At 56.1% G+C, this 68,093-nt stretch overlaps 4 protein-coding genes across 8 annotated transcripts; 1 reads left to right on the top strand and 3 right to left on the bottom strand.

Annotated features, from left to right (window-relative positions):
- Positions 1 to 17,486: 17,486 nt before the first annotated feature.
- RNF212 (ring finger protein 212) lies at positions 17,487 to 40,095 on the bottom strand. Of its 3 annotated transcripts, XM_040237714.1 has the most exons (9): positions 39,965 to 40,095; positions 37,658 to 37,719; positions 35,397 to 35,471; positions 32,877 to 32,933; positions 31,973 to 32,031; positions 31,292 to 31,344; positions 31,144 to 31,207; positions 30,314 to 30,359; positions 17,487 to 17,557 (listed from the first exon to the last, which is right to left on the bottom strand). In XM_040237714.1, exons 1-9 carry the CDS (start codon positions 40,071 to 40,073, stop codon positions 17,522 to 17,524), a joined length of 561 nt encoding a protein of 186 aa, XP_040093648.1. In that variant the 5' UTR covers positions 40,074 to 40,095; the 3' UTR covers positions 17,487 to 17,521. The 3 variants fall into 3 exon arrangements, with proteins under 3 accessions (XP_040093648.1, XP_040093649.1, XP_040093650.1); XM_040237715.1 differs by lacking the exon at positions 31,144 to 31,207; XM_040237716.1 differs by lacking the exons at positions 17,487 to 17,557; positions 31,144 to 31,207 and adding an exon at positions 28,823 to 28,886.
- LOC120862242 (bleomycin hydrolase-like) lies at positions 21,956 to 23,546 on the bottom strand. Its single transcript, XM_040238365.1, is given in 3 exon segments — positions 21,956 to 22,097; positions 22,099 to 22,996; positions 22,999 to 23,546. Coding segments are annotated over 3 exon segments (1,413 nt in total). The 5' UTR covers positions 23,372 to 23,546.
- Positions 40,096 to 42,386: 2,291 nt separating the features above from the next.
- Positions 42,387 to 59,472, bottom strand: LOC120861845 (transmembrane emp24 domain-containing protein 11). The gene is made up of 4 exons (XM_040237713.1): positions 59,208 to 59,472; positions 44,180 to 44,305; positions 43,337 to 43,483; positions 42,387 to 42,574 (listed from the first exon to the last, which is right to left on the bottom strand). Exons 1-4 carry the CDS (start codon positions 59,238 to 59,240, stop codon positions 42,425 to 42,427), a joined length of 456 nt encoding a protein of 151 aa, XP_040093647.1. The 5' UTR covers positions 59,241 to 59,472; the 3' UTR covers positions 42,387 to 42,424.
- LOC120861843 (heterogeneous nuclear ribonucleoprotein A3-like) lies at positions 54,374 to 55,802 on the top strand. 3 transcript variants are annotated; one of them, XM_040237711.1, is made up of 2 exons: positions 54,374 to 54,429; positions 54,496 to 55,802. In XM_040237711.1, exons 1-2 carry the CDS (start codon positions 54,424 to 54,426, stop codon positions 55,561 to 55,563), a joined length of 1,074 nt encoding a protein of 357 aa, XP_040093645.1. In that variant the 5' UTR covers positions 54,374 to 54,423; the 3' UTR covers positions 55,564 to 55,802. The 3 variants fall into 3 exon arrangements, with proteins under 3 accessions (XP_040093645.1, XP_040093646.1, XP_040093644.1); XM_040237712.1 differs by having other exon boundaries at positions 54,380 to 55,246; positions 55,388 to 55,802; XM_040237710.1 differs by having other exon boundaries at positions 54,380 to 55,802.
- Positions 59,473 to 68,093: the final 8,621 nt, after the last annotated feature.

Here is a 68,093-nt window from a genome sequence, read left to right as displayed (position 1 = left end):
GGCAGGGACATGAGACGAGCACAGACTCCCCGGGCTCGGGAAGTGGGGTCAAAGCCCGCAGGTGCAGCCAGGTCGCCCAGCCTCCTGGGCGACACTGCACAGGGCTTGAGGCGCCTGGGCCTGCTCAGGGGCCAGGGTGGGGTGAGGGGCTGCCATGTCAAGGAGCTGAAAGGTGAGCATCCAGACCCAGGGCACAGCCCAGACCCAGGGGACAGGCCAGACCCAGGGCACAGCCCAGACCCAGGGCACAGCCCAGACCCAGGGCACAGCCCAGACCCAGGGCACAGCCCAGACCCAGGGGACAGGCCGGCTTGCCCTGGGACGTGACGGCCTGTGAGGTGGAGCTGCTGCGAGGTGGGGTACAGAGACGCGGGCATCCCACAGGGTCAAGCCCCCCGGGGCTGGGCTGGGCCAGGCACCAGCCCCCATGCAGCCTGCGGGCAGTGGGTGGCACTGAGGCTGCTCATCACGCCAGCACACTCCTGGGTTTAGGGGTGTGGGCTGGCTCCTTGGGGGTCTTGTCTCTGGTGCCTGTCAGGGGCAGTGAGACGGAGCGTCGCGGTCGGGCGCCATGGCCAGTGCTGAGACATGTGGCCTCTCCTGCCTGGATCTGGGCTCAGTCCCACCCCGGCCTTGCCCGGGGCTGGCAGATTTGCTCCCTCCCCTCTTCAGGGCCGCAGGGGTGAGGGCACCCCCAGAGGCTTCACTGACCCCCACCCCCTCCCCCACCGCACCTTCAAGACTCCATGGAGCTGAGCTCTGTGGGACCCGCCATCTCCACAGACAAGCCCCGGGGGAGGGTGGGCGCGAGCAGCCTTGGAGCAGCCTCGGGTTGGGCTCAGACGTCCATCCCCGTGGGGGCTGGGCTGAGACACACCCTTGGCCCCAGGCCCGAATGGAGGGACCAGTGAAGGGTCTGCAGCAGCCCCAGGTGAGGGCGGGGCGGGCCCAGCACCCCCTCGCCCTGCAGCCACGGGGCATCTGGCTCCGGGCCTGCAGGTGCCAACAGCTGCCAGCAGCTGGCTGGAGGGGCCCCTTCTGAGTCTCGGGGGTTGGGGAGACCATTGGGTTGGAGGAAAGGCTGAGCCGTCCTTGTGTCCCCAAAGCGCCACCCCCGGGCCCTGGAGACCCTCTCGGAGAGGACACGCAGGGGTGTCTTGGCCCTGGTACTTGGGCTGTGCCCCCAGGAAGCACCATCTGCTTCTGTGGGCCCCAGTGATGGGGGGCTCCGTGGGGGGGGTGGAGCAAGGACACCCCAGCGTCGCCCCGATGGAGGCAGTGAAGGGGGGCTTTGCGGGGAGGCCTTGGGGACCGTGGAGGTGCCTCACCCGTCCTGCTGACACTGTCCCCTCCCCGCGCTCAGGACTCCTGACCCTCCTGGAACCTGGCAGTCTCTCTTGTGGGGCCCTGGGCTCCTGGGCTCTTGCTGGGATGCTGCCCCATCCCTCCAGCCCCTCCCTAGGCCTGCCCCAAGGTCGTCCCAGTGGACTTTTCATGAAGCCTTGTGGCCTGCCCACTCCTTGCTGGGACCCACCCTCAGCCCTGCCCTGGGGACCCGTCACTGGGTGTACACCTCCAGCAAGGGGCGATGGTGCGGTGGGGGGAGGGGCAGGGAGCTCTCCGTGTCCCTGACCCCTGCCTCCTGCCCTTGCCCTCTTCCGTCTTGTGGTGGGGACAGGGGGTCTACCAGCCTCCAGGAGGACTGCGGCGTGGCCAAGAAGAGCGTGCAGTGGTCAGCGGCCATGGCCCAACCTGCCTCTGACCTCTGATGTTGGCTAGGGCGGTGGGGGTCTGGGGTCACCACCGTATCCCCTTCCAGCCCTGGGCTGCAGGCCCCACCTCAACCCTCGCCCTGCTGTCCGCCGCCTGGCAGCACCCCAGGCTGACCTCCCAGCCAGCGCGCACGAGCTGTCTTCTCAGGCAGGCAGCTCCCTGACACTCTGACCCTCAGTCTCCTCTGTGGCACGGGTGAGAGGCCCCAGCCAGCAGGAGCCCCTGAGCGCAGGCCTGGCCCAGCGTGGACCGGCCCGGAGTGGACCCGCCTGGACTGGGGCCCAGGGCGGGGCGGGGTGGGCTGGGGTGGCACCGGGCTCCGCAGAAGCAAATTCCTTCTTCCTTCACAACTTTTTCCTCTTTTTTTTTTTTTCCACGTTCTTCCAAAAGCCGTCCTCTGCTGTTCGTTCCTGGAGCCCCTCCAAGACCATCGGCTCCGGCTCCACTCGTGCCCACAAAGCTCCTTTGATGGCAGAGGCGGGAGCTAAATCAACAGTGGGGGAGGGGGTGGAGGCCCAGCAGGGACCCCAGTCCCGGGCTCAGCCTTGTTCCTGGCTGGGAGGATGGTGGCCCCTGGGCCCAGCACCCGTGGTTGAGGTGCCTTGGCTGTTCTCGGGGCAGCTGCGGGGGCCTTCGTGTCCACCCGGTCTGCCGAGGGCGGGTGCCAGCCTGCTGGGAGGTCTGCGGCCACGGGACCCTGTGCCCAGCTGACCAATGGAATGGCGTTTGCCTTGGATTGTCCATCCTCTGCCAGTGTCTCCACCCGTGGGCTGCAGGGCCCAGACGGGCACACAGCGGCGCTCGCTGAATGTTTGGAGAGGGGCTGTTGGCAGCAGAATGTCAGGGTGTGGTTCTTCTCATTTCTGCCCTCTTGGAAACCAAGAGGGCTGGCCCCCCTGTGACCCCCCAGAAGCCAGCTTGGAGCGTTAGGCACCCTCAGATGCCAGGGAGGCCTGGATGGGCCGCAGGGTGACAGGGAGTCACGGGCATCACAGGGCGAGGGGGTGCCGGGCTGGGCTGGGGCTGGGCAGCCACAAGCTGTGGGCTGGTGACGGCAAGTGTCTGCACAGGCGGTGGCGCAGGGCAGGCGTGGAGCTGCCTGGCTGCCACCTTGGGGCTTCGGGCAGCGGGTGGGGGGAGGGTGGCGGGCCAGCTGGGTCCAGGACAGGCTGCCGGCTCCTGGGCCCGCGGCTGGTACCCGAGGCCATCCGTGCGCCGAGCCCTGGCAGCTTGGCTGGAGGACTTTCGCTTGGCTGCAAAGGCAAGCATCACCCCTGGGGCCCCGCGGGGGCAGCGGCCGGGCGGGGAGCAGGCCCAGAGTGAGGCACAATCCACCCTTTGTTCCCGTGGCCGCCCGGAGCCTGTGGGCCAAGAGGAAATGAGGCCGCGCCAGCCAGCAGCCCTCAAGCCAGGCCCCGTGGACACCGGGCTGGGCCCGCAGAGAAGTGGAGGGGCCCTGGGGAGGGGCCCCGGGGAGGGCTCTGGCAGGGCCGAGCGGTGTGGACAGAGAGCCCACACCCCGACCCTGCACGCCCACCAGAGAGGTCTGCCCTGCGCCCCGTGGAGGGCCATGGCCGGAGCACGCGTCCTGGAAAGGCCCTGCTCCGGGCTGAGGCTGGCCCGCCGGCGGCCTCCTCCCCCCAAGGGCCGCAGACAGGCGCTGGGTCTCTCCTGGCTGAGGGTGGACAGTGGGAGGCACGGTCTGACTGGCCAGGGGCTGGCCCACGCCCTACCCCGCCCCTCGCCACTTCCCAGAGCCCCCTGGACAGGACGGAGGGGATAGGGTCTGCGGTCCATCCCTGAAGCAGCCAAGCTCTCCCTTCCCCCTGAGGGGGCGGGCCTTGGGCTTGGAGTCCTGTCCCGGGGGGCCTGGGGCCCCTGATGGGAGCCTGTGCACACCTGCGCACTGTGTGCACACATGCAGCTCTGCACGTGGGTGTGTGGGGCTTGGGGGCACTCCCTCACACTTCCCTTCATCCACACACCCTTCCGAGAGACCTCCTGGAGTCCTCGGTTGTGAGACTTCCTGGTGGGGGTCCCCTGGGGTCTCCTGACAGGCCTGCCGCAGCAGGCTCAGTGGGCCCCAGGCTGCCCCGTGTCTCTAACTCCAGAGCGTTTCAGCCCCGCCTTAGCCTGTGCCGAGGCTGAAATGGGACCTGAGTCTCCCTTGTCTCTGAGATCTGCGTCTCCCCTGGGGAGGGCTGACCACCCACCAGGCACCTGGCAGGGCCCACTTTCGTCCTCACAGGCATCAATCCCACCAGGCCTGACCCCACAGCGGGGGCGGCCTGGGGTCCCACTGGAGCGCCGGGCGGGAGCTCAGGGGGTGACATGCCCGCCTCAGCTCAGGTCTGGGTGCTGGACCCTTGGGGACCTGCAGAGAGAGGGGGCCGTGGGGCAGGAGCTGTTGCCGTATCCCTGAGGCCCAGGCTCAGCCCGGCAGCCAGGGTGGGTCTGGGGGGGGGGTCTCCTTCCCCCGATAGCAGGCCCGCGTCCACTCCCGGGGTGCCATCTCGGCCCCCAGCAGGGAGGGACCAACGGTGGAGGCCCTGTTTGGACTGAGGTCCTCGGGGCCGGGGTCGGGGCTCTGAGGCCTGGGCATCTGGCCCCGCCCTGCGATGTACACGTGCACACACCCGTGCGTGAGGACCACGCCGGCTGGCACTCACAAGGGGCTGCGCGGACCCTCCCAGACCTCGAGTTGGGGGCCCTTCCTCGAGGTAGGCGGAGCCCGGCCCGAGGCTCTTGCCTTCCCGCAGCCCCAGGGGGCTTTGCTCTGCCCCACCCCCAGCCCAGACCCCAGCTGCAGCGAACACCGGTGGACCGCGCCACCCCCCAGCCTGGAGGACGTGGTCCTCCTGGGGCAGCAAGGGGGCCGGCCCCATGAAGCCGGGTCCCCAGCAGGCCTGGCCTCCGGCAGCTTCCTGCTCCAGTGTGCCCCCGCTCGCCTCGATTGGGAGACGACCATGGCGTGGGGTCCCAGGGCACCCCTCCCATCCACCAGGGCCTCCCCGAGCGACACCCCCTCTGACTACCTGGCCGGGAAGGCAGGGGTACCGCACACTCAGGAGTAAGGAGTGTGGCCACCACCTTAGAGGAGGAGCTGCCCACGCTGCTTTCCCGAGTCCATGAGACGGTTGCCCAGCTCTCCCGGCCTGCAGCCCAGGCCCCTGCCACCCCCGAGCCCACCCCACAGCCCCCTGGGCCTGGAGGGGAACTTGGTTCAGGTAGGGAGCCTGCAGGCCCCACGGTCCCCCAGGGCCCACCCCCGCAGGGGGCCGAGGGTGGTTTGTTGTTCTTCCTGGGAAGAGGTTGGGGCGGTAAGGGCCTGCCTCTACCCGCCAGTTCCTCTAGGAACCAGGGGCCCGCAGGTGGCACATGGGTGTGTCCACCCGTGGGGGTCTGTCCTCCAGGGCGTGTCTGTGTCAGGGGCCTGGGGCTCAGGGCCGGGGGCAGGTGGCAGCAGGCGTCCCCGGGGGGTGGGGTGATGGTGGTCCGTGGCCCCCATCCCTTTCCTCAGGTCCAGGTTTCTAGAGAGCGTGGAGGGGCGCAATAGGTTGGGAGTCCCAGGCTGTGGGGGGACCTCCCCCGGGTGTGGGGGGCTCTGCCTCGTGGCGGCCCCATAGCACCTGCCTTTGGGCCATAAGAACCATCCTGCCTTTCCGTGGCTCAAGCCGGCGCAGGTGGGGACGGCCGTTCCTCCAAGGAGGACAGGTGGGTGCAGGCGGGCCCAGCCTGGGGTGCCGGGAGGGCAGCCGACTCCAGCGCCTGGCTGTGGGGGTCAGGTGCCCGCTCCCAGCCTAGCGCTGAGAACCGTCTGACGCCTCCTGGGGTCTGAGCTGGGAGGGCAGGGGGACTGGCTGCGGGGCTTCAGGGCCCCCTCCTGGCCCCACGCCCGCCGGCCTGGTGGGCAGCCCTGCCTCCCTCCCAAGCTGGGCTCCTGGCCAGTCAGGAGGGCAGGCGCGGCAGCAGGACCCCCTGGGCAGGGTGGTGGACTGGCCTGGGGTGGCCCCCGAGCGGGCACCAGCCTCAGAAGTCAACGGGGTGAGCGGGAAGGTTCTGGGCTCACATTACAATTTCCAGTGGAAAAACAGCCCCGTTTTGAACGCTGGCTCCAAGCTTTTAAAAAATTGTAAATATATCCAGTTTCCTGACGTTCACTCAGCTGGTGATGGCTGAGGCCCAGAGCGGCCGGTGGACGGCCCATCGGCAGGGCTGACCTGCAGCTCTGGGGAGACACCCACTTGGCTTGGCCAAGGGGCCCTGGGGTGCAGCCTGTCCCGGGAGGCGGGGAGGCTGAGCCTGTGGTGGCCAGAGTCGCAGGGACGTCAGGAAGGGCCCCTCTGTCCTGCAAGGTTGTCCTCCGCTCAGGCCTTTGGCAGCTGCACCTGACCCCAGGTTGAGGGGCGGGAGCCCTGGGGGCCTCTGGCTCCCGGGGACTCAGGGTGCGGGGCGGTGGGGCTGTTCTGGGGCTCAGCGCTCTGTCGCCGGCCACGGCCGTCGTCTGTGTGGAGGGGACTGAGCTGGGTGTGTGCATACACGTCTGCAGTCCCGTAAGTGTGTGCGTGGTGTGAGTCTGGGCACATCCACTGCTGCCCCCACGCTTGGGTCACGGCGGGATTTGAGCACAAGAGGGTGAGTGGGTCTTCAGGGAGGGTGCAGGGGTCCTGGACTGCCTCTCTTTGCTGCCCTGGTCCCTGAGTGTCCTCTAGGCTGGGCGTCCCCAGGCCAGAGAGGCGGGCCCTGCCCGGTGGCCTGTCCGCTTCACAAAGCAGCAACCATCCTCGGTGCCATGTGGCTGCCCATCCAGAAGCGCCACAGGGTCAGCGGGGACTCTTCCCTGCCCCGGCCACGTTCCTGGGTTCACAGAAGGCTCTTCCTGGTGCCAAAAACATCTGGAATCACTCCCACGGGCTGGATTCGAGCTTCCCGCAGTCGGAATGGGGCCGTCTCCTGCAGGATGGGATGGTGGTGGGTCCGACGTCCCCCGCCGCTGGCTGCACTGCCCGAAGGGTGCTCCCAGCTCAGCCGGTGTGGACAGGAAGCCGGCCTGGGCGGGAGTTCTCAGCCCCCAGCAGAGGCTCCTCTGGGCAGCAGCTGGAGGTGGTCCCGGGAGGCCCATTGCGAGCCTGGCCTTCGGGCCCGGGGGAGCCAGATGCCCCCGTGACCCTGCAGGGGCATCTAGGAGCCGTGGTAACCCCAGGTCCTCCCTGGAGTGGGGACGAGCGGAGTGGCTGGGGAGGCCCAGCACCGGGGCGCAAGCCAGGAAACCACAGCTGTGCTTCCTCACCGGGGCCGTGAACGACCTGCAGATTCCAGCTCCACCGAAAAGGAAACAGACTCCTCGGCAAGGATGTGCCTCCCCTGTAGAGACCGCGCGCTCGAAAGCATCCACCTGGGGTGGTGGGGTGGGGGGAGGGCCCTGAGGCGGAAGACGTGAAAGTAGCGGAAGCCGGCTGCGGGAGAGGAGACGCCCAGAGGCGTGGGCTCGGGAGAAAGGTCCAGGAGGGCCTGGGCACTGACTGCCGTGGAGGGCACGGAGCGGGGGACTTCGGACCGGGGACGGGGAGCGTACTGCCGGGCCTCTCCTGGGCGTCTGCCCGCGCCCACCACGCTTCCTTCCTGCTGGCCTGACGCTGGAATCAGAGCCGAGTCACCTGAGGCCAGAAACAGCGGCTGCCCACTGGACCACACCCCCAGGACGGTGTGCGGACCCCCAGTGGGGCCATGCAAGGGGCCCCCCGCACCCCCCGCGTCCATGTATCCCTCGGTCTGCCCAGCCCTGGCGCCGCCCCAGGGGCTTGGGGACAGCGTCATGGGTGCCCGGGGCGGGGAGGGGCTCACCTGGCAGGGTCCTGGAGGCTCAGAATTGGCCAGCAGAGCTGCCAGCTGGGCTCCTGGACACAGTGACCCAGGCCGGCTGCTCACATGCGGTGCCTGTGGCCGGCGTGTGTCCCGGGGCCACATCCTGTCGGCCCAGGCGGCTCTGGACACCAGGCAGGGCACCTTACCTGGGCAGGGTGCCGCCCAGCGGAGGTGGTGGAGCCGGCCCAGCCCTGCAGCCACAGGGCAGCTCTGCGCCCCCCGCCGACCCCGCGCCTGGTCCTGGCCTGGCTCCTGGTCTGCTGCGCCTCCTGGTCAGCCCACCCCCATGGGGGTGCCCGTCACCCCAGCCACGCTGCCCTGGCTTGCAGTAGGGAGATTCAGCGCGCCCGTGGCCGGCCAGCCCTTCGCGGGGGCAGGGCGGGGTAGGGAGGCAGGTGGGGCAGCCCTGGCTTCTGTACCTGGGCCAGGCCCCAGGGGGACCTTCTCCGTGTCTAGTCAGGCTGCCTGGCCTGGCCTGCAGGCGGAGCTGCACTCCCCGGTGGCAAGGCCACGACTCCGGGGTCCTCTGGTGGATAAAACACATCTTTCTGAAAACGGGTTGTGACCCATTATGGGACTCTTCCCGCCCCTGCTGCGCTTCCACGGCTGCACCTGGACCCTCTTCTGGGGGCCAGGTGCTTCTGCGCGTCAGCGGGAGTGCTGGCCGGGGGAGGCCCTGGGTCGGCCGCGAGTGTCAGAGCCCCAAGTGCGCGGGCGCCCTCTGCCAGGCCCTCGGGCAGGGCTGGTGCCGACTCTGCCAGGACAGGAGCTCAGGGGAATGAGGCTGGGCGGCCGCGTGGCCCTGGGCTGGGGGGCCGTACTGCCAGCCGCCTGCAGCCAGAGGGCTGTGGGCTGGTCCCCATCCTCCCTGAGGCCTAAGGGGTCCCGAGACCACCACCCTGATGAGTCTCAGCCATTCTCTGCGCTACACGGGGCCTGAGCTGCCAAATCCAACCTGAGTCCCGCGGCGCCAGCATGGGTGTGGCCGCCCAGTGTGTCCCAGCCGAGCGCATCCGCAGGTCCTTGGGTTGGGTGGGCTCTTCTGAAAGCAGTTTTCCCGACGGAGAGGATGATAGTGGGAGAGAGGAGGGCTTTGCCCTCTGTGCCCCATCCCGCCGCCGCCTCGTGGGAATGCGCTGCCTCTGGGTCTGCCAGCCCTGTCCAGCCCCTTCCCTCCTGGAGCACGCTGGGCTTGCGGCTGCCGGCCCTGCCCGGCTCCTGGGAGCGGCGGTGCCTGCCTGTGCTGAAGGCCTGGGCCGTGAGTCCAGTGGGCACAGCAGTGACCGCTAGTGACTCTGGGCCCTCAGCTGCCCTCCCAATTTCCATATCTGCGGTCTGTGCTCGTCTCTGGGCACACCTTGTGGGATCCGGTGCTCTAGACGACATGGGAGACACAGTCCCCCAGCCTCTGGGCCTGTGGCCACCAGCCTGGCCCAGAAGCCATGGGCGGGGATGGTTCTGGGCTGGAGGGCATTCCCCTCAGCCAGAGCGTGTCCTGTGTGAGAACTCATGGGCACCCGCCACGGGGCAGGAGCAGGGCACCAGGACTGGAAGTTGCTGAGCGCCTGGTCGCTGTCTAGAGAAGTAAATTCAGTAACAAATGAGGTTTTTAAAGAGGCACAGAGTGAGAAGCCCTGGGATGGGCCGGGGCAAGCGTGCTGTTGGCGTGCATCCAGCTGCTCCGTGTCCTAAGCGTGGCTGCACGGGCGTGTGTTCAATCGGCACGGCTGCCTGTCCCTGGACACCGCCACCCACCAGATGCTGGGCTGGGCCCTGGCTCCGGAGCCAGCTAGGGCAGGCGCCGAGCGTGGTTGTACGGTCTCCCTGGGGGTCCCTGGCCCCTCCTCAGGGGGCTGGCCGCCCACCTCCCCAGCCCCACTGCCCATTGCCCCCTCCCTGGACCTCTGGGATCTGGGGCCACGGGGGTGGGGCCCTGAGACCGCAGGCAGCTGACGCGCGGAGGGCTCCCAAGGCCCCTTCAAACGGGCGTGGGCTCTGCTCCCCCAGCCAGTTGCCTTCCCTCCCGCTTACGAAGGTGTCCCCAGAAGCAGGTGTGTGACCAGACTCCACTCACACAGCCTCAGTTCATTTCAGTCGCTCAGTCGTGTCCGACTCTTTGCGACCCCATGAATCGCAGCACGCCAGGCCTCCCTGTCCATCACCAACGCCCGGAGTTCACTCAGACTCACATCCATCGAGTCTGTGATGCCATCCAGCCATCTCATCCTCGGTTGTCCCCTTCTCCTCCTGCCCCCAATCCCTCCCAGCATCAGAGTCTTTTCCAATGAGTCAACTCTACGCATGAGGTGTCCAAAGTACTGGAGTTTCAGTTTTAGCATCATTCCTTCCAAAGACTCCCAGGGCTGATTTCCTTTAGGATGGACTGGTTGGATCTCCTTGCAGTCCAAGGGACTCTCAAGAGTCTTCTCCAACACCACAGTTCAAACGCATCAATTCTTCGGCGCTCAGCCTTCTTCACAGGCCAGCTCTCACATCCATACATGACCACAGGAAAAACCCTAGCCTTGACTAGACGGGCCTTAGTCGGCAAAGTCCTGTCTCTGCTTTTGAATATGCTGTCTAGGTTGGTCATAACTTTTCCTCCAAGGAGTGAGCGTCTTTTCATTTCCTGGCTGCCCACTTTCCATGCTGGTGTGGGTTACACGGAACCTTTCAAACTGTGAGAATATTTCCATGTGTCAATGTCTTGAAGTCAGTTTCAGTGTGCCTTCAGTTTTTATCACGGTAAACTCTACATTGGAAGGACTGATGCTGAGGCTGAAGCTCCAATCCTCTGGCCACCTGATGCGAAGAACTGACTCACTGGAAAAGACCCCAGTGCTGGGAAAGATTGAAGGCGGGAGGACAAGGGGACAACAGAGGGTGAGATGGCTGGATGGCATCACCAACTCAATGGACTCAAGTTTGAGTAAACTCCGGGAGTTGGTGATGGACAGGGAGGCCTGGCGTGCTGCAGTCCATGGGGTTGCAAGCAGTCGGACACGACTGAGTGACTGAACTGAACTGAAGCTCTACATTTCACAAAACGTACTGCTGTAAGCATTTTAAAGTGTGCAGGCCCGAGGCCTCCATCACATCTCCAGTTCTGGGATGCTTTCCGCACCCGAGCGCAAGCCCGACCAGCGGCTGTGCTGCCCAGCCCCGCCCCAGCCCGGCAGGGTCTCGGCGTGTGCCTGCTGTGTCTGCGCGACGCCCGCACCAACTTCCAGGCTGCGGTGGACGAGGACACGCGCTCAGTATTCTACTCGCCTTGTTCTGCATTGCTGCTCTGTGTCTGTCCTCGATGTGGCCAGTTGGTGACACGTGGCACTTGCTCTGTTTTGCTGTGTGCAGTGCCCGCCCCAACCCAACCCCTGTGTGCCTGTCTGCGCCAGGTGTCAGGAGGACCCCCAGCAGAGAGCATATTACTGCAAGGCAGTGGCATCCCTGGAAGATGAAGAGGCAGAGGGAGCCGTGTAGAGCTTGGAGACATGTCCACGCGGAGCTCGTGTGTCCTCATGGAGCTCGTGTGTCCACGTGGAGTTCTCTGTCCATGTGAAGCTCATGTGTCCATGCAGAGCTTGTGTCCACGTGGAACTTTTGTGTCCACGTGAAGCTCCTCTGTCCACATGGAGCTTGTGTGTCCACGCAGAGCTCATCACCAGCTGGTGTGCCAACCCTTGGTGCCTGGAAGCACGTAAGTGGTTCACCATCTGGACACCTGTACCGGCCACGAGAAAACGTCAGACGAAACCAGAATGAGAACCACTCTGTGTGAAGGACAGGCCTGGGCACACATGTGCGTGTGCAGACATGAGTGTGCATGCAGACATGTGCGCATGTGCAGACATGCATGCACAGCCCAAGTGGTGAAGCAGGTGGACCCCTGTCCACAACAGAGAGTCCAGGGAAAGGGCGGCGGGTCCTCCGCACACACCTCACTCTAACTTTTCTGTGAGGGTCTGTCCACGTTGGAAGTTGAGCTGAAGCTCAACAGTGGGGCTGAGTAGAGCCAGGTGGTGACTGGCCCACACATCCAGGTGGCCAGTGTCGGGAGCCTGGGGGCCGCGTGGTCTCTGTGGAGCGGGGCTGGTGGCTGTGCCCAGACGCACACGAGCCGGGACGGCTGTCCGTCTCAGGCCTCTCCGGGTTTCGGACACTGACTCACGCAGACAGCGGGGGGGCCCTGTCTCCCCAGCCAGTGGTCACCTGGAGGGGTGGTGGGCCCAACTGGCCGGCTGCCTGCCTTTACTGCCAGACCCCAGGGGTTGGGGGTCCCAAGACGCCAGCCCCCTCCAGCCACGTGTGTCCCGGCTCTGCGGCTCCCTGAACTCCACGCGGGAGCCTGGATTTACCACCGAAGAATTCCAGGAATTTCCTATTAGTCTGAAAAGAAAACCCCTTCAAGCCCTCCTTCGTGGCTCTGAGGGGCGTGGAATGGCCCTGTGCTCTCGGAGGAGACTGTGCCGCGCGGGGGGTCGGCCCCGGGGGGGCCCAGCCTCCTGCCTGCTCCTCTGGGGCCGGCATGGTTGGGCCAGGGGGCCTGGGGGCTCCTCTCCGGGGCTTTCAGCCCCCCGGGCTTCCTGTCTGCCCCGAGGCCTCTGGTCGGCTCTGTGAAGCTCCCTGCGGGCTGGCCCAGGCCCCCGGGCTGGCGGCAGTTCACTCGCTGTGCCGGGAAATAGTGCTGCTCGGAACACTTTCACTTTGGAAAAACACATCCAGCAACTGTAAATTATACCTAACTCGACGCTATTTGTTCATGGAAATTTTATGGCTAAAGCGAGGCTTCTGCCAGCCATTCTCAGCTTTGTCTCAGACGGGTGATGCCCGGGACGCCTGATGGCAGCGGATCCCGGACCCCAGGGGCCGTGCGGGCAGAGGGGCTGGGACGCCCTCCAGGGGTGGCTTGCGGGGGCGGCAGGAGGGGCAGACGCTGGGCGCCCTCTGAGATCTCCCTGGGAGGGTCTGGCCTCAGAGGCACGTAGGATGTGATGCGCCTGTGAGCAGATGGGGCTGAGAGCAACACCTGAACACGGAGAGCTGGGGAACATGTGTGTGTCCCCAGGGGTGCCCCCGCGGGTAACCCGACCCGGCTGGCGTCCCCGGGGGGTGGCCCCTGCTGTGGGCACGCTGCCTCTCCTGGCCCTGCCCTCTGACCTCCCCTGCTGACTGCTCAAGCTTCCTCTGGGCCCTCCTCCCCTCTCAGCCCCCCTCAGCCCGTCTCAGACCAGAACCCCTGAATCCCACCGTCCTGGGGTGCTCCGGACCCCGCACGCCCCCGGGTTGTCTGCTGGCCCTGCAGGGCACCCCCAGCTGCGTCCCTGGGTCAGGGGCTTGAGGGCCCTTGTGACCTGCAGGAGTCCTGTGCACCCTTCTCCAGCCTCGTCCCGGGGGCGCCCCGTCACGGGCACTGAGGACTGCATGGCCGTGGTGCGACCAGCATGCTGTGGGTGCCCCGAGATGGGAGTAGCACAGCGAGCGGGGGCACAGCCCAGGGGGGCCACCGGACGGGCAACCCACCAGCCGGGCCCAGGAGCCCCGCAGGCAAGCCCAGGTTCACTAAGCGCACAGCCAGTGACCCGACCCACCGAGCCGGCTTCTGAGGAAAGGACACGCTGGGAACCTGCTGTGTCTCCAGTGTGGGTGAGGTGGCCGAACGCGCCCGAGCTGAGGTCAGTCCAGATGCCGCAGGGGCCGCCGGAGAGGACACACCTCCCACCTGCCGTCCTGGGCTCAATGAACAGGTTCAGTTCAGTTAGTCGCTCACTCACGTCTGACTCTGTGACCCCATGGACCGATGCACGCCAGGCCTCCCTGTCCATCACCAACTCCCGGAGCTTGCTCAAACTCAAGTCCGTTGAGTCAGTGATGTCATCCAACCATCTCATCCTCTGTCGTCCCCTTCTTCTCCCACCTTCAATCTTTCCCAGTATCAGAGTCTATTCCAGTGAGTCAACTCTTCGCCTCAGGTGGCCAAAAAATTGGAGTTTCAGCTTCAGCATCAGTCCTTCCAACGAACTCAGGGCTGATCTCCTTTAGGATGGGCTGGTTGGATCTCCTTGCAGTCCAAGGGACTCTCAAGAGGTCTTCTCCAGCACCACAGTTCAAAAGCAGCAATTCTTCGGCACTCAGCTTTCTTTATGGTCCAACTTAAAGCGTCTGCCTCCAATGCAGGAGACCCGGGTTCGATCCCTGGGTTGGGAAGATCCCCTGGAGAAGGAAATGGCAACCCACTCCAGTACTCTTGCCTGGAGAATCCCATGGACAGAGGAGCCTGGTGGGCTGCAGTCCACGGGGTCGCAAAGAGTCGGACACGACTGAGCGACTTCACCTTCACCTCACATCTGTACGTTACTGGAAAAACCAAAGCTTTGACTAGACGGACCTTTGCTGGCAGAGTAACGTGTGAATAGGCATTATCTTGGAATCAGAAGACGGGAAAGAAGGCAGTCACCACAGCAGACACACCGCCAGAGGTCGGCGGAGCATCCCCAGGGCCACCAGGCGCCAGGGCTTCCCTTGGACCCAGCTCGGCCCCCTCCCCTTGCTCGGGGGCTCGGCCCCCAGCCTGCTCCTCGGTCCTCACTCTGCAGACCCAGCCTGGGGCACAGCTACATCCCCCGCCTATCTTGTGGTTTGCCTTGCTTTCTTGCCTGAAGCTCTCACTGACTCCCCGGCAGCCTGGAGGCGGCCCCCTTTCCTGGACACAGGACCTACGTGGCGGGAGGTGACCCAGGAGGATGTGGTCTGAGCAGCCTGCTCACCCTGGACGGTTCCTCTCGCTGGGAAGAGCAGCATTAACAACAGTGAGCTTCTCGAAGGAGACGGGCAGTGACCAGATGGAGGCTCACTCCCCTGAGCGGTCTTGTGGCCGGGCTGCGTCTGCTGTCTAGCCCGTCTGAGCCCCTCCTCACAGGCCTGTGTGGCACTGGCGTCTCCTGCCCCCCTTGTTCATTTCAGTCTCACGTTTTGTTCTCCCTTGAAATTCAGACTTCCTTTAAAACTCACAAGCAGACACGCTTACACCCCCTTGGCCGTCGAAGGAGGGTTTGTGTGATAGTCTTGTCCACACCAGGCCCTGCTGGGTTGGCCAAGCTCAGTCCCTGACCGGAGCCCGCTGAGGCCCCACTGTGTGGAGGCTGCAGTAGCAGAACGGCCCGGGGGTAGGCTGCGGCCACACGGCCCCCGGGCTGCAGGGGTCCTCATGTGACACGTGGGGCGAGTCACACCCGACTCCACGCCCAGGGCAGGGTGAGGGCCCCACCTGGCCGAGTGGCTGCCACACCGGGCGGGCCCAGCTCTCCCTGGACACGGCCACCTCTAGGCCACTGGCCACCAGGCAGGACAGCACAGGCCTGAGCTGCCAGGACACGTGGGGCCCAGGCAGGCCGAGGCCGTGGGCTCTGATCTGCCCCCTCACACGGCGCGCCCCGTGCCGGGCCTGGGCTGGCTCTGGTGCTGGCGCGCCCCTGGACAGAAGGCCTGAGCAGGAGCCTTGGGCGCTGGGCTGTGTGTTGCTCTTTGTCTACAGCAGCGTGTGCACTGCCATTCAGATTTGTACTCAATCTTGCCTTTCCAATGAAGAGAACTGCAAAAGGAGAGTAGACGCGCTGGTGTTAGTGGTCAGCCAAGCGGAGAGGGCAGGAGGTACGAGCCCGATTAGACCCCCTTGAGACTGAAACTCCAACGTGAAAAACACCAAAGCTAAAGAATAAACAACGCTAAAAACGTGGCATTGGGGTTTTTCTCTGAAAAGTGAGACGAGGTGATGGAAGAGGGGAATTCAGAGCTGAGGACAGACCAGGCCCCAGACCCACGGAGCCAGGGCTCCACCTGCAGGAAGCCTGGAGGCGGCATTGCGAGGGCTCCTCTGCAGACGCTGAGTCCTCTCTGGTCCTGCCGCCCTCGCCCCTCCTGCCAGGCTGTCCGCCCTGGGACTGTCTGCCCTGGGACCGTCCGCCCTGCACGGCGCCCACATCCCCGTCTGGGGCATCGCGCTCACCCTACAGGCGTGTGCCCAGGCAGACCGGCTTGCACCACCTGTGCCCTCAGGAGCACTCCTGACGCCCGCAGTGTGCAGGCCAGGGCGGAGCGCCGCCTGCCCTGCTCAGCCCCCCAGGGCAGAGGATCACCTGCTCTCAGCCCGCTCGGCCGTGGGCCTGACACAGGTGAGAGGACCTAGGGCTCTGAGGGCAGGGCTCAGCTAACTGCAACGTGAGGACCGTAGTCCTGTCTTTCCAGCCCGCCGTGTCCGAAGCCACATGGGGTAAGGAGGGCGCACCCAGCCCACGGGAGGTCACATGCAAAGCCCACGGCTGGAGACACATGAGCCACACGCGACGGGGTCAGGGATGGGTCCTACCCGTGAGGCCACACTGCCAGCCTCATCCCCACCGCGGCCTGGACCAGCCCGCCGCCTCCCAGAAGCCTGTCGCAGTCCCCAGCAGGGAGGCAGGGGTTCTACGGCATAAAGAGCAGACACGTCACACTGCTGACCCAGACAGCCCGATGACCATTTATTCACTCGCGTGGCCGAGTCGCTCCGTCAGGAAGCAGCAGGCCGGCGGCATGGACACCCAGACGAGGGGGAGCCTCTGTCACTCGCGTGCAAGCCCCCCGAGGCCTGCAGGCCCTGCAAGGAGACAGGGTCACTGTGAGGGGCCGCAGGGGCTCTCACCCTGTGCTCCGGCTGCCCCCTGGGCCCCGCCTACCTGAACGCTGCCTCTGCATCAGCCCTGAGACGCTGATGGGCTGCCTGGGTGCTGCCCCTCTGCCCACCACCGGCGCCGGGCTCTGCCTTGGCCACTCACAAGGTATCTGCAGGGCCGGGATCCTAGCAGCAAATCTGACAGATAAAACCAGCAGCGCCTTTTGACTGCGTGGTCATTCAAGGGTCGGTTGCGTCTCAGTTTCGAATGGCACAGGGCCGGCCTGGGGCCACGGGTCCAGTGGGAGCAGCGCCCACACAGCGCCCGGCAGGCAGCCTCACGGGAGGCCCGCTCCGGACTGTGGTGACCCTAGCAGGGTTCTGAGAACCACTGCTCACTCACAGGGCCCAAAGGATCCACATGGGACTCCCAGGGTCCTCTGTGCTGATGCTGAGAAAGTCAAGGTTCAGCCAGGGGAAGTGGAGCAGGGGGCAATCTCCCTGGGGGTCAGAGGGCACAGAGCAGGATGGGGCTGGCTGGCTGGAGGTCAGAAGGTGTGCAGCAGGGGGCTGGTTTCCTGGGGGTCAGAAGGCATGGAGTAGGGGGACCGACTCCCTGGAGGTCAAAGGGCATGGACCTGGGGGCTGGCTGTCTGGGGGTCAGAGGGCACAAAGCAGACCCCTGACATGGAATGGGGTGAAAGTGGCCTCAGAGGTTTGGGTTGCAGCCTGTGTTCAGGCAGGCGAGGGGATGGCTTTGTCAGTCACGGGCAGGGGGCCAGGGGTCTGGGCGGTGCTAAATGGCAAAGTGTATACAGGCTCTGGGTGAGGGATGAGAGGGAAGGAAGGGTCTGCCATCTGCAGAGACTTCCTGGACTCCCAGGGCTGAAGAGCCCCCGGGGGAGGCGGCCCATGCCTGGCACATCTGCCCCTGCACATGGTATCGCCGGGCTGGGCATGCTGTGGGCCCTTCCGGCTGGAGCCCCTCAGGGCAGCACCCGCAGAGTGGCCACCTGCCTGTTGGGAGACCCTGCCTCCCCCGGGGTCCTGCAGCCAGGGTCCTCCAGGGTTTTCGTGATGGTGACCCATGTCACCTTTCAGCTTCAAGAACGTGAAGCGGTGTCCACAGCACAGCCTCCCTCAGAGCCCGGGACGGGACCGGCAGGGTCCCGGTGCCCCCAGAAGCCAAGGGTGGGACCTACCTGGGCGCCTGAGGCTCACTGGAGCATCGGGGCGTCAGGCCGAGGTGCTGAGGGCGGTGGGCGATGCTGCCTGCAATGACAGATCGGGGGGCTGTGCCCATCGCCGCCCCCGGGCCAGGACCCCGAGCCCCCCGTCTTCTCGCCTGAGCAGGCGGTCTGATGCCACTGCCCCCGGCACCGCTCCCACGGCTCCATTCGGGAAGGGCGCTCCTGTGTGCAGCGGCTCTCGGCCCACGTCTGGACCCGTCACCCCAAGGGCCACTGGCAGGGAGGCCCCTGTGGCTCTGAGGAGGGCGGCAGCCACGGGCACCACCAGGCGCCGGGACCGCTGTGTGGTCTCCACCCAAGGCACGGAGGCTTACCCTCAGACTTCTGCTGTTGACCCCTCCCGGCTAGTAAGAAGCTTCTGTTAAAGATGTAAATGGTCCCTGGCGTGCTTCAGCCACACCAGGGGTCAAGTATGAAAAAAACTGTTCTTTTCGAATACATGAATTCTCCTGCATCTCAGTTCTGGAGTTGCAACAGGAGGAAGTCAGAAAAAGAAGACACCAGCATTTAGCTGAGGCTCCTCTGTGTCCCCTCACGTACCCTTTCCGTGACCAACCTGGACCAGAGAGGGTGATGCCTCTCCCAGCACTACACGGCCAATGGAGATCTCGTCTCTCTGCCTGGGGCAGTGTGCACTGTGAAGACATAGCCCACTGCAGGTGACCGCGGGAGGCCCCCAGGATGGCTGAGAGCCAGGATGAGCCATCTCAACACCTGCGCTCATCACGTCTGCCGTTTCTGGGGCTTTACAGGGTCTGATAACCTGGGGCCTCACTGACCCTGGAGGGACAGCCCCCCTTCCCCGCCGCTCCAGGTGGGCTGGCTCTCAGAGGTGGGCCCACTGTGCCCGTGACCCGTGCGTGCCTCTGACGTGAGAGCAGCCAGGCCAGGGCTGGCTCCTGTCTGCGGCGACACTCAGCCCAGCCAAGTGGGGCGGCCTTGCCACCCGCCAGCCTGTGTGCCCCGCTGCCCCTCCAGGGCCAGCCCTCGCCCCGGCTCTGGCCCAGGCCTGCACCCGCGCCTCCCAAGAAGCCCTGCATCCTGCTCCCAGGGACTGTGAGTCCGTGCAGCCCGCGGCTCCCACCCTGCTGGCCTCCCAGAGAGAATCCCATGTTTGGTCTCACATGCTCGAGCCCCGATGGCCAGCAGCAGCAGTTTCTCACCTGTGCTTTACATGACTCTGTGGGGACGACTATTGTTAACACTGCCGAGAACCCCGAGGCCCTAGGAGGTGAACAACTCACGGGCTGTGTGGGCAGCGGTCTGAGCCCAGGAAGACAGGCGCCAGGCCCACAGTTGGTGGTCTTTCGGATCTTGCCTGAGAATCAGGGACCCCAGGGTCTGTCCTGAGGGTGCTGACCCTGGCGCCCAGCAGGCCGAGGCGGCGGTGGAGCCAGGCGGCACCGAGGAGCCGTGGCAGAGCTGGAGATGCGCCCCGACTAGAGGCCAGCGGCCCGCTGAGGACGCCCCCCGGCCAGGGCCAGCATTCAGTTCAGGAACGCAGGAGGCAGGATGGAGGGAGTCTGGCAAGATTTCCTTTTGAAAAATGCAGATGGAGACCATGTTGACACTTAAAGAGGGGACATCTCACTGCTGGGTATGTGGGGTGCTCGTGCCCATGACACCAGGACGGGGGTCCTCTGGACAAGACCCTGGGCACTGACAGCTGGGCGACCGAGACAGGCCAACAGCTGGCCTTGCGCACAGGCTCATGGATGGGAACCAGAAAGGGGATCGAGCCACGGTCCCACAGCTTGGATTCTTCCAGGAGTGTTTGCCAAGAACTGACTTCAGCTGCCACGGAGCTGAAATCTGCGAGGAGACTGGACCATTCCAGGACACCGCCAAGGCAGCTGACAGCCCCGCACCCGGACACCCACTGCCGCCAGGCTGGGGAGGCGGCTCCCTCGCCTGGGCCATGAAAGGGCGGCTGGGAACCTGCAGCTTTGAATCTGGGGTTGCGAGCAGGAGGAAAGGGCACGGCGCTGTGGCCAGCACGCAGAACCCCAGACCAGCCACAGCCCTCCCGGGAGAATGGGGCGAGGCCTCAGGACTTGCACCATTTTGAAAAGCCCTCCAAAATGAGCGAAGGGCGGAGAGTCCTCAGCAAAGCGAGTATTTCCTCACACACGGGGACACGGGGACATGAGCTCAGGGTTGATGGCGACTCCTGGTCAGAAACTCAGGGCCAGACAACAGGACGACCCTGCACGGTGCCACCAACTGAGACCGTTCCCAGGGAGCGTGTCCTCAAATGAAGACAATGCTGTTCACAGAAAGCCAAAACCTAGGAGAGCTCACTGCTGGCCAGGCTGCCCCACAGTGAAGTTGTGCTTGGGTCGGAAGAGTGACGCCACAAGCCCGCGGCTCTGCGGACGCCTGTGGAGCGGGCCTGACTCCTCCTGCCTCTAAGACAGTGAGCATCTCTAAAGGGAGCAGGAGAGCCGGGCTGTGGGCTCTTGTCACCCATGGCTCCACATCATCAGAGCCTCTGGGACTGGGGGGAAACCACCTGATCAGAACTCGGTCGGGTGGCGAGAGAGGCTACGGCTCCCCAGGCACGAGAACCACAGGACGGCGTCCCCCGGTCGGCTTGGCTCCACGTCGCCCTGCAGCCTCAGCTTCAGCCACGACGATCTCTGTTTCCGAGTCCCGAGGCGGGACACAGGCAGATCTGAGTCCTGGTGATCCTGCGGATCCCAGTTACCGCCTGCAGACGCGCCTTCGGGCCGTGTCCTCACGTGACCTCTTCCCGCGTGTGGGGGAAGGACACGGATCCAACGGGATTAGGTCCCACCCTCAGGGCCACGCTGACCTCCAGAAAGCCCCAGCTCCAAACACAGCCTCGAGGGACACAGTCCACAGCAAATGGCACACTAAGAGCGGTGAAAGCCGGAGGCGGCAGCTGAGGGGACTCGGACACACACGGAACCCCACATGGCAGCCAGAGCACAGCACAGACGCCAGTCCAGGCCCGCTCACAGCTGTGCTGACCCAGCGACTGAACGCTCGACGCAGAGGCAGAGATCACGAGCATGGCCCAACGACCCGTGTCCACAGGACACACACTTTAGGTCCAGAGATGCAAATGGGTGAAAGCAAAGGACAAAGAGATGCCTCTTGCATACTGCACCCAATCCGAAATTCCACGAGGAAAATTCCACTGTCAAATAACTCATTCCTCAGGTTCCAGTTCATGAAAAAAGCGTAAGGCTCACTCGCTGAGAATGACAGTTCTCCAGGTCACTTAGGAAACAGTAAGCAGACAAGACTCTCAGGTCTCACTGAGGACAATCCCTCAAACCGTGAGCTCCTACAAAGCCCCACAGGGAGAACCTGGTCAGTGGGTCTTGGGGTTACGTGGGAACGCACTGCACTCGTCGCTCAGTCACTCGGTCGTGCCCAACTCTGCGACCCCATGAACTGCAGCACGCCAGGCTTCCCTGTCCTCCACCATCTCCCAGAGTTTGTAAAGAATCTGCCTGCAATGCGGGAGACCCTGGTTCAATTCCTGTGTTGGGAAGATCCCCTGGAGAAGAGAAAGGCTACCCACTCCAGTACTCTGGCCTGGAGAATTCCATGGATTCATGGGGTTGCAAAGAGTTGGCCACGACTGAGCAACTTTCACTTTCCCTTTCTTTCCGAGGAACATCTTCTTTTTTTTTTTTAAAGCAAAGTGTTTTATTCAAAAGCGTCTCAGCACATCTAGCTGTCAGAAAGAACGGGTGATATCCCTTTTTGTGCCCACCCAACTCCCAATTCCAGAGGCAGAAGTTGAACCATTTGGCGAGAGCTCCCTCTAACGATTATAATTCAGATCATGGTAAGTTTTTGGTTGTTCTCTCACCCACTTTCTCTAACCCTCTACTTAAAGAGCCATGCTCTCCACAGTTCAGAACAACTGGAAGGAACCATGTCAGTTTTGACCAACCTCCCACTCCTGGGCTATTCGAGGCACACAGAATTACCCCGACAAAAACTGAACTCTGTGACCGCCACCTCGGAGGAACAGCGATACTGTCAGGCAGCATGCAGTTTTGAGAGCTCCAATAGCAGGGCACCGTCCCCCGACTCGACTCTAGGAGCAAGGGGCACCAGGCCTGCCCCTCTCCACACACCTCCACTGCTCATCCGCTCCTGCCTCTTTAACACGGACACAGAACGGAACTGGTGTGACAGTTAAGACAGACAATTACATCTGACTGAAACGCTAAAAGATCCTGAGCTGCTGGAGATGAGGAGAGGAGACAGTGTGACCTGACCTTTCCCTTTTTATCTTTAAGAGTATTTTGTTTCAGCATAAAGCACACTTTCCCAAAGAGGTTCCTGGAGTAGAAATCCAAGAGTCTGACTGCATCCCGTGGGAACACACAGTGGCCTATGTCCCTTTGGCTTCAGTCCCTGGATCTGTCCTTCGCAGCTACTTCAGGTCCCCCCAGAAGAGGAGAAGCTGGAGGCAACAGCACTTGGCCAAAGCACCCGCGGGGTCCCAGGCTGGCAGGACAGCGGGTTCCTGCTCTAGCACAGACAGCACCTCTTCAGGGACATGCTTCTTGTCCACCCACTCTGCAGACGTGCTCAGGGAACCACTCATCCGTCACACTCAGATAACCTTTGTGGGCATGGTCTTCACCCCAAGAATTTTCCCCTCTCCATCTTATGAAAGCGCCCTCCTGATCATCCTTTTCTGAGACAGCAGTGAAGGGCATGGCGTGGGTCATACGTGACTCACCAAAAGTCAGCCTCTCAGCTTTATTCATGTTCTTCATGGAGACACCAAACACCAACTCATGGTCACAGACATTCATGTCACTGAGGCCCAGTTTGCCATTGAAATGTTTCCCAACATCAGAGCCAAACCATACAGCCTCTCCATCTTTGATGGAGGCAGCAATCATCTTTTTCAAAAGAACGGGCTGGTTGTTATACAGAGTTTTTCTCCCTCCGACCATACTGCTTAAACGGTCCACTCTGCAAAGTTTGCTGTGCTTGTGCTGAGGCTCATTCGCTAAACAAATCTTATCTTCCATATTGAAGAGTGGCTTGATATGTGCCCTGTAAAACTTTAAGGGTGTTATGGGGCCAATCTTTTGACAGTTTTTATCTTTGTCTTGATACTCCCAGATGAACATCTCTGGTGGATTACCCAAACAGAGGCACACCGCTCTGAGCATCTCCTCCATCATGGAGTCCTGTGTGGCTGAGATTTCTTCTTTGGTTGCACAGTGTACCAGCTTCCGTAGTCGTACGCAGAATTCTCTCATCTTGTGATTCAGAATATCATTCATCCTTTTGGTTGCCTCTGTTGTATAAGTTTCAGGGAAGCACTTCTTCGGGAAAACACCATATTTTTCAACAATATTGACAAGCACATCCCATTGTCCTCCATCATTGACAGGATTCATAAGCAAATACTGCACCAGTCGACCATCCTCAGGCTCCTTTTTCTGAGCTGTGTCACAAAAGCATTTAAGAAAAGATAACAGCGTTCAACCTTGTCCCAGAAAAAGAGGTAAGACTTACTAAATTCAAATTCCTCAATATTGAATTTTCTCATGAATGGAAGTCTCATAACATTCAGACAAGAAAGGATCCAGCATCGCCCTGAACTCTTCTGGTAGGTGACGGGCTTGCCTTCCTGATGCATGGCGTGCTGGAACACACACTGAGTACCCTGGACCATGGCCCTCTCCAGACAGATGTCCAGCAGGTTGTGAGTGGTGCCGACATTCTGGGCCAGTACGAACTGAGGGTCGGAAATCAGTTTCTGAAGCAGAGCTGCTGCCTTCTCCGAATTCAGTCCTGCTGGAATACCCGCTCTGTTCGCGGTGCCCATGCTGCCCGGCAGGGGGACAGCAGTTCTGGGGTCCTCAGGCTAGTGCCGGGATGGCACAGCACCTCGCAGACTGGGCGGTCGGGCCTGCCTCTCACACCCGGAGCACCAGCCAAGGAACACCTTTTAATGTCACGGTTATATTTACCACCTGCAGTGATTTTCAAGCCCAACAAAATAAGATCTGCCGCTGTTTCCATTGTCTCCCCCTCTATTTGCCACGAACTCATGGGACCAGACGCCATGGCCTTCGGTTTTGAATGTTGAGTTGAGACAGGCTTTCACTCTCGTGTTCACCCTCATCAGTAGGCTCTTTAGTTCCTCTTCACTTTCTGCCGTTCAGTCCAGTTCAGGTCAGTTCAGGCGCTCAGTCCTGTCCGACGTTTTGCAACCCCATGAACTGCACCACACCAGGCCTCCCTGTCCATCACCAACTCCCAGAGTCTACCCAAACCCATGTCCATTGAGTCGGTGATGCCATCCAACCATCTCATCCTCTGTCGCCCCCTTCTCCTCCTGCCTTCAATCTTTCCCAGCATCAGGGTCTTTTACAATGAGGCAGTTCTTCACATCAGGTGGCCAAAGTATTGGAGTTTCAGCTTCAGCATCAGTCCTTCCAGTGAACCCCCAGGACTGATCTCCTTTAGGAAGGACTGGTTGTATCTCCTTGCAGTCCAAGGGACTCTCAAAAGTCTTCTCCAACACCACAGTTCAAAAGCATCAATTCTTCGGCACTCAGCTTTCTTTATAGTACAACTCTCACATCCATACATGACCACTGGAAACACCATAGCTTGACTGGATGGACCTTTGTTGACAAAATAATGTCTCTGCTTTTCAGTATGTTGTCTAGGTTGGTCAAAATTTCCTTCCAAGGAATAAGTGTCTTTTAATTTCGTGGCTGCAATCACCATCTGCAGTGATTTTGGAGCCCAGAAATATAAAGTCTGACACTGTTTCTACTGTTTCCCCATCTATCTGCCATGAAGTGATGGGACTGGATGCCATGATCTTAAGTTTTCGAATGTTGAGCTTTAAGCCAACTTTTTCACTCTCCTCTTTCATTTTCATCAAGAGGCTCTTTAGTTCTTCTTCACTTTCTGCCATAAGGGTGGTGTCATCTGGATATCTGAGGTTATTGATATTTCTCCTGGCAATCCTGATTCCAGCTTGTGCTTCATCCAGCCCAGCGTTTCTCATGATGTACTCTGCACAGAAGTTAAATATGCAGGGTGACAATATCCAGCCTTGACGTACTCCTTTTCCTATTTGGAACCAGTCTGTTGTTCCATGTCCAGTTCTAATCGTTGCTTTCTGACCTGCATACACGTTTCTCAAGAGGCAGGTCAGGTGGTCTGGTATTCCCATCTCTTTCAGAATTCTCCAGTTTATTGTGATCCACACAGTCAAAGGCTTTGGCATAGTCAATAAAGCAGAAATGGATGTTTTTCTGGAACTCTCTTACATTTTTGATGATCCAGATGTTGGCAACTTGATCTCTTGTTCCTCTGCCTTTTCTAAATTCAGCTTGAACATCAGGAAGTTCACGGTTCACGTACTGCTGAAGCCTGGCTTGGAGAATTTGGAGCATTACTTTACTAGCCTGTGAGATGAGTGCAATTGTGCGGTACTTTGAGCATTCTTTGGCATTGCCTTTCTTTGGGATTGGAATGAAAACTGACCTTTTCCAGTCCTGTGGCCACTGCTGAGTTTTCCAAATTTGCTGGCATATTGAGTGCAGCACTTTCACAGCATCATCTTTCAGGATGTGAAATAGCTCAACTGGAATTCCATCACCTTCACTAGCTTTGTTCGTAGTGACGCTTTCTAAGGCTCACCTGACTTCGCATTCCAGGATGTCTGGCTCTAGGTGAGTGATCACACCATCGTGATTACCTCGGTCATGAAGATCTTTTTTGTACAGTTCTTCTGTGTATTCTTGCCACCTCTTCTTAATATCTTCTGCTTCTGTTAGGTCCATACCATTCCTGTCCTTTATTGAGCCCATCTTTGCATGAAATATTCCCTTGTTATCTCTAATTTTCTTGAAGATATCTCTAGTCTTTCCCATTCTATTGTTTCCCTCTATTTCTTTGCATTGAGAACTGAGGAAGCAATCTCTCCTTACCTCTTTATCTCCTTATCTCATCTCTCCTTGCTATTCTTTGGAACTCTGCATTCAAATGGGTATATCTTTCCTTTTCTCCTTTGCTTTTTGCTTCTGTTCTTTTCACAGCTATTTGTAAGGCCTCCTCAGACAGCCATGTTGCTTTTTTTGCATATCTTTTTCTTGGGGATGGTCTTGATTCCTGTCTCCTGTACAATGTCATGAACCTCCATCCATAGTTCATCAGGCGCTCTGTCAGATCTAGCCCCTTAAATCTAGTTTCTGCTTCCACTGCATAGTCATCATAGTTCTGCCATTCAGTTCAGCTCAGCTCAGTTCAGTCGCTCAGTCGTGTCCGACTCTTTGCGACCCCATGAATCGCAGCACGCCAGGCCTCCCTGTCCATCACCAGCCCCCGGAGTTCACTCAGACTCACGTCCATCGAGTCCGTGATGCCATCCAGCCATCTCATCCTGGGTCGTCCCCTTCTCCTCCTGCCCCCAATCCCTCCCAGCATCACACTCTTTTCCAATGAGTCAACTCTTCGCATGAGGTGGCCAAAGCACTGGAGCTTCAGCTTCAGCATCATTCCTTCCAAAGAAATCCCAGGGCTGATCTCCTTCAGAATGGACTGGTTGGATCTCCTTGCAGTCCAAGGGACTCTCAAGAGTCCTCTCCAACACCACAGTTCAAAAGCATCAATTCTTCGGTGCTCAGCCTTCACAGTCCAACTCTCACATCCATACATGACCACAGGAAAAACCATAGCCTTGACTAGACGGACCTTAGTCGGCAAAGTAATGTCTCTGCTTTTGAATATACTATCTAGGTTGGTCATAACTTTTCTTCCAGGGGGGCACATCTGAGGTTATTGCTATTTCTCCCAGCAATCGTGACTTCAGCTTTTGCCTCATCCAGCCCGGCATTTCACATGATGTGCTCTGCACAGAAGTTAAACAAGCAGGGTAACAATATACAGCCTTGGTGTACTCCTTTCCCAATTTTGAGCCAGTCCATTGTTTTATGTCCAGTTCTGTTGCTTCTTGACTTGCATACAGGTTTCTCAGGAGACAAGTAAGGTAGTCTGGCATTCCCATCTCTTGAAGAATTTTCCAGTTTGTTGTGATCCACAGTCAAAGGCTTTGTGTTTTTCCTTTGATCCATAAGGTAGTTATAATTGTGTTTTCAAATATTTTATTCTTAGGTTTTTTTCTCTTTTCCTGATTTCCAACTTAATTCCTCTTTGGCCCCAAAATACCTTCTGTGTGAACAGTTCTTCCCAAGTGTCAGGGCCTGTCTTACACCCCACTGCAAGATCCTCTTCACAGAACGTCCAATCTGACCTTGGAAAGCCTTCCTCTGCTCCCCCCCTGCTGGGGGCAGTGTTTATCAGGTAAGTGGTCACTTACCTTAGCAGCATTTGCCTAGTAGTTGCATCAGTCACTAATAGTGAATGTCCAACTAAGTGCTGAAGGGATGATTACTTTCAAAATTCTGTGGTTCTGGCCTGACGCGCTTGTGGGCGTCTGTGTGGGGTGTCTACACCAACGACTGTGTCTGACAAATGGACTTCAACAGTCTAGAAGGGCCCCTGCCCTCTGGGTGCACAGCCGCCTGCTGCGGTGAGGCTGCTGCTCTGGCTCCTGACCCGCTGCTCGCAGAGGCACCTGAGTTGTGTCTCAGCCTGTCTGCACCTCCAGGCACGAGGCGGGTCCCCCGCAGACAGCGCACAGCAGGCGGAGGTCTCTGCCCTGGCGGGCACTCACACCAGACACTGTCCAAGGCTTCACTGCTTGTTTCTGCCTGAGGGGGAGCATGTGCTCCAGAACGCACCTGGCTCTTCCTGGCACCATCAGCCTTTGCTTCGGGTGCCTGCGCCTGGCTCTTCCTGGCACCATCAGCCTTTGCTTCGGGTGCCTGCGCCGCGGTCTGGCGTGCACACCTTCGTGAGCACTGCGTCCTGTCTCCACGAGGCTCCCCACGCTGCTGGTGGGTTTCTCGGGCGTCATCCAGCGCGGGGTCACTCCTTTCACCCTGACCGTGTCTGCGCTGCCACTGGAGTGCATCTTGGGGGTGGGGTCGCCTCTTCACTGGCAGGCCAGCCGCTCAGCACGGGATCGGAGGGGCCGGCGTCAGCCTGCTCCTGCCATCATGCTGTCTGCTCTCTCTGCCTCAGTGCTCTCTGCCCGTCAGCTTCTGTTGCCTTCTAAATGCTTTTTAATATAACTGCTTCCATTCCTCCAGATTTAAAATGGTCCTTTCCTTTTTTTGTTTTTTTACAAACCAAAGTACAGTTTATTCGCAATATTGTCTAGTTGTAAGCATATAACTATGTGTTTCGGTTACATGTTAATCTATTCTTTTCTATTATGGGCTCTTACAAGATGCTGATAGAACAGAGAGGCAACAAGGTCCTGCTGTGACAGCACGGGGAACTGTGATCACCATCCGCCAGACTCCAGGCTCCTAAGGGGAAGGTGCTCCTAGCAGCAGGCTTGGTGCCTTGGGCCCGCAGACACTGAGATGAGACCGACCCCTGCAGGGAAGTGCCAAGGTGGGGCCCAGAACGCCCAGTGCCCAGAAGGAAGGCCGCCTCCATCGCCAATGGAATGGGTCAGCAGGAAGCCGGCAGTGCTTGATGACGGGGGTGAGGAGGCTTCATGGGGGCTGAGAGGTGCTGCATCCACAGAACAAGCAGCTGGAACCCTGACCAGTGGACATGCCAGCTGCACAGGACGGAGGCGGGCAGGAGGCGAGGAAGCGCCTGGGAGCAACTGACGGCCTGAGATCCCAGGAGAGCGCGGGCGGGGAGACAGGAAGGCGCAGGCCTGACCTGCACCCACGGTTTCCTTCTGAGGCTGGGCAGAAGGAACTCAAGTGCCAACCAGGTGCTCAGGTGCCAAGGCGGCACCAACAGGCTCTGGACAAGGCAGCGCAGAACACCTACACCTCAGGGGTGACGCTCAGGACCTCAGCCTCAGCGAGAGGACAGGAAGCCAAGGGCAGAGATGCAGCAGCCGTGGAGAGTGCGCGCCAAGGGGCTGAGGCTGGAGAGGAGTCAGCGCTCGGCTCACGCGTGTGCACTTCCACAACAACGCCCCCGAGGGATCTTCCCGGGAGGGACTCAGGGAGCACAGCGTGAGCCTGAGCCAGAGCCTGGTGCTCACGCTGACACCAGGAAGGGGCGGGCGCTCACCCGCGGCCACACCGACAGCCACCAGGAGGCGCAGCGGCACTGGGACGTCTGTGCCCCGAGACAGGACAGCAGGGCAGGAGTGGCCCGCTTTGGGGGCAGGGTAGGCCCTGCAGCATGTGCGGGCGGGGCGAGGCGAGGCGTCTCCACTTACCCATGCGTCCGTCCCGAGGTGGGCTGAGCAGGGAGATCCTCGGCGGGCCAGTGGCTACCTCAGGCTGCCTCGTAAAGAGAAAATGACCGCTGACGCTCCAGACTGGCTCAGGAGCAGAGACTGTCCCTGTTTGCCAAGAACACAGATCCTCAGCCGCATCTGCCTGACACACTGCAATGCCGTGTGTGGGAAGGCGGCCCCTGGCGGCTTTGTACCTGCCGCCCCAGGGGCCCAGGTGGTGAGCGGACAAACGCTCCCCTGGTGACTTTGAGGGTCTCACAAGAGGAAAAGTAAACGAAGTTCTCGGCTGGCATTAGGGATTCGAAAATCCTGAGTAATCCTCACTTTGGGAGCATCTCATCACCTTGAAATCCAGATGCTGACAGACACTGGCAGGCGGCGGTGAGGGCAGACCCGCTCTGCACCGCGCACCCACCAGGCAGGGCCCCACCCCACCCCGCTGCCCTGAGCCCTCCCACTGAGCGGCGGGGCCTGATGGGGGGCACACACCTGCTGGGGGCCAGGAGCCTGGGCCTGGCACTGCTGCTGCTGCCCGCCAGCCACCAGCCCTGTGCCCCCAACGCGCTCTCGCCCCGCTCCCGTGCCTGGCACCACAGTGCTCCTTCGCTCCACCATTACGCGGTGAGCGCCAGCTGTGGCGGCCTCAGTCCAGGACCCCCTCTGCCAATGGCCCCACCCCGGCCTCACCTCTGCTGGCAGGTTGACAGCCTCGGAGGGACCCCCAACACTGCAAGTGGGGTCACACTGCCCAGCAACCCGGTGTTCACCCATGGGAGCAGCTCCCCGCCTCTAGGCTCCAGCCCCTGCCCACCCAGCACAGGCTGACACCTCAGAGCCCAAAGGGAGGACCTTTCCCAGCATCCGTGGGACGGCCGGGCTGGCTCCACATGACCCTCACTCACCGCTGAGGCTGCGGTGTGGCTGGCTGTGAGCAGACCCCACCTCACAGCCTTCCCGCAGCTGCTGCGCTCAGAGCTCCCCCGGTTTGGGCCCCCTCCCGGGCCCTCTCTGCCCCCTGCTCCCCACCCCCACCTCTGGCCTGTCCTATACTTGGTGCCCCATGTCCGGCATGGGCCGACTCTGAGAAGTCAGTCACAGCACGGGGAGAAAATTGCTCCTGTCGGGCAGAATCCGAGCGTCATCTCTCCTCACAGGCCCAGGCCCTCTGTTCACAGGAGCGTCCATGATGGTACACAGGAAGACTTTGCAGGCGCACGGCGTCCAGTGCCCAGGCTGGAGAGGGCGTGAGCGCAGCAGCAGCAGGAACTGAGGCGTCATGAGGCCACCGGGCCAGCAAGAGAGGGGGCACCCCCACCCAGGCCGCACCCCAGCCTCCCCACCAGGCCTCTCCTTGGAGCTGCCTGGCGACCGGCTGCCTCTGCGCGTGTGCCGTGGGACAGCTATCCACGCCGGTAAAGACCATCCATGCAAAGCGCCTGGAGCCACATGCATGCAAGTCAGTATGCTCACCTTTCTCCTTGAAGAGGGCGTGAGGTCGACTTCCATGGACTCTGCCCTGTTACACAGACAGTGAGACAGCCACGGGCTGACTGCAATGAAGTGACAGAAACACGTGTGCACACATGTGCACACATACGCGCAGATGTGCACACTGCAGGCCCCCTCCCCACAGCTGCTCAGCACTCCCAGAGTGCGGTGATCACAGCCCCGCCCAGGCCAGCAAGGCCCATAACGCAGACACACTTGCCCAGGGACACGGAGGCGCCTGCCGTGTGGCCAGAACGGCCCTCCCGTCTCCAGCGCCGTCCATCCCAGGAAGGTCCCCTGGGCTCCTCCTCGCCACCCGCACCGTCCCTGGGCTCCCCCACCTCCTGCCGGATGTCTGGGGTGAGACCACTACCTCTGTCCACCCTATTGCCTGGCCCATGTTTCACGCGTGCAGCGCTCGGTCACGCCAGCTCCCTAATTAACCTGCTCCAGGCTCGTGGGGACAGGCCAGGCCTTCTCGCAGGAGCACAGGGCAGCTGGGAGGAGGGCCCTGCTCTCTACTTTCTGAAGAGCTGGAGACAGGGGTGTGGCCTGCCGGGCACAGCCAGGGCACCCCTATCAGCCTTGCTGCCCACGGGCCCAAGTGCAACCTTTCAAGAAAAGCACTCCACCAGGGGCTCTAGGTCCCAGAGACTGCCACCAGCCCACCCCTCCCATCCCAGTCAAGGAAGGGCCCAGCCCAGTCACGTGGCCACCCCGCCCACCCCTCTGCTTGGAGATGGGAGCGAGCAGCGAGGAGGGGGCACCTGTGCCCAGTGCCTGTGCTGGGCGCGGGGGCTGAGGACACAGACCTCTCAGAGGCTGATGAGCCACGGGGCTGGAACAGAAGAGATCCACTTGGCTTTGCTGAAGGCGCTGTGACGAGAGACCCAGTGCTGGAGCCACGGGCGTACCCAGCACCTCCGCCACCCTCCCCCTTCCAGGCATCACTTCACTTACTTGAAGCTGCAGTTTTTACTGTGCTGAAAGCTGTTTGCTGTGATGACCTCACCCTAAACAGATGGAGAAAAGGCATTATTGAGTCGCGAACGTTTACATCCAGATTAATTCCTTCCAACCTGAAGTAAAGAAAACAGAAAGGACCCATTTCTCCATGACAGGCTCTGGTCCCTCCTCACCTCGGGAACCTGCATGGGCCTGGTCCACCCCAGAGGGGCTCCCGAGTCCCCAGAACCCACAGCAGGCGGCGCCGAGAACACAGTGGGCGCTCCCTAGAAGCCTGCTGAGCAGGACCGGCTGCTGGGCCCAGCTCCCAAAGGACACTCGTGCCTGCTTCCAGGTGACCTCGTGAAACAAGTTGGGTGCTGGTGTGTGGGGTGGACAAGCGTCCACGGTCCCCGAGACAGAGCCAGAAGCAGAGACACCACTGGGGCAGGTGGGAAGACTCGGGCATGCGTGGTCTGGGGCCGAGGGTGCCAGCTGCGGGGGCAGGGGGCACAGGTTCCTCCTGGAGGGAGACGTAAGCCACACCAGTGCAAGCAGAGTGAAGTGGTCAGCGAGGGGGCCTGGCCCGGAACCCCCCCCCACCTGGAGATGGAGGGAAACAGGCAGACCCGAATCTGGAGACGCCAGGCCTTCCCACCTGCCCCGGGCCCCTCCCCGCACGGCCCCAGGACTCACCTCTGCAGCTGCTCCACCCGCAGTGTCGACTTCCTGAGGGACTCCTCCAACTGAGAAATCTAAACACAATTGAATGACTTCCTATTACCGCACAGGCTGGGTGAGAGTTTAGAGGGAACAAGTGAATTCTCAAGTTCTTAAACCGGGAATCAGAATGCAAGTGACATGGCTGTGGCCCTTGCACTTTTTGTGAGAATTTGCACCAAGTCCACTTCACTTTTACTTTTCACTTTCACGCACCGGAGAAGGAAATGGTAACCCACTACAGTGTTCTTGCCTGGAGAATCCCAGGGACGGCAGAGCTTGGTGGGCTGCCGTCCCTGAGGTTGCACAGGGTCAGACACGACTGAGGCGATTCAGCAGCAGCAGCAGGCCACCAGGTGTGTCTGAAACCGGCTCCAGGAACCTCTCAGGAAGTGCACAGCCCAGCCTGGCACCACCCTGCCCCGCGGAGCAGCCTTCGGGGAAAGCGCCCCCAGCACCCACCCCCTGCTCCTCTCCACCAGCACAGCCCAATAGGAGGCTTCAACCCAAGTCACAGCTGAGGTGCCATATCTGTTTTCCCTAAAGCTTTATTTTCCTTCTTTTGAGTTTCAAAACCAAGTGAGGAGGCTTTGGGGATAAGCAAATGCGCACTAATCCTCCTTTTGTGAAGATCGTCCAGAATAACTTTATGCTCACATTTATCAAAAAGCACCACAGAAACCATGGGGTGACCATGGGTCTGTACTGATGCCCAAGGTGGAGGCGAAACCACGGCTGGGTCCCCAGGTGGCTGCATGGCTGACCTCAGAGAGGAACCGTGCAGCGGGCTGGGCACTTGCAGGCAGACACCACCCAGCGGCCTATGCCAGGAGGGGTGACACAGCCACCTCGCCCCCTGTGGCCCGCTGACTGGAGTTACCTTTTCTCCGTAGAAGGCTAACAGTCTTCTTCTGTGCTTTTCTTGAAATTCTGAGATCTGAGAAGACAACATGTGTCAGCTGCTGCAGAGGCTGAGGCCAGGGGCTTCCTGAAGCCCCAGCTCCTCCCCAGACACTGCCCCCCTGCTGCCCAGCAGCCAGAGCAGAAGCCGAAGACCCCAGGCTCAGTGGGCAGCCCTGGCCGGATGAGCTCTACCCAGAGGTGGTGAGCACCACGGGTTTCACGTGAAGACCACGTGGGCATGGCGGCTGCTCTGCCTCCCTTCCACGTGGCTTCAGTGGTGCTCAGGACACAGGACGGGACACGACCCACACGGGCCAGTCACCACGTGCTGCCCCTCAGGTAGCAGCCACTGGGTCACAGGAGCCCCCCGACCGGGACTTTGCTGGGCAGGGATGCCACCAGGCAGGCTGGCAGGGCCACGCTGCTCTGAGAGCCCAGTGAACTTTACTAGCCAATGAAGGCCAGCAGTGCCTGAAGTCAGCACCACCTTTGGTCTCTATGGAGCAGAGCCTGGACTGTTCCTGGAGGCACCAATGGACGTCAGGAGAGAATGACTGACACTTGTGGGAAGAGAGAGCTGTCCATTCATGTATTTATCTGGCTGTGCTCAGTCTTGGTCATGGCATGCAGGGTTTTTCCATCTTCTTTACGGGATGCAGAATCCACAGTGACAGCATGCGGGATCTAGTTCCCTGACCAGGGATAGAACCCAAGCCCTTGCATTGGGATCACAGAGTCTTAGCCACCGGACCACCAGAGAGAACTATTCTGCAACCGTGGGCTTTTCAGATGACGACCACCCTCCTGAACACTGAACGGTTCAGGCCTAATTCTTGCTGTCACCTGTGCACAGCTGAGAGACAGCAGAGACAGTACTGAGCAAGCTGGTTGAGGCAACATCATATAAACGCCCCCCAGTCACTCCCTGCCGCCAGGGCTCTGCCCCTAGGCATGCAGACGGCAGGGCAAGCTCCCAGGGCTTACTGGTCTGGTCCAGATGGAGGGAAGAAGTCCTGTGCAAACAGGCTGACTGCCTCAGAGTGGGGGGAGCCGCAGGTGGAGGGCAAACACCCTCCCAGAGCCTGTACCGTTCTGGCTGCTGCCTCATCAGAGGGGTTCAGAGCCCTCACCGTCGGGGACCCACCCCACGGGACAAGAGATGTGTGTCTCCGCCCAGAAGTGGGGCAGTGGACCCAAGCTCCGCCTGGAGTGCCCGCCCGTGGAGAGGGTGATGGGAGGGTGCCCAGGGCTGCCACTGCACGAGTCCTCACAGCTCCCGAGGCCCCGCCCAGGAAGGCTCCGGATCGCACTGACGGCCTTTACTTCCACTGCCCCCGCCAGGGCCCTCGCAGGCAGGCACTCGGTCCTCACTCATCAGCCCGGGACTGTTCCTGCCTCTCCCTCTACCGCCCCCAGGCGGGACTGGAGATGAGGGCCATGCCCCCGGGAGGGGTCTGAACAGGTCTAAAGCGCCCTTCCCGTCACTGAAGCAAGACAAGGTGACAGTCACCTCTCTCAGCTCACTCCTCTGAGGGTCCCACACTCAGGGCAAGAGAGACCAATGTCCGAAGCTGACCTCTGATCGCATGCTTTGGAGCAGGGCCCAAACTGAGGAGTGGCACCGCTTCTGGGTGTGGCCCTGGGCTCCTGCTCAGCAGCGTCTGGGAGACTGTCACGGGGAACCCCACCTGAGGCACTGGGCCCAGCAAGGCCCGTGGACAGGCCGCTTCCAAGGGGGACCTTGGTGAGGACAAGCATGCAGGGCTCCGTGATTCAGATCCATCAGGACAGGAGAGGCCACAGCAGGAACAGGGCCATGGGCAAAGCTGACCGTGGGCAAGAGGCCGGGGAGGGGGTGGTCCCTGGGCAGCAGGTGGGAGCAGCCCCACTGAGGGCAAGGGCTTCGGGTGTGCTCGGGCGCAGCCATGCACCACCTGCCCTGGGTCGGGGCCAGCCTCAGGATTCAGTGTTGGCCTGACCGACAGAAACAAAACAGAACAGGGCTGAGCCCCAGCTGGAGCGAGACAGAAGTGAGCCTGATGACGCTCGCACAGAGTCCGCAGGCTGTGCCGCCAGCAGCCCACCCGGGGTCACGAAGGGAGCCGAGGAGGAGCTGGCCATGGCCACACCCCCTGGAGCCCAGGATGGTGGGAGGACACATGTCCTCGGGCCAGGTTATGGTCTGAGAGCAGCACAGGCCAAGGGTGTCTGTACTGAGGGGTCAGAAGAGGATGCGCGGCACGAGGAGGGGTCAGGAGAGGGGGTCAGGAGACACAGCGTGAAGAGGCAGCCCCCTGCCCGGTGTCTGGACGCCCCCGCCCCACCTTCCAGACCCAGAGCTGCGGCCCAGCCCTCAATCACTGAGGCAGCTTGGGTGTCCTGACCGAGCAGCCGCTGTGTCTCACGCCTTCAGACACGGGAGTGGCGCCCAGCCTTCTCACAGTGGGGGCGGGCGCAGACTGGACTCCCACCCCACCTCCAGGGCCTGGGGACTTACCTGGGAGGTCTCCTTGGCGTATTTCCTACACAGGCTGTCTATGCCCATGAAGAGTGCCTGGATGTCTGAGTCCGTCTGAAAGAGAAAAGGCTGCTCCTGCTGACACTGCCTCCAGGTCCAGAGGGCCATACGCTTCAGGGCCAAGACTGGCCAGGACACCATCACAGTGGCTTCCAGGGACACCGAGGACGCGGGGTGCGGGCACAGGGCAGCGCCACCTCCTAGGGGACCAAGGGTGGCGCTGAGGAGTTTCGGGAGGCTGGGGTTGGGGCAGCTGGGTACAAAGGAAACAGTGGAATCAGAAGCAGGAAGAGCAACTGGCACAATCTGAAACTCACAAGTATGTGTTGAGTTACTTCAGCATAAACGTGACAAAAGAGGGCACCTGCCCACCGGCACACGGCCCGCAGGCACGCCTGCCTCTCCTCCCGGCCCCCCCCGCCCCCCCCGCCCGTCAGCACCAGGGACACAGGGGCGCAGACAAGGACACACACAGGCCCATGCTCGCTGGAGTGACGCTGTGCTGCACTCGGGGAGAGAGGCCGGCAGAAGCAGCCAGGAAACACTCGAGGGGTCAGGGCCCCAGGAGCTGCGGGAGGACCCTGTGGCAGGGAAGGGGCGACCGCTTCACTGGAGACGGGGGCAGCCGCTTTGTAGGTGGGGCAGCTACAGGGGAAACGGCCCCAGACTGCTCAGAGCAGGGGCTGGGAAGGGCACTGGCAGGGCAGGGGGCCTGCTGCAGGTGCTCTGAGTACACGCGAGCCCCCCACTCGGATCTCCACCCGAGGCCCTGGACAGCACCCGACGCCCCCGAGCCCCGCACTTCGAAGGAAACAGGACAGAAGCCTGCCCCCACCTCCAAGGGCCCCGGTGAGCCCTACACACAGAGGCCGGAACCCCAGTGATGAAGAGCGGACTGACACCCACGGAGGACCAGGCCCCACAGGACCTTCCCAGGCCCCGGGGGAGGCGAGGGTGTCAGGGCCCAGGGCTCCCCTGAGGGGAACAGGCACCCCAATGGCGCAGAAGGGGTGACTGCGCGCCCTACGCACGGAGGAGGGAATATTAATAGAGAAGTTCTGAGTTCACTTCATTTAACCTTTTCAACAATGCAATGAGCGCCCCAGAGCAGATGGGAAAGAGACTCTTCCAGGAGCCCACAGCTAGGCGGAGAATCTGCTCTGGGTCTGCTAGACTCCAGAGCTGGGCTCACGCTAAGACACGCTGGTTACTCCCTAGAAGCTTATATGGGAGAACAGTTCCTCCGAGTGTGGACTGTGGGGTATTAATATGTGTTCCTTGAAAAAGGATTCTGTCACAAATGCATCTGAGAAGCGCTCGGTGGAGGAGGTTTAACGAAGTGATGCCTTCTTTCTATTTTGAAGGCAGTGTGGTGGCTAAGAGCCCTGGCTGGCTTTGGAATCCGTCAGACTTGGGTTCCCAATGCCCCTCTGTCTCTTTTGTTTGTTTGTGATGATTAGGGAGACATTTTGCACAAGCACCCTACCCTCCCACCCCACCAGGCCTCTCTTTTCCCTACTTCTAGGAATTTATGCTCCAGAAATAGTCTTACAAGTATGCAGAACTATGGTTAAAAAAAAAAAAAATTTCATTTTGAGACTGAAGTAGTAAAAAACTGAAAAAACCGAAAGCTTTTTTCCTATCACACCAGAAGCCGTTTTCAGAGAATGTGAGTGTGTACACTTTAGGACATGCAGTGTCAACTGAGAAAGACCACTTTGTTAAAATCCCACCGACACCCAGAGCAGGGCCCACACTCCTGGTTGTTGTCCTTGGGAAGTAGGAGTTGGGGACTTTCACATTTTGTTATGGTTTCCTGTTATGTTTGAGGTAACTTTATATTTGTAATCAGAAAAAGAACTTTTACAGATTAAACATCAGATCAAATACACATCTTGGGACCTAAACTTGGAGGGATCAACTTTACTCCCTTGACCCTCTGAACCAGAGCGGACCCCAGGGAGACCAACCCCACCACCATGAGGGGCTGCAGGAGCCGGCCCCCCGCGCCTGGCCCCGGCACTCCACGACCGTCCCCAGCAGTGCTCAGGCTCTGGTGAGGAGACAGCTGTGTGAGGCATTCAGAACCACTAGTGGACTTTACACAGAAAGTCTGCACAATCTCCTAGCACACCAAGCAAATCAACAAAGGCTGTAGACACCACAACCGAGTAAAAATTGGACGTCACACTTAAAAAGAATCACCGATCAACATTAACGTACTACAGACTTCAACTTACATGTTTCGAAAGTAGAACTGTACGACAAGCAACTTTACAAATCAAGCATTCATCCCTTTTACCTACAAAAGAAAGCAAACTTCATTATAGTGAATAGTACCTTTAAACACATACAAATATAGACCTTAAATTACAGTGCTTCTTATAAAAGCGTACAGGATTATAGGACTTACCGTGGACAAACCTGGGGGCATGCACATAGTTGAAAAGAATTACACACTAACAATTCGTTTTTTCTTATTTTCCAAATATGCTCCAAACAGTGGCCACACAGATCAACACTTAAACTTAGATCAGCCAAGATTATTTCCCACAAGCATATTTTATGGGAATAAAATGGGGATAACTTAGCTGAAAATTTTAAACACTACAAAATGAAAGCTCCCCTCACCCCCACCTGACAGCTCCAGGGTTTTGCTCTCCCCTCGGCCTTGGCAGCAGCGCTCCTGCGAGGGCCAGGCTGCACTGGGAGCTGAGAGCCGAGGCGGCTGGACCGCTGGCCACCCCGCCCGTGCTCGGCCTCCTCCCATCCACTCCCCGCTGCCTCTCCTCCACCCCCTGGCCCTGGACCCCTCAGCGGTCCCTCCTCAGCCCCCTCGCTTCCAGCTCCTCTCTGGCCCTGCCTGGTCCTCACAGCCTCTGATCTCGGTTTCTCCACCAGGCAGCTCGGAGGCGAGGCATCCACACCCAACTGGCCCAGGTCCTCCTAGGCAGCATCAACAGCCCAATCCCAGGGCTGCCCCCCCACAGTCATCGCCTGAGAAAGAGGCCCCATTAGGTGTGCCTCGTTCCCCCTGCCCACACCAGGGCTGATGGGCTCGGCCCCTTTCCTGTGTCTTAGGGGGCGCCTCCCCTTCCCCATCCCAGGCCTAGTCTTCCAAGGGAGGGCTCACCTCCTCTCCCACCCACTGCCTCCCACAGAGCCCCTAAGCTCCACCCCAGCCCTTCCTCTCTCCTCCCAGCACCCAGCCAGCCCCTCTCTCCTCTCCGCAGGGCACTTAGGCAGGTAACCCTCACCCCAAGGCCGGCGCCCTGACTGCCCTGGGAGGCCTGGTTTGACATTTCGGCGGTCTCTCCCCACCCCAGCCTCCTCCTGCCCTCACCGAGCTTCTTTAGGAAACGCTCTTCCCCAAGTGAGAACAGGCTTGTGTGTCTCCTGCCTCCCGCCCTCCCCTCACTCCAGCCCCTCCAGTCCCCTCCCCACAGAACTCCACTGTCTGGACCACCAGACCCTTGTGCGCTCACAACCCTCTGAGGTCTCCCTGCACGGCTGTCCCTGGCACCTCTGTTCCACACATGAGGTCCTGAGCCTTAGCTCAAACCTGCTGTCTCCCCTGGCACTCTGGATGGCCAGAGAAGCCTCACCCCCAATCCGGCCAGCTGCCGCCCAGACTCGTCTGCCCAACATGAGCCCTGCTTCTGTCCTGCCCTGGTGGCTGCCCTGCTCGGACACACCTCGCTGTGCTGGGCTCCGCTTCCTCCCAGAGTGCTGCCTGGGCCCCCCCGGCTGGCGGCCTCCGGCTGCCAGGATCCAGACTCGGCCAGCCCACCTGGGCACGCGCCTCTGGCCCCCTGAACCCCAGAACCTGCGAGCCCAGCACCAGCGCACCTGTGGCACCACCACGGCAGACAGAGCCTGGAGGAGCGCGAGGGAAGCAGCGAGCTGGGAAACACGCCAGGCCGGAGCAGGCGCGCTGGGGAAGAGGCGCGAGGGGCAAGCGTGCACCCAGGCTCCTGAAGGGAGAGATCCAGACACGGGCGCGCGTGGGGCGGAGTGTGGGGTGAGCCTGGCACCGGCTGGACCCCCTGCTCAGGGCTGCCCAAGGAGATGGGCGCCATTTCCGCCAGAGGGTCTGGGGGCGAGAGGTGTCTTCATCTGTGAGCTGGCATCACAGGCCAGTCACCCTGCGAGAGCTCACCGCGTTTTCATTTAGGCTTGTCTCCTGCCTGAGCTCTCCAGGTCAACAAAACCCGCTCAGAACCAGAGAAGGTCCGTCCAGGTGGCGCCGCAGGCGCGCGGGTGCTGGGCGCGCGGGGCCCGGGGTGGCGGTCGTCACCCCGCGGCCCGCCCGGGGTCCCCCTCCGCTTGCTTCGGGCCTCACACCCCCGTCTCCTCTGCGGACCCCGCTTCCCGGCCCACGCCCGCCGGGCTCCACGCGGCAGGCGGCGCTGAGGCGCGGGCCCCGCTGCCCCAGCCCAGAGGCCGCGCCCGGCGCCGCCAGCGCTCCCCCGGGAAGCCCGGCTCCGAAGGCCCGCGCGCCCGCCTCAGGGCGCCGCCGCCCCGCGAGGCCGCCGCCCCGCCCTGACCTCTGCGCAGGCACACGTCGCAGTACATGTGGCCGCAGCTCGTCAGGCTGAAGCTCGACGTCGCCTGGGGCGGCTGGAAGCAGCCGTTACAGAACACCCAGCTGGCCATGGCTGGCCCAGGGCCGTGCCGCCGCCGCGTGAGAGCCGCGCGAGACCTGCGGGAAAGCCGCGCGAGAGCCACGCGAGAGCCGCGCGAGAGCCGCGCGAGACCGGCGCGAGAGCCACGCGAGAGCCGCGCGAGACCTGCGGGAGAGCCTCGCGAGAGCCGCGCGAGACCGGCACGAGAGCCGCGCGAGAGCTGCGCGCGGGATCTGAGCCTGGCCCGAGGGCGTGACTCCGCGCCTGCGCCAGGGCCTGCCGCTCCCGCCAAAAGGCGCCCGGAAGGTACCGGGACAGGAAGGGACCGGGTCGGGGGGAGGGTTACACTTTGCCGCGTCTGCCGCGTCTGCGGGTGGTCTCGGCCGGACGTCACGAAGCATGAATGTTTAGGCGTTCCCGGCCGCACTCGCTCCAGCCCTGCAGCGCGCGGTACTCCCGGACCCATGTGGACCCCCGGGCGGCGCCGAGGTGGGTGCGCCGAGGCCGCCGAGTCTCGGGGACCCTCCCGGGGTCCGCGGCCTCACAGGAGGCGGTGCCCGGGCGAAGGGTGGAGGTGACCACAGGGAGACAGGACGTGTGCCGGCCTCGAGCGCGCTGCGCTGGGCTGACCGGCCAGGAGGCCCCTGTTCTGTGGTTGGGGGGAGAGGTGAGGGGCCTTCAGGGCTGCAGACTGGAGGTGCGAGAGGAAGGGGCCCTGGGCCCCGGGGGACCAGTGGGGTCAGAGGAACAGGAGATGGAGGGGTAGGAAACCCTGGGGTGGGGTTCTAGGGGATCAATGGGCCAGGACGGGGTGCCGGAGGGCTTGGTGGATTAGGGTGGGGTGTCACTGGGGCCCAGGACCAGCTGACCCGGTCACATGGCGAAGGTGGGCCAGGCGGAGCCAGGGCCTTGCTTGCCTCTGGCGTGAGCACATGAAAAATGTTGACCTAGAGGAGATTGTTTCCTATTTACAAAGAGATAGGCGAACTGGTGGAAAGGACTGTTCTATTTTTTGTAGTTTCTAAAGAACTTGTAATTAATTTAGAATTTAGAGAAGGACTTCCCTGAGCATCTAGTGGTTGGACTTGGCCTTCCAGTGCGGGTGATGTGGGTTCCATGCCCAGTTGGGGAACCAAGATTCCACATCCTGTGCAGTCCAAAGGAAAAAGAAAATTAGAGAAAATGAAGGGAAGCTACCTTCATATTGTTTCACGCCTCATGGAATGCCCCATGCTCTCTGTGGAAGAGCTGTTTCGATCACCCTGATCCAGGTGGAGGGGGATCGGGTAGGACCTGCAGAGCAGACTTAGTTCAGAGGAAGTCTCTGTGCAAAAGGAGAAGAGTGGCGTTCAGGGAAACAGGAAGACTCCGAGATTCAGGATGCCTCTGACTGGAGCGCGTTAGGGAAAACATGCTCCCCAGGCTGCAGCTGGGAGCACCCTGTGGCCATTGGATCTTGAAATGGGACCGGGTCCAAGTCCAGAAGTGCTTTGATTGCAAAATACACCTGCGTTTCCAAGACTTCTTATCAAGAAAGAAAAGTAAACTATCTCACTAGTAATTTTGTATTGATTACATATTAAAATGGTAATGTATTTGATGTATTGGGTAAGTACATGTCACTAGGGTTAATTTTACTCTTTAAAAAACCTTGTTTAATGTGGCAACCAGAAAAATTTAAATGTACGTATATGGCTCACGTTTTATTTCTGTTGGACAGGGCTGATCTAGTCCAGACTGAAGAACAGGATTGTGTTTATTCTGTCAAGCTCAGAAGCTGTGTTGTTAAAGTGACATTCTCTCAGTGCTGTCGTCCAGTCTGTCGGTCGTGTCTGGACTCTGTGACCCCATGGCCTGCAGCACACCAGGCTTCCCTGACCTTCACCAACTCCCAGAGCTGGCTCAAACTCATGTCCATTGAGTTGGTGATGCCATCCAGCCATCTCATCCACTGTTGGCCCCTACTCCTGCCTTCAATCTTTTCCAGCATCAGAGGCTTCCAATGAGTCGGCTCTTCGCTTCAGGTGGCCAAAGTAGTAGAGCTTCAGCTTCAGCATCAGTCTTTCCACTGAATATTCAGGGTTGATTTCCTTTAGGATTGACTGGTTTGATCTCCTTGCTGTCCAAGGGACTCTCAAGAGTCTTCTCTAACACCACAGTTCGAAAGCATCAATTCTTCAGCACTCAGCCTTCTTTGTAGTCCAACTCTCACATTCGTACGTGACGGTTGGACATTTTATCAGTGTTACAATGCTATAACATCAATTCCAACCTTAGATGTCTTTGAAATCAGAAAATAATGACACTTCTGAATATATTTTATTAACTCAAACATCGTGCAAGGTAGAAGGTAATTATTTGCCTTTATTTTTTTATTTATTTTTATACAAGTTTCTTAGCTATGAAGAAGTCTTTAAGGGACTTCATTTGGAAAATTCCAACTGAGATGAAGATTAACGTTTGTGTAAATGCCCACCATAAGACGTTGCTGTTTGTGTCTTCACTGGTCATTCGGAATTTTTCTTCACGGTCCTATAGAGAAGAGAAATCTGCAGGTTAGGTTTCTTAAGGTGCTTCATGCATGAATTTGAGGGGAAGGTGCTGTATACATTCAAGGTACTTAATGTCACTCTGGTAATATCTTATGCCAAAGAGCAGTGTCTGATTTTTCTAAGTTAAGGTGTGTTTTTAGCCAAAGATGAGGAGGCGTCAATCTTATAAAATATACTTTCATATTTTGGTGTAAAATATCAAGTATTTGATCTGTTACTTTATATGTTTTATTTGTTAGCATCAAAGTGTGTGTTACCTAATTGATACTTTTTTCTTATCATTCCAGTTCTTACTTTACTCTAAGCTGGGCACTGCTCATTTTATTTTCCAGATAAGGAAGCTGAAGCTTAGAGACAGCAGAAGGTTAGTGAGTGGGGGTGGATTCAGGCCCACATGCAGCCAGGGTCCGCCGAGCACAGTGAGCCGGGAAACACACAACGCCACAGGAACAAAACAATGCTGTAGAAGGCGGGCGCCCCCAACTGCAGGCGCGCACGGTGTGCTGGAAGCCCTTGTTCATCTGTGAGCTCACAGCCCTGAGGCGAGCGAGCCGCAGCCCCTTTCCTAGAGGAGCTCGCGGTCCAGCAGACGGCAGAAGAGCACCCCCACCAACCCTGCACATCCACTCAGTCCTGGAGAAGCCCAGGAAACAGGCAGTTTAGTCTTTCCCTGGTTCGAGGGCTTAGTCAAGAATTATGTTCCTGGCAGGAAATAGGCTGTAAGCTGATTGGGGAGACTGACCCTTTGATAGTTCTGTTCTTTGACTATTTGCTCAATCTGCTCGATTAGCTGTTCAAGCTTGAAGCCGACTTCATTGACTTTGTCCTTTGCCTGAGTAATGGCTGCATCAAGGTCATGTTCTCCGACTCGAATTCCTAAGTGGATCCGCTGTACAAACAGTAAAAGGGAAGAAACACGTTTTCATGTGGCTCGCTCATTTTCCTTGCTTTTCCCTCATTGTGCCCTACCAGTCCTTCCTTTTTCTCCACCCTCCAACCCCCACCACCTTTCTGAGAGTAAACACTCCATTCTCTTTCTGCCTCGCCGCCGCTCCATTCCACGTCACACTCGGGAGCCTCTCATTGTCACAAGAATGCAGTAAGTGGCGCCTGCTGCCCTGAAAGAGCAGCTACAGCTTCCTGAGCTGTGTCCTCTCGATTTCCGGGCACATGCCTTTGGCCCTGAGACAGTCTGATTACTCTCAGGAAAAGGTTCTCTACATATAACTAAATTTCTGATGCCTCAGAACCTTTAGAAAATATCCAATCACCATCTACCATGTAAGAGTTTCATTGATTGGAATTCCATTATTAATTCACCCTTCAGCCTTCAATTGTTTTCAAGCCTGAATAATCACAGTTCTCTCAACCTTCCCTCCCAGTTCTCATTTTTCAAGCCCTTTAATCAACTTTGTGGCTCTGCTTTGAACCCCTTCCAAGCTCTCCAGCTCCCTCTTTAGTTGCTGTGCTGAGATCTGGGTGCAGGACTTTAATACGGCCTGGGCATAATGGTTCTGCATGTCATTCTCACGCCCGAGTAATGCTGACACTGTTCATCTGCAAGGACACGGGGGCATTTACTTACCAGCTTACTCCCTCCGAAAGACACAAGCCTTGTAGAATTAGATTGTAAGCAAATGATGTGTTCACCAGGTGACTGTGAAGTGAAATAGAATGTTCCTTGTGGGCCATATAACTTTGACAATAATACCTAGGATTAAGGATTTCCATAGTTTAAGTTCATTACTCTATATTCCATTAAAAAAATAAACCATCCCTAGGTAGTCTAGTGAAATTTGTGCAGTTCTTAAGAAATCAAATTACCGATAACATGAAAAATATTCAGTCTTGCTGCCAATCAATAAAGTACAAACCACAGTTAGATATTCTTTGTTATCAGATTGGCAAAGACTTAAAAGTACCAGGGGGCAGGGACAGTATTGGGAAATGCTGCCTCTGAACACTGTTTGGAGAATGTGCATTGAACAGCCATTTCAGATAATGGTTTGGTAGCGCATAGGAGTGTGTCTGTCCATTGACCCAGCAGAGCTACCTATAGAAGTTTACCCTATGGAAATGCTCAAGTAGACAAAGTCATATGTAAAGCTATTCAGTGTAATGGTAATTATTTTAAAGTTTGCATTTCTGAAATAACTAATAAGATTTCAGTAGGGACTGATTAAGTTTAGATGAAGACAAATGAAAAATTGCTAATAAGAGAGACTGTTACACCACCTATATCTGTACTAAAGGTGTCCACGATATTAGGGGTAGGCTGTATAGGGTCCTATTTTTGTGAAACATATTTGTAAAAGTACATGTGCATAGAAGATTCTAAAGGTTCCAAATATTCTAAAGATTGCAAGCTATTAGGCAGGTGTGTGTTGGGGACTTTGACTTTTCTGCTTAGTACATTTCTATATTGTTCGATATTTTAAAAACAGTATAGGACTTCCAGTCTGGTACACAAGGAGCTTGGAAGTTGTTACTCTGTCTTAACAAGTAAAAAGCTGCATGAAAAGAAAGTCAGTTCTTAGATATGTCAGAGAATTGAGGTCCCAGGGCGGGCTGCTTCCCTCAAAATTGGAGACATAGACAAATGCAGGCAGTCACAACGTACCAGAGCAAAAGCTTGTGGGGACCAGTACTGGGTTCCTTCACCCAGCATATCGTGTCTAGCTTCCAACAGCAACAGAAAAACAGCAAGGCATACGAAAAAGGCAAAAACCATAGTTTGAAGAGACAGAACAAGTCTCAAAACTAGATTCAGCTATGGCATGATCATGTTGGGAACTTAGGAAACCTGCGGTCTGTGATGGAAAAAGCAGCCAGCATGCAAGAACACATGTGAGGAGAAGGGTTGGAATTCTATGAAGGAATAAAAAGAAGTGCCAGAAATGAAAAACACTAACAAATGAAGAGTGCCTTTGATGGGCTTGGTGTACTGGACAGGGCTGAGGAAAAACTCTGAGCTTGAGGATACGGCCACAGAAAGGTCTAAAGCTACAAAGTAGAAAAAGACTGGGAGTAAAAAGAAACAATATACAGGGATCACAGGACACAATTAAAGATGTAAGGTACATGCCCTGCGAGTGCCAGAAGGTGAAGAGAGAAGGTAACAGAACAAATACTTAAGACAGCAACAGCAGGATTTCGAGTCAGGGTCAGACACCGAGCGGCAGAGCTGGGAAGCGCAGAGCGCGCCACACAGGAGGAGCGCAATAGAGCCGCGCCGTGGACAGTCAATGGAGGCCACCCGCCAGAGGCGAAGGCTGGGAAGGGCCAGAAAAGGCCACCTGTTTAGGGGAGACGAGAGCCATGCACAAGTGCTCAGGAGCCATGCAAGCAGGAGAGTGAACATTTAAGGTGTTGAGAGGAAAAAAACCATCAATCTGGAAATTCTGTATCCTGCAAAACTCTCCTTCAAAAGTAATAGAGAAAGCTTTTCTCAAACAAAAGATGAAAGGACTTGTCACCAATAGACCTGTCTCACAAGGAATGTTAAAGGCTCTTCAGGCATAAGTATAGTGATATGGGTCAGAAACTTGGGTCTACCTGAAAGTTGTAAATGCATTAGAGAAGGAATAAGTGAAGGTAAAATTAAAACTTTTATTTTCTTATTGTTAACTGAGTTAGTAGATACTTCTTTCAAAATCATAGCAATGTATTTGATGTTTACAGTTTTATGTATAAATGAAATTAGTAACAGCAAAGATGCAAGGACTGGGAGATACAGATGAGGACTGCTTTGTTGTTATAAGGCACTTGTGCTACCTGTGAAGTGGAAAGTTTTTATTCAGAAGTGGACTTGGATTGGTTGTAAAGGTATACTGCAAGCACTGCCAGAAAGTTAACAGAAGTGTAGTTGATAACCAAGAAAAGAGATAAAATGAATCATAAATTAAAACCACAAAAGGCAGAAAAAGAGTGGAAAACAAAAATAGGAACAAATAACGAGGGTAGCAACCAGAAAAGAGTAATGAACATGATATTAGCCCAGCTATGTCAGTAGTCACTTTGAAAGTCAGTGGTCTAAATGCACCGTTTAAAACAGATTGTCAGAGTGGATTAAAACAAAAACAACGATCTACGTATTGTCTATAAGAACCCCCACTTTAAATGTAAAGGCACATATAGATTAAAAGTTAAGGGACAGAGAAAAATGTATGTTAACTTTTGGCCAACTTTAATCGAGAGACAGCTGGAGTCATTATGTTAACTTCAGACAGTAGACTTCAAAACAAGGAAAATTACCGGGAATGATATGTAACAGAGCTTTCCATAACAATAAAGAGGTCCTGTCTCCAAGAAGACAAACCTTAGTGTGTATGCATCTAATGACAGTGTCAGAATATATGAAGCAAAACTGATGAACTGCAAGGAAAAACGGAGGAGTTCAGTGTTACAGTCGGAGACATTGATCCCCCGTCAGAGGTGGACAGGTCTAGCAGAAGATGGATAAGGACACAGTTGAGCTCAACAGCACGGTCAACCAACTGCATAATCAGTATCCATAGGCCTCTTCATCCAACAAAGCAGAATACACATTCTTTCCAAGCTCACATGGAACACTCACCAAGACAGACCGCATCCTGGGCCACAAAACACACCTGAGCACATTCAAAATCACAGAAGCCATACAGTGTGGGCTCTTAGGCCGTAATGGAATCAAAGTAGAAAGCAACAACTGAAAGATAGCCGGAAAGTCCCCAGATATTTAGAGATTAAGCAGCACACTTCTAAATAGCTCATGAGTCAAGGAAGATGTCTCAAGAGAAAAAGTATTTTGAATCATCAACACGAAGATTCTGGGAAGGTGGTGGTCCAGGAGGCAACAGGAATCTATGTTGAGACAACCGCTATCCTGGGAGGCTCCGTCTGATGGAGCTGTGTCGGAGCTCTGGAGTCTGCTGAAGCCTTGCCACTTCCAGGGGGAAGACTTGGATGGTAAACTGTGGTTGATTTTGGTCAATTTCAGTTCTCAGATAGTAGCAGCCACTGCCCACTCCCCCCACCCCCGCCCCAGCCGCATGGCTGGCAGCTGTGCAGGTTTTCCTGGGGAAGCCTGCACATGTCCTTTAGAAGCCAGGGTAGGCATAACAGACCCTGTCCTCCAAATGTCAGGGACTTTTGAGGCCATTATATAGAAAGGATTCCCAATAAAATTATCAGCAGATTTCTCATCAGAACTTTGGAGAACAGAAGCAGCAGGCAGATATATTCAAAGTGCTTTAAAAACAAAACAAAACAAACAAACAAAAAACAGGAAAAGCCAATAAGCACATGAGAAAAAAAAGCTCAACTTCACTGGTCCTTAAGGGAATGCAAATCAAAACTACAATGAGCCTACCTCACACACATTAGAATGGCTGCTATAAAAGACAATAAGTACTGGCAAGAATGTGGAGAAAGTGCAACCCTTGTGCATTGTTGGTGGGAATGTAGAGTGGTGCAGCCACTGTGGAAGACAGTATGGTGGCTCCTCAGAAATACAAAAGTAGAATTTCTGTATGATCCGGTAACTCCGCTTCTGGACATATACCCAAAAGAATTCAAAGAGGGTCTCAGAGAGTTGCCTGTACACTCATGTTCACAGCAGCATTATTCACAATAGCTGAAATGTGGAAGCAGCTCAAATGACCATGAATGAATGACGAATGAATAAGCAAAGTATATGGCATATGTGGTATATGCATACAATGAGATATTATTCAGCCTTAAAAAGGAAGGAAATTCCTTCCTGTGCTACAACATGGACGGATCTTGAGCGCGTTATGATAAATGAAATAAACCAGTCATAAGACAAACACCATGTGGGTCAACGTTCTGAGATACTTAGAGTAGTTAAAAGCATAGAGTTACTGTTTAATGGGTGTAGAGTTTCACTTCCAAGACTGAAGAGTTATGAGGGTGATGATTATGCAACATGAATATATTTACTATCACTGAACCATGTACTAAGTAACTATTAAGGTGAATTTTATATGTATTTTAAAAATCTCAAAAAATATTTGAACTAAAGTGAAAATACAACACAATCAAAATCTGGGAGTCACAGTGATGGAAGTATTCAAAGGGGGATTTATAACATTGGACACACGTGTTAGCAAGAAGCTCTAAGATGCATTATCATCCAAGCCTAGGAAACAGGAAAAAAAGAGCAAACTAAGTCCAAACTAAGCATAAGGGGAGAAATAAGATCCTGCTAATGCAGAAATCATGAGAAACGCTGGACTGGAAGAAACACGAGCTGGAATCAAGATTGCCGGGAGAAATATCAATAACCTCAGATATCCAGATGACACTACCCTTATGGCAGAAAATGAAGAGGAGCTAAAAAGCCTCTTGATGAAAGTGAAAGAGGAGAGTGAAAAAGTTGGCCTAAAGCTCAACATTCAGAAAATGAGATCATGGCATCTGGTCCCATCACTTCATGGGAAATAGATGGGGAAACAGTGGCTGTCTTTATTTTTGGGGGCTCCAAAATCACTGCAGATGGTGATTGCAGCCATGAAATTAAAAGATGCTTACTCCTTGGAAGAAAAGTTATGACTAACCTAGATAGTATATTCAAAAGCAGAGACATTACTTTGCCGACTAAGGTCCATCTAGTCAAGGCTATGGTTTTTCCAGTAGTCATGTATGGATGTGAGAGTTGGACTGAAGAAGGCTGAGCACCGAAGAATTGATGCGTTTGAACTGTGGAGTTGGAGAAGACTCTTGAGAGTCCCTTGGACTGCAAGGAGATCCAACCAGTAGACCAGCCCTGGGATTTCTTTGGAAGGAATGATACTAAAGCTGAAGCTCCAGTACTTTGGCCACCTCATGTGAAGAGTTGACTCATTGGAAAAGACTCTGATGCTGGGAGAGATTGGGGCAGGAGGAGAAGGGGATGACCGAGGATGAGATGGCAGGATGGCAGCACTGACTCGATGGACGTGAGTCTGAGTGAACTCCAGGAGTTGGTGATGGACAGGGAGGCCTGGCGTGCTGCAATTCATGGGGTTGCAAAGAGTTGGACACGACTGAACGACTGAACTGAACTGAACTGAATGCAGAAATCAATGAAAACAGGAAATAAAGTAGAGAAAACCAAGAAAACAAAAGCTATTCTTTGAAAGTATCAGTACAATCAATAAACCTCTAGCTCAGCTAATGAAGAAAAAAACAGACCCAAATTAATAATATCAGAAATGAAAGAAGAGTGTTACGACAGGTCTCATGGGTATCAATAGGGTCTTTGAGAAATACTAGGGAATGAGGTGATAGAGGAATACTATGAACCAGGCTGTGCCCACAGACTTGGTAATCTAGATGAAACAGACCAATTCCTTGAAAGATGCAGTTTGTCACCAGTCACACAAAAAGAAATAGACAACCTACACCCAGTGAAGAAATTGAATTGATGATAACTTCCAGGCAGGAAGCCCCAAGCAGGATGGGTTCACTGGGGAGTTTCACCAAAGACCTAAGCAAAAAATCCGACATATTCTTTGCAATCTTCCAGAAGACAGAGGTAGAAAACGGTTTTTGCACCGTTTTCTGAGGCCAACACTAGCCTAATACCAAAGCCTGAGAAAGACACAAAAAACTATGGACCATTATCTCTCATGGACCTAGACACAAATATACTCAACAAAATATCAGCAAACTGAACCCAGAAATGTATAAAAAGAATTATACACCATGGCCAAGTCAGATTTATTCCAGATATGCAAGGCTAGTTTGATATTTTTAAGTCAATTAATGTAATTCATTGCATCAGCAGCTTAAAGAACAGTATGTGATCATATCAATAGATGCAGAAAAGGCATTTGACAAAATCCAACGTCCATCATGGTAAAAACTCAGCCAACTAAGAACAGGGGAACTTTGTCAATTTGATTTAAAAATCTACAAAAACCTTACAACTAACATACTTAATAGTGAACAACTAGAGGTTTTCCTACTAAGATCAGAAAGAAGACTAGCATTTCCCCACTAGCTATTCCTTTTCAACATCACGGTTCAATTCCTAGCTAATTCATTAAGAGAAGAAAAGAAAAAAATATTTATATATAAGTTGGGAAGGAAGAAATGAAGCTGTGTTTGTTCACAGATGACAGGATTGTCTATGTAGAAAATTCAAAATAATAAAAAACTTACCAGAACTAATAAATGATTATAGCAAGGTTATAGGATACAACATTAATATGTTAAGTGAATCAGTTTCTATGTATCTGCAATGAACAGATAGAATGTGAAATCAAAAACAATACCATTTAGCATCCACCCAAATGAAGTACTCGGATATAAACAAAATATGTGAAAGATAACATGAGGAAAATTTTAAAAACTGATGCAAGATATCAAAGAAGGCAAAACACATGGAGAGATATTATGTGTTCATGCCAGGAAGACTTAACGTTGTGAAAATCTCAGTTGTTCCCAACTTAATCCATAGAGTCAACAATCCCAGTTAAAATGTCAGCAAGTAATTTTGTGAATATCTACAAGCTGATTCTAAAGTTTCTATGGAGAGGCCAAAGATCCAAAATAGCCAACGTGGTATTGAAGAAGAAGAATAAAGTCAGGGGCTTGACACTCTCGATTTCAAGACTTGCTGTAAAGCTACAATAACCAAGTGGGGTGTTGTTGGTGAAAAGCAGAAAGACCAATGAACCAGAACAGGGAGCCCAGAAACAGATCAACACAAAAGCCGTAGCTGATCTTTGACAAGGAGCAAAGGCAATTCAGTGGGAAAAGGCAGTCTTTCCAACAGATGGTGCTGAAACAATTGGACGTCCACAGGCAAAGAAATGAATGTAGATGCAGACCTTACACCTTTCACAAAAATCAACTCAAAGTGGAGCACATATCTAAAGGCAAGACGCAAGACCAAACTATTTAGAAGGTGACACCGGAGCAAGTCTAGATGACCTTGGGTTTGGTTCTGACTGTTTAGGTACAACACCAAAGGCACGACGGGTGAAAGAATCGAGAAGCTGGAAGCATTAGAATTAGACTTCATTAGACGTTTAACATTGATGTTTAAACATTGCATTTCATTAACATTAAAGAGTTCTGCTTTGCAAAAGAGAGCACCGTCTCTCTGTCAAGATGAGCCACAGACTGGGAGAAACTATTTGTAAAAGACATATCTGATGATGTACTGCAATCTAGAATCTACAAAGAATTCTGAAAACAGCAAGAAATGAACCAATTAGTTGAAAAATGGGCAAAAGACCTGAATAGACAACACACCAAAGAAGACATACAGATGGCAAATACGCCATATTTGCCATTAAACAAGCATCATATGTCGTTAGGGACTTGCCGTTTAAAAACTACAATGAGATGCTTCACACCTATGGGAATGGCAAAAATACAACCCAACCCACAACACTAAATGCTGGCAAGAATGTAGAGCAAGAGGGACTCTCATCATTGCTAGTGGGAATGCAGAATGGCATAGTCTGGTGGTTTCTTAGAAAACTAGACATACATTTACCATACAGACCTGCCATTGCGCTATTTATTTACCAAAGTAAGATGGAAACTTATGTCCACATGAAAACCTGCACACAAATGTTTATGGCAGCTTTATTTATAATAGCCAAAATTAGGAAGCTATCAAGGTGTCCTGCTGCATGCGAATGCACCAGGCAACCACGGTTTGCATCTTGACAGTGGAATATTATTCAGCACCAAAAAGAAATGAGCTCTCAAGTCATGAAAACATGGAGGCGGCTTAAGTGTGTATCGTAAGTGAAGGGCGCCAACTTGGGAAGTCTGCCTCCTGTATAGCTCCAGCTGTATGACCCTCTGAGAAAGGCGTAACTGTGGAGGCAATTAAAAGATTCAGTTCAGTTCAGTTCAGTTCAGTCGCTCAGTCGTGTCCGACTCTTTGCGACCCCATGAATCGCAGCACGCCAGGCCTCCCTGTCCATCACCATCTCCCGGAATTCACTCAGACTCACGTCCATCGAGTCAGTGATGCCATCCAGCCATCTCATCCTGGGCCGTCCCCTTCTCCTCCTGCCCCCAATCCCTCCCAGCATCAGAGTCTTTTTCCAATGAGTCAGTTCTTTGCATGAGGTGGCCAAAGTACTGGAGTTTCAGCTTTAGCATCATTCCTTCCAAAGAAGACCCAGGGCTGATCTTTAGAATGGCCTGGTTGGATCTCCTTGCAGTCCAAGGGACTCTCAAGAGTCCCAACACCACAGTTCAAACGCATCAATTCTTTGGTGCTCAGCCTTCTTTGCAGTCCAACTCTCACATCCATTCATGACCACAGGAAAAACCATAGCCTTGAGTAGATGGACCTTAGTCGGCAAAGGAACGTCTCTGCTTTTGAATATGCTGTCTAGGTTGGTCATAACTTTTCTTCCAAGGAGTAAGCATCTTTTAATTTCATGGCTGCAGTCACCATCTGCAGTGATTTTGGAGCCCCCCAAAATAAAGTCTGACAGTATAGTGGTCACCAAATGTTGGGGGCGGTGGGGGAGATGAAGAGACGGTTCCAGAGGATTTGCGTGGGAGTGAAACTGCTCCGTGTTGATACGGCGATGATGTACACGTCCGTCACACCTGTAGATGCATGACCCCAAGGACGACCCTCACATGAACTCTGGGCTTTGGTGAAGAGGTGCCTCCATGCAGCTTGTCAGCTGTAACACTGCAGCGTGCGGTGCTCCTGCTGGGGGAGGAGGGCGCGTGGGGGCGTGGCGCTTTCTGCAGAATTCTGCCATGAGCCTGAAGCTGCTCAAGGAGACTGTCAGATCACTTCAAGAACGGGTGTATGTTGCACACAGAAAAATGCACCCAAGATTCTCCTTTTTTAAGTCTTTCCATTTTGATTTGGAGAAAATTAAAGCATCTTGCCATGAACTTTCACTTAACAGATTGTTGAGAGGAAATTTTGTTAAATCTGCACTCAAAAGTCAGATTTTCCAATTGACTTCTAGTTTTTTATGAATAACAGAGCACTCTTTCCTGAAAAAATATTCAGGGATGATTCATCACCTGTTAACTTCAATTTCTGAGCCTCAGTGTCATGTCAGGGTTCTGCTTCCAATGAACATTCAAGACAGCAAACATGTTTTGAGTCCCTGTTAGTTTGGCATGTTGAGGAAAGACATGCTTGAGTTTAAACCTCGGTTTTTCCGCTTGCTGATGACGTGATCTGGTATAGGTTGTTTCACCTCTCAGGACCTCAGGTTTCCCTTCTACAAAATGGAGTAGAAATACTGGATACAGAATAATGGGAAATGGAATATAAGATGCACAGTCTGAGTGATGTGGGTATCTTCTCATCTGCCCTGACGGCCTTACCAGCCTGAAAGTCACGGTGCCACAGGAGTGGACATGCAATCCGGTGAGCGCCCGAGGGCACCCTGTACCCAGCACGCCCTAAGGGGGTGCTCAGTTCAGTTCAGTCACTCAGACACGTCCGACTCTCTGCAACCCCATGGACTGCGGCACGCCAGGCTTCCCTGTCCATCACCATCTCACAGAGCTGGCTCAAACTCATGTCCATTGAGTCAATGTTGCCGTCCAACCATCTCATCGTCTGTCATCCCCTTCTCCTCCTGCCTTCAATCTTTCCCAGCATCAGGGTCTTTTCCAGTGAGTTAGTTCATCACATCAGGTGGCCAAAGTATTGGAGTTTCAGCTTCAGCATCAGTCCTTCCAATGAATAATCAGGACTGATTTTCTTTAGGATTGACTGGTTGATTTCCTTGCTGTCCAAGGGACTCTCAAGAGTTTTCTCCAACACAGTTCAAAAGCATCAGTTCTCTCTCGGTCCCATATTGAACTCGAGTTGGAAGAGGCGAGTCCGGTCTCAAAATGGAGGTAAAACCGCCGCCCGGTCGCCCCCAGCCCGACTCCGGCCGTCGCCGCCGCCGCCGGGGGGAGGAGGGTCATGATCCCAAGGAACCAGAGCAGTTGAGAAAGCTGTTTATTGGTGGTCTGAGCTTTGAAACCACAGATGATAGCTTAAGAGAACATTCTGAGAAGTGGGGCACACTTACAGATTGTGTGGTGGTGAGAGATCCCCAAACGAAACGTCCCGGGGGCTTTGGTTTTGTGACTTACTCTTGTGTCGAAGAAGTGGATGCAGCAGTGTGTGCTCGACCGCGCAAGGCTGATGGGTGGGCAGTGGAACCGAAGAGAGCTGTTTCTAGAGAGGATTCTGTAAAGCCTGGTGCCCATCTAACAGAGAAGAGAATTTTTGTTGGTGGTATTAAAGAAGATACAGAAGAGTATAATTTGAGAGACTACTTTGAAAAGTACGGCAGGATTGAAACCATAGAAGTTATGGAAGACAGGCAGAGTGGGAAAAAGAGAGGATTTGCTTTTGTAACTTTTGATGATCATGATACAGTTGACAAAATTGTTGTTCAGAAATACCACACTATTAATGGGCATAATTGTGAAGTGAAAAAGGCCCTTTCTAAACAAGAGATGCAATCTGCTGGATCACAAAGAGGTCGTGGAGGTGGATCTGGCAACTTTATGGGTCGTGGAGGAAACTTTGGAGGAGGTGGAGGTAACTTTGGCCGTGGTGGAAACTTTGGTGGAAGAGGAGGCTATGGTGGTGGAGGTGGTGGCAGCAGAGGGACTTATGGAGGAGGTGATGGTGGATATAATGGATTTGGAGGTGATGGTGGCGACTATGGTGGTGGTCGTGGTTATAGTGGTAGAGGAGGTCACGGTGGTGGTGGACCAGGAGGATATGGAAACCAAGGTGGTGGATATGGTGGCGGTGGTGGAGGATATGATGGTCACAATGAAGGAGGAAATTTTGGAGGTAACTATGGTGGCGGTGGAAACTATAATGATTCTGGAAATTATAGTGGACAACAGCAGTCAAATTATGGACCCATGAAAGGGGGTAGTTTTGGTGGAAGAAGCTCGGGCAGTCCCTACGGTGGTGGTTATGGATCTGGTGGTGGAAGTGGTGGATATGGTAGCAGAAGGTTCTAAAAACTCAGAAGAAAAGGGCTACAGTTCTTAGCAGGAGAGAGAGCGAGGAGTTGTCAGGAAAGCTGCAGGTTACTTTGAGACAGTCGTCCCAAATGCGTTAGAGGAACTGTAAAAATCTGCCACAGAAGGAGCGATGATCCATAGTCAGAAAAGTTACTGCAGCTTAAACAGGAAACCCTTCTTGTTCAGGACTGTCATAGCCACAGTTTGCAAAAAGTGCAGTATTGATTAATGCAATGGAGTGTCGCTTAGATGTACATTCCTGAGGTCTTTCATCTGTTGTAGCTTTTTCTTTTTCTTTTTCTTTTCATTACATCAGGTATATTGCCCTGTAAATTGTGGTAGTGGTACCAGGAATAAAAAATTAAGGAATTTTTAACTTTTCAATATTTGTGTAGTTCAGTTTTTCTACATTTTAGTACAGAAACTTTAACAAAATGCAGTTTTGAAGGTGTTTCCTTGTGAGTTAACAAGTAAAGAAGATCATTGTTAATTACTATTTTGTATGAATTTTGCTAAAGTTAACTGTAAAGAAACACCTGCTGACTTGCAGTTTAAGGGGAATCTATTCTCCGCATTTCCAAACCATGACGTGGACGGCTCTGACATGTGGAGAGAATAGATATTTGTATGTTTGCAATGTGTGTTTTAGATAATAGAATTGGGTATTTAAATTAGCATATTTGTGAATTTAATAGCATTAAGATTTACCTTCAAATGAAAAATCTCAAAGTTTCAAAAAAAAAAAAAAAGCATCAGTTCTTCGGCACTCAGCATTTTTTATGGTCCAACTCTCACATCCATACATGACCACTGGAAAAACCAAAGCTTTGGCTAGATGGACCTTTGTCAGCCAAGTAATGTCTCTGCTTTTTAATATGCTGTCTACATTGGTCATAGCTTTTCTTCCAAGGAGCAAGCGTCGTTTAATTTCATCGCCTGCAGTGATTTTGGGCCCAAGAAAAGAAAGTCTGTCATGCTTTCCACTGTTGCCCCATCTATCTGCCATGAAGGGATGGGACCAGATGCCATGATCTTAGTTTTCTGAATGTTGAATTTTAAACCAACGTTTTTGCTCTCCTCTTTCACTTTCATCAAGAGGCTCTTTAGTTGTTCTTTGCTTTCTGCCATAAGGGTGGTGTCATCTGCATATCTGAGGTTATTGATATTTCTCCCAGCAATCTTGATTCCAGCTTTTGCTTCATTCAGCCCAGCATTTCACATGATGTAGTCTGCATAGTAGTTAAATAAGCAGGGTGACAATATATAGCCTTGACGTACTCCTTTCCTGATTTGGAACCGGTCTGTTGTTCCATGTCTAGTTCTAACTGTTGCTTCTTGACCTGCATACAGATTTCTCAGGAGGCAGGTAAGGTGGTCTAGTATTCCCATCTCTTAACCAGTTTGTTGTGACCCACACAGTCAAAGGCTTTGGCATAGTCAATAAAGCAGAAATAGATGTTTTTCTGGAACTCTCTTGCTTCTTCGATGATCCCACGGATGTTGGGATTTGATCTCTGGTTCCTCTGCCTTTTCGAAAACCAACTTGAACACCTGGAAGTTCACGGTTCACGTATTGTTGAAGCCTGGCTTGGAGAATTTTGAGCATTACTTTGCTAGCATGTGAGATGAGTTCAATTGTGCGGTAGTTTGAGCATTCTTTGGCATTGCCTTTCTTTGGAATTGGAATGGAAACTGACCTTGTCTAGTCCTGTGGCCACTGCTGAGTTTTCCATATTTGCTGGCATATTGAGTGCAGCACTTTCACAGCATCATCTTTTAGGGGGTGCTAGCACAGAGAAGGCGATGGCACCCCACTCCAGTACTCTTGCCTGGCAAATCCCACGGGTGGAGGAGCCTGGGGGGCTGCAGTCCATGGGGTCGCTAGGAGTCGGACACGACTGAGCGACTTTCCTTTCACTTTTCACTTTCATGCATTGGAAAAGGAAATGGCAGCCCACTCCAGTGTTCTTGCCTAGAGAATCCCAAGGACGGGGGAGCCTGGTGGGCTGCTGTCTATGGGGTCGCACAGAGTCGGACACGACTGAAGCGACTCAGCAGCAGCACCACCAGCAGCATGTGAGAATTACTAAAGCTGGAGCTGTGTCTTGTCCTCATACTGCCTGATGGAGAGAGCCTTCCTGACCACCAGGGCTTTGCAGTGAGGGTTTTCTCTCCTGTGAAGTGAAATCGCTCAGTCGTGTCCAAATCTTTGTGACCCGTGGACTGCAGCCCACCAGGCTCCTCTGTCCATGGGATTCTCCAGGCAAGAGTACTGGAGGGGGTTGCCATTTCCCTTCTCCAGGGGCTCTTCCAGACCCAGGGATTGAACTCGGGTCTCCCACATTGCAGGCATTTCTCTCCTAGGCCATGCCAAATGTGGAGACGTCGGTGGCGCTGGTGGTAAAGAACCCGCCTGCCGTTGCAGGGTAGGCAGGAGGCTTGGGTCGGTCCTGGGTTGGGAAGACCCTCGGGTGAAGGGAGTGGCAGCCCCCTCCAGTGTTCTTGGCAGGAAACCCCATGGGCAGAGGAGCCTGGTGAGCTGCAGAGTCAGACATGACTGAGCATCCGAGCAGCATGGAAGATGAAAGAAAAGGACAGCAGAGATTTGTGTTTGGGTTTAACTGGGCAGGAAGGGAAGGAGGGGGGATCAGGGGAGAAGGCAGCTGTGTTAGAACTGGGAGAATGGACCCAGGGGAACTCTTGCCACAGGATGCCCAGGGCACCAGGAGAAGGCTGCTACAGCCGGCAGACGTCGGGTGTCCAGCGGTCCAGCTGGGTTGAATCTCCCGGTCTCCACCTGCGTGGGGGCGTCACGGGTCCGGCTGGAGCACAGCTCTCCCGAGGACTGCAGCCTGGGCCTGTCTATGTCAAGTACCCTCCTCCTCTTGCCTGTCTGCTCCGCGGGGCTCTGCTCCACACTAACCTGCCACCCCGTGAACGCACTCCCCAGATAAATCCAAGGGGAAGTGGCTCCCACAGTCCCGCTGGAATTATCGGAAGGGCACGCCATAGTACTGTACCTTGAGCTGGCCTGGTGGGGAACAACGTCTGCTACGACGTCGGACCAGGAGAAAACTGGGGCTTAAAGCAGTCAGGCATCTACGCAAGAGTCAGCCTGTAGACGGCCGTCTGCAATGACACTTGGCCCGGACTCCAAGGTCCACGTTCTTCCCTTTTGGCCTTGGTGCCTTTTCTCCCCTGCCGACTCCCAGCAAGGAAGCGCCCTAGGAAGCGAGACAGACGCAGAGGATGCCACGTCCCTGCAGAGACCCCGCCAGAAGGGAGTGGGGACGGGTGGCCTGAGTGGTCCTTGTGTCTGGGTGAGGCTGCAGCCCCTGCAAGACCAGAGGCGCACGAAGCCTGTGGGTCCTGCCCGGCAAGAGTGGCAGAACCTCAAGGCCATGAGCGTGGGGCCCGCCCTCTGTATTGCTTTGAGCTTCCACTTTGACTAGTCCCTGCTACTCAGCTCGACTGTAGGCACTTCCCACGTTTTGGTGTGGCGCTTTGTCAGGATCACACTCATTAAAAATGAAATGCTGGGTGTTGAGCACTTGTGTAGAGACTTTAAAAGTCTGTGGGCATACATGACACGTGACTTTTTAGAAAGTAATTTCAGTAACAAGACAAAAAGTGCGTTTTACCTCATCGCTGTAAGTTGTGACGGTCACAAACATTCCCAGACCAGGAGCAGATTCAAGGAAGTCGTGTCTGCCTAAGTCCCATTGTTGTATCTTGAAACTCCCTGTTTCAAAGATATGACATTTATTATAAAATAATTTAATAGTTATATATGATTACTGAGAAACGAAGTTTTAAATTATCCAAATCAGAAAAATGCTGCTATTTTGAACAGCTTAGTCATGTACAGATGTGAGAGCTGGACCATAAAGAAGGCTGAGCGCCGAAGAATTGATGCCTTTGAACCGTGGTGCTGCAGGAGACTCTTGAGAGTCACTTGGGCTGCAAGGAGATCAAACCAGTCCATCCTAAAGGAGATCAGTCCTGAATATTCACTGGAAGGACTGATGCTGAAGCTGAAGCTCCAGTACTTTGGCCACCTGATGCGAAAAGCTGACTCACTGGAAAAGACCCTGATGCTGGGAAAGATTGAAGGTGGGGATAGAAGGGGGTGGCAGAGGTTAAGATGGTTGGATGGCATCACCGACTCAGTGGACATGCATTTGAGCAAGCTCCAGGAGATGGTGAAGGACAGGGAAGCCTGGCATGCTGAAGTCCACGGGGTCACAAAGAGTCGGACACAAATGAGCAACTGAACAGCAACTCATCTTACGATCAGCTCTTGTACGGGTGTCGGAAGATTCTGGAATGTAGAGTTTTGGGTGTGGTTCTCATCGTTGTTCACCAGTCACTTCGCCACTCCAGCCCTCAGCACTGCATCTCTCCGAGGTCTGCTGAGAAAAATGAGCCCACAGCAGCGTTGCCTCTGAAGGGTGAATGTCCTGTGGCAGGACCGCCCCTTGCGGACGGGCCTCCTGCCTCTGCCCTCCTCCTGTAGCCTCGCCTACCTGCTTCTGGCGCGGCGTCGGGGGAGACTTGCCTGACTGCCCCACAGGCTCCGTGCCCGTCCCACACCCCTGCCCGGTCACTCGCCTCCTCTTATGGCATAGGCAGCGTCTTTGACATTTATGTTGCCTTGCTGTCTGTTCTCTGTGAGAACGAAGACGCTGTCCATTTTCGTCCGCCTTGAAGGGAGCTGCTCGTCATGCAGCTGTCGGCTGACCCAGTGGCTCCAAAGGATAGCTGACCCCCAGCAGCACAGGGCTGAGCCATGCAGGTCGGCTTGTGTTCTCTGCAGGATTTCTTCAGTGCAGTAAACGCTCCGCCGCTGCACGACTCACGGCTCCTGAACCTGGGGCTGTGGACGCGCAGACGTGGAGGGCCCCCTGCAAGTTACACGTCACTTTCTAACTGCTTGGAGGGCCAGCGCCCCGCCAGTTCTGTAAAGGGCTGGAGTCCGGGGATGCGCTGTGTCCTCTTTGAAGGGGAGGGTTACAGAGAGTCAGCAGCAGGAGGAAGTAGTCTTTAATCTGTGCATGGGGTGTTCTGGGCACCCTCTCTGAGCAGCCTGTGCTTGCCACAAACCAGAACAAACACAGCAAAACCTTTGCAAACCCAACCATGGTGTGGAAAACACCCGGGTTTCAGATTGGCCTCTGGGTAGCCCATGAGCAGGGCAGGCCCAGAAAGTGGTACAGAGCCTCAGGAGACCGACTAGGGTGTGTCACCTGAATGGAAGTGGATGTGTGTGTTTAGCCACTCGGTCGTGTCCGACTCTCTGTGACCCCGTGGACTGTAGCTCTCCAGGCTCCTCTGTCCGTGGGCTTCTCCAGGCAAGAACAGTGGAGTCGGTTGCCATTTCCTTCTCCAGGGCATCTTCCCAGCCTAGGGACTGAACCCCTGTCTCTCGAGCTCCTTCACTGGGAGCCAGGTTCTTTACCACTAGTGCCGCCCGAGAAGCCATGAATGGGTTGACTACTTGCTAAAATAAAATGTCTAAATAGGAACCAGTGTCATAGCATAATACTCAAAATGTCTAGGGTACACTACAAAATTATATACCATACGAAGAGCTAAGAGAACTCCAACTTGCGTGAGAAAAGACAGCTAATAGACCCAGCATCAAAATGACATAGAGTTGAAATTATCTGACAAGAATTTTAAAGTCACCATAAAAACACATCAGTGAGTTTGAACATCCTTAAATGGAAAAGTAGGAAGTCTCAGAAAAAGAACAGAGGCATAAAAGGAAACCTTAGGAAAAGTACAGTATCTGAGAGTGAATGGACTCTATGAGAGAGTGATATGAGTGGAAAGACTTGGCGAGCTTGAAACCAGATCAATGAAATAATCAAATTTGGTCAATGGATAAAAAAGAGATGGGGACAGAGAAGAACCTCAAACAACCCCATGAGCCCATGGGGCAAGAGCCGAAGGTCTAGGATTTGTGCGTCTGGAGGAGAGGAGAGAGTGAGGGGCTGAGTAAGCACATGAGAAGTGAGGATGAGCGGCTCCCCAAACTGGGTAAGAGACGCCCACAGACTCAAGAGGCTAAACAGATCCTGCAAGGCCAGACTTCGCAGATTCACCACCGGACATGGCATGATTAAACTTCCTAGGACCACAGGAAAAAAAGAAAAGCCCTATGGAAAATAGCCAGAGAGAAACTTCACTGCTGAGGAGGGGAAACGACCTGAGTAACAGCAGGCCGCTCATCAGAACGTGGAAGCCAGGAGGAAGGGGCACGTTTCCAAGTGCTGAAAGGAGGGGAAATTGTCAAACAATTCTATTCCCACCAAAGATACCCTTCAGAATGAAGGCAGAGTATCCTTAAGGTCAAGGAAAACTAGGAAGACTTTTCACTAGAAAACCTGCTGTAAAAAGATTGCCAAAGGAACTTCTTAAAACAGAGAAAATAGTAAGAGAATTTGGAATAGCAGGAACGAAGGAGGAAAAATGGGAAGGTCAACCCGAGGGAAGGGAAACCACAGTAGAATTTTCTCTTCCATGTTAAAAAAAAAAGTTGTTTGACAGTTGAAGGGAGGTAGGTTAAAAGTAAAAGGATAAAAGAGATGTATCATTGCAACGATCAAAAGAAAGCTCGTGTGGCTCCATAAATGCCAGATAAAGAAGACTCCGCAGCAAAGGGAGTCGCCAAGAGCACAGAGGGGCCTTACGTGATGGCAGAGGGGCCAGTTCAGCACGAAGACAACCACCCTAAATGCATTGAAGTGACCTGAAGCAACACCGCTGAAAGAGGCGTGGACAAGCCCACCGCACCCTGAGGGCTGCCCGCACTCGGCGTGGCGGGGCTGCTGGCCGTGGAGGAGCTGACTCGCACCGTCCCCGTGCCTGCTTGGAGGTCCCATGCATCTCCCCAGACAGCAGGGTACACAATCCTGTTCAAGCGTGCATGGGCATCTCACCAAGTCGGGCAACAAAGCCCCGAGCCTGCCCCAGCACCTTTGCTGAAGCTGCAGAGTGCTCCTGGAGGAGCACACGGCCAGGCAGGTGGCTTTCCCGGCCTTGGGCACCTGGAAACGTCTGCCTCGTGGTTCCCGTCCTCCCAGAGGACCAGGGCGCCTGGGTCTCCTGGGGGCCTCCTTCCGTGCCTCCCACCTCGCCCATGCAGACCCGCTCAGGGTCTCCCACTTTCACCAGGAGCACCCTGGCCGCCCGCCCCCTCCGCCTGCCCCCGGGCCCGTCAGCAGCCGCCCTCCTGCCCCCAGGGCCCTGCTGTGGCCACCGTCCCCACACTCGCCACCCACGCTCGTCCTGTCCTCGAGCCACCCCCACCCCGGGCCTGGAGACATGCCGTGTCCTCTATCCGTGGGCCCCCTGCCTGGCGCAGAGGGAGGTCGAAGCTTGGTGAGATCTGTGGGGTGGCTGGAAATCTGTCCTGAATATTCATTGGAAGGACTGACGCTGAAGCTGAAACTCCAGTACTTTGGCCGCCTGATGTGAAGAGCTGACTCATTTGAGAAGACCCCGATGCTGGGGAAGACTGAAGGCGGGAGAAGAGGACGACAGAGGATGCGATGGCTGGATGGCATCACCGACTCGATGGGCGTGAGTTTGAGCAAGCTCTGGGAGTTGGTGATGGACAGGGAGGCCTGGCGTGCTGCAGTCGTGGGGTCTCAAAAAGTCGGACACGACTGAGCGACTGAACTGAACTGAGCTGGACGTGTCCCTGGTACGTGTTTAGGGAAGGACTTTGAGCGGCCGTGAGCCCACGGCCCGGGGTTCCTGGCCCCGGGAGGCGTCATGCCCCACGGCCGCCGCCAGGTGGCAGGAGAGCAGCACTGCTGGCGGGCGGGTGGGCGTGGCCAGGACGGTGCCCTGGGGGCGCGCAGAGCCGCCGCCACGAAGACGCAACCCCCTGCGGTGTGACGACCCAGGGCATCGGTACGCGGCTGAATGCAGAGCGTAACACACGGTGAGCCTGACGCAAGCACTCGAGGAACTGTTCCTTAGTTGCTGTTGGGCTTTTCACATGCGGTGTTTCCTGTCAACTCCCGTTAGGTCCTACAACCCTGCGAAGTCGGTGTAATACCCACGTTTACAGCGGAGGAGGGCGTGAGCTGGAGAGCTTACGGACAGCGACGCCCTCCAGACCGCAACAGGAGCGCGTGCGCTCAATCCCTGCGTCGTGCCCGACTCAGGCTCCATGGACTGTAGCCCACCAGGCTCCTCCATCCATGGGATTTCCCAGGCAAGAATTCTAGAGTGGGTTCAATTCCCTTCTCCAGGGGATCTTCCTGCCCCAGGATCAAACTTGACTCTCCTGTATTGACACGTGCGTTCTTTACCACTGAGCTCCCAGGGAAGCCCTAAAATAAGATGACATGGGGTGAAAACGAGGGAAACCGGCACAGGCTGATTCTCTCAGGCTCGGCCCGGCCGTGTGGCGGCTCTACTCAGCGGGCCCTGGCGGGGAGCCAGGCTGCCCTCCCCCACACCCCACCCCACCCCCGCCAAGGTACGCCTGCTGAGGCTCTCAGCTCCCGCACTAGGCTATTCAGAGGCTCAGCTCTCAGCTCTCCCTCCCTACCCCGAGGCAGCTGTGTCTTCTGCTCCAGACTCAAGTCCTGGAGGCTGGCGCCCAGGGCCATTTGAGCTGAAACTGGACAAGTGAGACACAGCCGTGGTGGGAATTTCAGAAAGTGAAAGCCCCCACCACAGGCTTCTGGTGCTGTTTTACCCTTCTAGCCTTTCCCCACGGGGATACACAGTGTATTTCATAAAAAATGAGGTCATACTGCACAACTCTGATTTGATTTTTCCACCAGCTTTTTGCAGCCATCCTTGTATGTCCTTAAATGCTCTTCTGTAACGTGACTGAGGTCTGTTCAGAGAGCTGAAGAGAGAACCATGTCATGTCCAGCGCTGAGCCCAGAGCTCTGCAGACACGAACTGGCCCCACCGTGTCAGGGCAGCCAGGGCAGCAGCCAGGATGGCGCTGCGCGGGGTCGCTCAGACCAGCCGGCCCGCGACCTGGGAGCAGCCTGGCCCGAAGGCAGGTGCTTTCGAGGTCACCGAGGAGGCAGAGCGGCCCTCCAGGTGCCCCAGGCTCCCGGGCGCCTTGGCTTCCTTCCAGCCTGTGAAGCTGGCTGAGGTTCTCTCTCTGCAGAGGGAGGGAGGGAGCCCCAGGCCGCTGTCACCAGACGGAGGCGCCCACGCCCCCTCAGGCCCAGCCAACCAGCAGTCACCACCAAGTCTGCGGCCAGACCGCAGCCAGCCTCCAGATGCCCAGCCCTCCAGCCCTCTGACCTGTGAGGACGCATTGCATTGTGCCTATTCTCTGTCCCGTGCGTGTCCCCCATGAGCGCGCTCAGCCTGCGTGCAGGGGCCTCCGGTGCGGTCCAGGTGCTCACCGCCCTGTCGCTGCCGAGCGACGAGCACTGGAAGCCTGTGGTGGGGCTTTTACTTTCTGACCGACTCCCCCCCTTGCCAGCCTGGGCACTCCGGGGTCCTGGTGTGGGCCCTTTCGGGTTGCGCTGCTCTTAAGGGTCTCCTGAGCTCCTGTGCCTTTCTGTTGGGCGAGTCCTGCGTGTACCCGGATCCAGGCTGGGCGTGTGTTCATCTTCTGGGGGCGCCACGTGTGTCAGGGTGAGGGCTAGGCCTGGAGCCGGGGGCCTACATCTGCCGGCACCCCAGCTACTTCCGTTTTCTGACCCGTGGGTGTGCAGCCGCGTCTAGGGCTGGGCTTTGAGTTGCCTGCCGGGCGTGGGGTCAGAGCCTTTCTGCCCGCCCCTGGCCGTTCCAGCGTCTCCTCTCCTGTGGGGCGGTGGCCGCTCCCCGGCCAGGCCTCCTCCCCTGACCACGGGACAGTCCTCTCTGCTGGCCCCTTGGGTGCAGAGGCGTGGTCTTCCTCGCACACTCGCTCTGCTGTCAGAATCACGGTGTTTTCAGGAGAGGCCGGGAGAGCAGAGAGCTTCTCTGGGACCTGGGTCCTCAGATCCCTGGCGTCTGGAGGGGCCTGAGGCAGGTGGGCACTGCAGCCCACACGGCATAAAGCCCTGGCCCCAGAGGCTTGTTGAAACTTCAGCCAAACCTGTCGTGTCCCTTTGCTCTGCTTCTCTTAGTTCTTCTTCAGTTCAGGTCGCTCAGTCGTGTCCGACTCTTTGTGACCCCATGAATCGCATCATGCCGGGCCTCCCTGTCCATCATCAGCTCCCGGAGTTCACCCAGACTCGCGCCCACCGAGTCAGTGATGTCGTCCAGCGATGCTCTTTAAGAACACGCTCTAGGTTTTTGATGAACTTGGGCAGCAAGGTGTCTCGGGGCAGAGAGAGAGGAGAGGGACGGGGGACTCCAGGGAACATCAGCTCAGTGGCCGCCTGACAGGCAGTGTGGCCACCTGCTTGCTGGCCCCTGCAGACACTTTAAAGCAGGCTGTGAGTTTCTACAAAGGCAGGCGCCAAGCGAGGGGAGAGGTGCCAGGCAGCACAGTGACCATGTGCGGGAGACTGTTCATTAAAAGGAAAGCAAGAAGGGAACTCCTTGGAGGTCCAGCCCTTAGGCCTCCACTTCCACTGCCGGGGGCAGTCCTTGGTCGAGGAACAAAGACCCTGCGTGCCCCGAGGCCCGGCCAAGAAAAGAAAGGCCAAGAGTTAGAATCAGAAGCACTGAAGTCTGGCTCCTGGCCGCTCCCTTCTGAAACGTCCTTGGACGTGCGCTGACCCTGGGCCAGCTCCCGGGGTTCTGTAGCTTCTTTCCTCCAAGGGCGAAGCGTCCCGGAGACCAGGAGGTCAAGGAGGAGGAGGTCGAGGAGGAGGAGGAGCGCCACTCCTCACCGCACGGGAGCGTGAGGCCTGGGAGCCTCTGAAGCCTCACCCCGCCCGAGCCAAGGATTCAAGCACAAGTGATTCATTGCAGGGGCGCCCGCCCTGGAGAGGGAGAGAGGCCAGGTGAGGGAAGCCTGCAGCTGAGGCCCCGGCTTGGAGCTCAGAAACCTGAGCCAGAGCCCCCACCACTGAGAGGACACCGGGGGTGTGGGTGGCTCTCAGAGCCTGCACCCCACACCGGGGGTGCTCTGAGCCCTTTCCCTTTTAACCTTCAATACAGGAATTCCAGGCTCTTCTCAGAAATTTCCTCCCTTTCAGGGAGAGGTTGGAGCCAGAGTCGAGGCCACCCTGCTTCCCAGGAAGCTTCTGACAGACCCTGGGAGGCCAAGCTGGCCAGGTTGGAGACAGAGTCCGGGAGGGTGGGAGGAAGCCTGCACGCACACCTGTGGCTGTCAGGGGCCTGCCAGCTGCTCCAGCTCACAGGTGAGGAGACGGGGCTGAGAGTCAACAAACGTCGGCGACAGAGTCACCGCCTGTGCACCGCTGCCCGCATGCGGTGCCCTTCGCGGCCTCCCCTGGGCACCTGGCTGCTGACTGCCCGGATGCCCTGCAGCCTATTTTTAGCCCCCAGCAGCAAAAACACACTTTCAGGCCTAGATCTGAGCAAATGGCCCGGAGGTCACCTGTCTTTGGCGTCTGGAAGGTGTGTTGCCCTGGACCCCTTTGGAACTGCAAGTTGGCAGGAGAGAAGGCAGAGCTGCTGCGGGCTCTTCCTGGACACGGGCTGTCTTGCTGTGTTCTCAGATCTCCAGAAAGTCTTAACATCTGTTTTCCAACTTTGGTGATCTGAGCATTAATTACAGCGTGTTCTTGATTGGCACTTCTTAACCAAGTAGGACCTGACCCGTGCGCTTACGATTCAGTGTCGCTGAGCGAGAGTCAGGATGTGACAAGCAGCAAAGGGTTAGCGCTAGGTCAGCGAGGCAGGGAGTGGAGACAGTCGTCTGTGGAGCAGGCAGCCTCACCGTGCAGAGCCCGCTGTGGTCGGGAATGGATACACACGGCCAGCAGACGGCTGAGGTGTAGACGAAGGGGCTTGCAACACAAAAGCACAGTACAAGTGCAGCAAAGTTTGTTATAAAAGGGATTTTTAAGGGAGATGTCTTAATTGTATCTGGGGGTATGCTGTTATACTATTTAGCGCATCAAAGAAGTGGGCTGATGATGAAAGATCTGATCATAATTAAAGGAAAAATAATGACAAGAATAGAGACTTAAGTGATGGTCCATCATGTTCAAAATTCTTTTAAAAGAAGATCATAAAAGTAGGAAACACCTCCAAAGCATCTATTACCAAACCTGGCCTCAGTGATTTTTGTGTCTCTTTAACTCTGGTAATTTTTTTTTTCTTAAAATCGCCTTTGATTACACCAACTTTGGTTTGGTTTATATTTGCAAGGTATGTCTTTTCCCATTCGCTTACTTTCAACCTTTCCCTATATTTAAAGTGGTTTGTTTGGAAACAGCGTATAGTTGTTTTTTAAGGAAAATTAGCCGCCTGTTTGTGTTTGGCTGGGCCGGGCCTTTGTGGCCGCCCGGGGCTTTCTCTGGTCGCAGATCACAGCTCTTAGGCTGGGGCTCAGCAGCTGCAGCCCTAGAGCCTCGGTTGCTCCGCGGCACGTGGGATCTTCCCAGACCAGGGATCGAACCCATCTCCCCTGT

This window comes from Oryx dammah, unplaced genomic scaffold (genome assembly GCF_014754425.2).
Source record: "Oryx dammah isolate SB20612 unplaced genomic scaffold, SCBI_Odam_1.1 HiC_scaffold_3, whole genome shotgun sequence".
Classification (NCBI taxonomy): Eukaryota; Metazoa; Chordata; class Mammalia; order Artiodactyla; family Bovidae; genus Oryx; species Oryx dammah.
This window is presented reverse-complemented; position numbering and strand designations above follow the sequence as displayed.

What these genes read in the sequence shown, in the direction of transcription:
- LOC120861845 (XM_040237713.1), bottom strand. Translation starts at nt 59,240, where the DNA reads ATGTTTGTGACCGTCACAACTTACAGCGATGAG. An exon ending in TCACAACTTACAGCGATGAG is followed by an intron (nt 44,306 to 59,207) that starts GTAAAACGCACT and finishes CCTTAATCCTAG; the next exon opens with GTATTATTGTCAAAGTTATA. An exon ending in CTTTCGGAGGGAGTAAGCTG is followed by an intron (nt 43,484 to 44,179) that starts GTAAGTAAATGC and finishes CTGTTTGTACAG; the next exon opens with CGGATCCACTTAGGAATTCG.
- LOC120861843 (XM_040237710.1), top strand. Translation starts at nt 54,424, where the DNA reads ATGGAGGTAAAACCGCCGCCCGGTCGCCCCCAGCCCGACTCCGGCCGT.
- RNF212 (XM_040237714.1), bottom strand. Translation starts at nt 40,073, where the DNA reads ATGGCCAGCTGGGTGTTCTGTAACGGCTGCTTCCAGCCGCCCCAGGCG. An exon ending in CGGGTGGAGCAGCTGCAGAG is followed by an intron (nt 31,345 to 31,972) that starts GTGAGTCCTGGG and finishes CCATCTGTTTAG; the next exon opens with GGTGAGGTCATCACAGCAAA. An exon ending in GGCTCATCAGCCTCTGAGAG is followed by an intron (nt 30,360 to 31,143) that starts GTCTGTGTCCTC and finishes TCTGTGTAACAG; the next exon opens with GGCAGAGTCCATGGAAGTCG.